This window comes from Trachemys scripta, chromosome 2 (assembly GCF_013100865.1).
Source record: "Trachemys scripta elegans isolate TJP31775 chromosome 2, CAS_Tse_1.0, whole genome shotgun sequence".
Classification (NCBI taxonomy): Eukaryota; Metazoa; Chordata; order Testudines; family Emydidae; genus Trachemys; species Trachemys scripta.
The window spans coordinates 215250550-215322638 of NC_048299.1; the positions used below are offsets into that span (position 1 = coordinate 215250550).

General features: G+C 42.1%; 1 protein-coding gene across 1 annotated transcript; it reads right to left on the reverse strand.

Moving 5' to 3' along the window:
• Positions 1-1334: 1334 nt before the first annotated feature.
• OPRK1 (opioid receptor kappa 1) lies at positions 1335-46355 on the reverse strand. Its single transcript, XM_034762922.1, has 4 exons — positions 46177-46355; positions 45334-45658; positions 15638-15990; positions 1335-2843 (listed from the first exon to the last, which is right to left on the reverse strand). Exons 2-4 carry the CDS (start codon positions 45597-45599, stop codon positions 2311-2313), a joined length of 1152 nt encoding a protein of 383 aa, XP_034618813.1. The 5' UTR covers positions 45600-45658; positions 46177-46355; the 3' UTR covers positions 1335-2310.
• Positions 46356-72089: the final 25734 nt, after the last annotated feature.

A 72089-nucleotide genomic window follows, 5' to 3' on the forward strand; every position in this document is an offset into this window, starting at 1 on the left:
GCAAAGCACTCCACTTAGGAAGGCACAATCAAATTGCACACATACAAAATGGGAAATGACTGCCTAGGAAAGAGTACTGCGGAAACGAATCTGGAGGTCAGAGTGGATCACAAGCTAAATATGAGTCAACAGTGTAATATTGTTGCAAAAAAAGCAAATATCATTCTGGGATGTATTAGCAGGAGTTTTGTAAGCAAGACATGAGAAGTAATTCTTCCACTCTACTCCATGCTGATAAGGCCTCAGCTGGAGCATTGGGTCCAGTTCTGGATGCCACATTTCAGGGGACAAATTGGAGAAAGTCCAGAGGAGAGCAACAAAAATGATTAAATTTTGGCCATATAGGCACAATCAGAAAGTGCTAGATTTAACCAGATACTGTGGCCAATATTTTCAAGAATAGGTCCCTAAAGTTAGGATTCTAAATGCTTAAGTGCCTAAGTAAGTGGCATGAATTTAAAAAGTGCTTGGCACCTAGCAGTCTGTGGACTCTGCACTCACTTAGGTACCTAAATATGAACGTAGGAGCCTACATTTAGGCACCCGTTATTGAAAATATTGGCATGTGTATCTTTATTTACAATCATACATGTCTGCTTGGAGTTAAGAGGCAGCTTTAGGCACCAACAAAACAGTCTCCAGTTGAATTGCACTGTAAACTATGATGGTGACCTCAGGTCTTTACCATGAGTGATGAAAATGATGAAACAGTTGGTGTTCGCTTGGTGTCTAATTCTGCTCCCAATGAACACAACAGCAACACTCCTATTAACTTCAATGGGAGTAAGATTAAGATCCTAGATGGTATAGTTGTTCTAGTAGTTAAAAGCACATGGGTGGGAGACGATGTTCCGTAGTTTAGTCTCAGTTCTACCATAAACTTACCTTATAACCTTGGGCAAGTCACTTAAGTTCTCTTTGCCTTGGCTTCTATGCGTTTATTGAAAAATGGAGGTAGTATTACTTACTCAATGTATAAGACTCTTTTGAGGCTAAATGTATCAATGTGACTAAATGTGTAATGAGAGCTTTCTCTAGCCAGTGCCATAGTGTGTACTTATAAATACAATTAACTCTCATTGATTTTTGTGTCAATTTATTACATTTTCAGTAACCAGTCATCGTATACAGTCTTTGCTTTTTAAAATTTGCTTAAATGGTGTATAGATCAAAGCCAGCTAACATATGGGAGAGGGATAGCTCAGTGGTTTGAGCATTGGCCTGCTAAACCCAGGGTTGTGAGCTCAGACCTTGAGGGGGCCACTTAGGGATCTGGGGCAAAATCAGTACTTGGTCCTGCTAGTGAAGGCAGGAGGCTGGACTCGATGACCTTTCAAAGTCCCTTCCAGTTCTAGGAGATAAGATATCGCCATTAATTTTTTTTTTTATATAATAATTTTAGCCATGCCTATTTGCTCTTTTACTGTTGGGTCTTGTGTTATATTGTTTTTTTAACGATTTAATGACCAGTCAAGAATTCTTTGCATTTTTCTAGCATTTTGCTGAAAAACAAGTTGTTGAAAGGCATACTGGAATATCCACAATCAATAAATATACATCTTTTGGAGAATCACATATAAAAACAGTACGCATCGTATGTGACTTAACATGTGCTAAAATATATTAAGGATTATCTTTAAATCTTGATTTTTTTTTAAACATTGAAAATTTTCACAATACACAGACACAATAAAATCATTTTGGTCAGAAGGCAGATCATGCTTAAACTGGATCTCCACAATACAGACGAACGTATGTTATTTCACACAAAGTAGTTAATGAGAATTTTGATTACATAGCTCTGCCGTGTTTTGTAGTCTCAGAACTGATACTATTCATTGTAAGGCAGCAAAATAAGTTAAGATGCCTTCTTTTTGTTTCTGAAGCAAAGATTTTTAGGTCAAAACAGAGTTTCTGCCATAACCTGATTTAGTGTTATCACCAAATGTTGCTTGGTATAGACTAGATGGTGGCAGATATACGCTATAAGAAGAACAGTTCAATTTTTTCTTGTCCAGAGTCACCTGATACAATATGAAGCACTTCCTACCTTGCTGAAAGTGGGTATTTTACCACTTGCTCAGCTCCACTGTAAATATGGTTCCAAAATCTGGCAGTCAGTCTTCTTTTTCCTTTGAGCTTATTTTGGGGAATTCCCTGTCCTAAGCAAATAACGTATTTTAGTTCAAACTATGAGAATTCCTAAATATTATCAAAAATGTCTCAAACCACAGTGGTTATTTGAGTTAGTCCAAGATCATTTGATTCTCCTCTTCCTTGAGGACAGTAAGATGACATCTCCACGACTAGTCATACTGGTTTGTTTGTCCCATCCACTTCCCTCAGGTAAGCAGGGTCTTGGACTGTGTTTCTGACTCTGCTGGTGCTCTGCCTGTCCATCCTCATCTTAAAGGGAAAGCAGAAGTCCTTGAAACAGCGCTTGAAGTTTTCATCCAAAAAAGCATACAAGATAGGATTTAGACTGCTGTTGGTGTAACCCAAAGCAATACAGAAATAATAGCTGGAGATTGCTGCAGTGCTATGGGGCACATCCCCTAGTGCCTCAACCAGCACAAAAATGTGAATGGGAGTCCAACAGATAATGAAAACTGCCACAACGACAAGCACCAATCTGGTGATCCGACGAAGGTTTCGGTCTTTTTCTCGAGACCCTGAGAGAAGTCGTACGCTCTTCAAGCGCAGGATCATCAGGGTATAGCAAACAATGATAATGAGAACTGGAATAACAAATGCAAAGACAAAGACGCAGATTTTCATGAAGATGTCCCACCACAGATAATCAGTGTCTGGAAACTGCAAAGAACATTCAGTACTAGCAGTATCTATAAATGGAAGAGGCAAGAAGAAGAAGAAAATTGCTTTATTATTAGACATTCCAACCTATATCTGTATTACAGTATAAGCTTGCAAAAGTGATTACCATGTAATGTGATACAAATAAATGGAGTTATCATTAAATCACTCCAATAATTGCTTTCAGTTGTCATTGAAACTAGTTTTCCACTGCTGTCTTTCAGGACTACTTGGAGAATATTTTAAAATGTATTACATTACATACAAACTTTTGTGCACAAGAGTGGCACAAAACCTACAAAGGCACAAAAATACAATCTATAGAGATGCACTGAACAGTTGTTAGGCTCTGGATCTCAATTTGATTTGAGGCCAGGTTCCATGCAGTGGCAGAGCCAGGTTTTGCAACTGAGGGAGGGGCAATGGGTTGTTGGTGAACTGGAGGCCTCACACTCGCTGGGAAGCAATGGTCCTGTCCCACAGGACTAGGTCTGGCTCTTCACTCCGGCCATTGGAGCCTGGTGCCTGGGGCCGCAGCACCATTCAGGTTTGGCCCGGCCACCTGTCATCATGAAAGAAGGGCAGCCAGGCCAAATTTTAATAAATGGCGTTGTGACTTGGAGCACGGGGTCACAGCCCCATTCAGGTTTGGCCCGGCCACCTCTTCATCATGATGGAGATTTGCGTGGGCCAAATTTAAGTGAGTGGCATTGCGACATTGCACATGGGTGTCACAGTACCTGGAGTGAGGAGCTGGGCCCAGCTCTACAGGACAGGAACCGCCTCTGCCAGGTGAGAGTGGGATGGACTCAAAGCTGACACACATACATCCAAAGGCTAGCAGGGGCGGTGGAGTCACACACACAGACACACACACACCCCTCCTTATTAGCTCCACCACCGGTTCAACTGAGTTGAAATCTTGTAGCTGCTTTTATGCTATTTCCACCAAAAAAGGCTAGATTTCTGCCTTCCTGAATGGTGGAAATCTCATGAGGTTAGCTGATCTCGTGAGATTTCTGCCATCATGAGACAATCTTGCAATGAGACAATTAGTTTGCAGAAATGTTTTCCCACATGCTTTCTTCAGTGCAAACGCTATGCAGTCTAAGTGCTGCATTCCCTTGGAAATAATATCTTTTTTTAAATGAATCATAGGTAAAGCAAACTGGTATACACAGAGTCTAACTGAGTTGCTCCTTTTGCAGAACACTTCATTGAGAATTCTGTCTGAATAGGGACTGCAGGATTTGACCCCATTGACATCAGTTCACTTCTGTTCTTGCTATAATTTTATGAATGGGGGTCATATGCTGACATTTTATTTTATGTTCTAGTCTTACTTCATCATACAGGAGACTTGTAGTCAGTGTGATATTCTTAAGTTCACTTGCTTATGTCAGTGTAGTATTCCATCATATAAACCAAGACACAAGATAAATGGGAAAACAAGACAAAGGGTCAGATTCTCCACTGTTGTTTACTGGGCATTTTTCACTATGACTGGTAGTTTGGTTTTCATTCCTGTCTGTGGAACCCATGTGCCTACTAGGGAGATATCTCTTTACGAGATCTATTGAGGGGTGGATAGGAGTGAGCTGGGTCTGGGTCACTGTTGCTAGGCAGATGCACAATTAGCACTCCACATCCAGAAGTTTCTGGAGTTGGGTGTGGTAGTTTGGGGTATGCTCAATAGAATCCCTAGCTGCTGGAGTCAGACTCCATGAGGGAAAGCAATCAGGGCAGCTGCTATACAAAAGGCCATGTGTCCTGTGTGGGCTGGGAGAAGCTGAGCCCAGGAGAAGGAAGCGGGGTATTTTCCTAGGTCTGAATGATTTTGCAGCAGGTTAGTGATATTGTTAACCCTCCAGAAGAGAAGCATGGGCAATGTTAATTATAGAAAGGGAAAATCGGGAGGGAAAACTCATTTCTTTTATTTTAATTGAATATTTTGAATGTTGTTCAAATTTTGAATGTAGTTAAATTGTCTCAACTAATATGATTCACCAACTTTTCTTTTATTTAAATGTGATGATGGAGAAAAAGTCATTTTACTTTCTCATTTTTTGCATTTTTCTTGTGACAGTTTTTTTTTTTTTTAATCTATATACTTAACTGAGTGGTTGGTTAATCAGTTAGCTGACTGGCTAACTGTGATTTCAGCAGAGGAAGGGGAAGAGTCTGCATGGATTCCAGTTGAAGATTCTTACAAGCAAGTGGAAGGAAGATGTTGCTTTTGACTCAGCAGATTTATAGATTTGAGTTTCAAAGACTCTGATACTCAGGTGAACTCAACCTAAGCTTTTTGGGAACTCTGAGGCCTGGTCTACACTAACTCCCCAATTCGAACTAAGGTTCGCAACTTCAGCTATGTGAATAACGTAGCTGAAGTCGACGTACCTTAGTTCGAACTTACCACGGTCCAGACGCGGTAGGCAGGCTCCCCCGTCGACGCCGCGTACTCCTCGCACCAAGCAGGATTACCGGAGTCGACGGGGAGCACTTCTGGGTTCGATTTATCGCGTCCAGACAAGACGCGATAAATTGAACCCAGAAGTTCGATTGCCTGCCGCCGAACCAGCGTGTAAGTATAGACAAGCGCTTAGTTTCTTCTCACTGTGTTTCTGCGGGGACTGACCTGTTTAGATTTAATTTGTTTTCTTTATTTACATTTATGTATAATAGTGAAGATAATGTATATGGACTATAAAATAGCCATCTTATAAACATAAAATAGCCATCTTATAAACTCTGTATGTGTGTATATATATCTCCTCAATATATGTTCCACTCTATATGCATCCGAAGAAGTGGGCAGTAGCCCACGAAAGCTTATGCTCTAATAAATTTGTTAGTCTCTAAGGTGCCACAAGTACTCCTGTTCTTATAAACATTGTTATTATTATTTATTATGTTTCTTTAATCATAAGACTTTATACAGTTGGTACTTAATTAAGTTCATTCCTTTTGGTCTTTTGGGGACTTGAATGTGGGGAGGCTGACCCTGTGCAATCCTTACTGAAAATCCTTAGAGACTAATTCTAAGTCTCCAACTGCTTTTCTGGGGTAGTTGGGTTTTTTTAGGCATTGGAAAAGGGCAATGAAGTGAACTTTAGCCCACCCAAAGGTTACATATGTTCATATTCATTTTCCTCCACTAGAATCATTCTTCTTCTGCAAAGTGTTATGCATTGGCATTTACTGGATCAGGATTCAAAAGGAGCCAAGATTCAATGTATTATTTGTACAGCATTGTTTCTTAACAATCTACAACAGACTATTCACTAGGATTGGTCAGAGAAACTTTGATGGAACCATATTCTGTCAAAATATGCAGTTCTGTCAAAATCAAAACACTTAATGAAATTAGGTCAATTTTGTTGCAAATTCATTTACCAAAAAATTGAAGGGAAAAAACTTCTGAAAGTGTTGATACATCCTATTTTAACATTTTTGGATGAAACTTTTTGATTTTTCATTTTGAAATGACTTTTTTCAAAATTATGTAACTTGTATTGTGTTATATATGCTATAATATTTACAAGAATAGATGTATAAATATAAAATACTCAATTTAATGTTGTCAAATTTTGATTGATCTGAAACTAATTTTTTTCAGAATTTTTCTTCATGGAGAATTTTGAAATTTTCAGGATTTGTTCCAATTCTGAATAAAGCCAAATTTCAAAATCTTTTGTGAAACAGCTCTTCCTCCGTCCTCTCAGTTCTAGTATTCACCACATCTTTGATATTGTATTGCATGTTTTTGCAAGATAAATTACAGCAAATATTTGATTTAGATGTCAACTCAATTCTTTTTACACTCTCTTAATTAATAAATGTGACAGCTTTATGGAGTCTGGGAACAAGTGTCTATATTTTTTAGCTATCTCATTTTTGTGCAATGCAGTTAATGCATTTCTTAAGTAGCAGAAAGCACAATATAGACCTCCCTCACACTGTCTGTATTTGAAGAAAGAGGTGGTTCTCCAAAGAAACAAAAAAATGCAAAGGAGAATTTGATATTAGATTTAGCTTTCATTTTTGGGAAAAGTTTCTAGACCTTCTCCTTGTAGCAAAAGAGCAAAATGATGTTAAAATGATCATTACCCTTGAAAACATGTCCCTGCATTTCCTAATGATCTCAGATTATTCATAAAGTCCTCATGGTCATCCAGAGCTGTCATTGTGTAGGTCTTGAAAACCATAGCAAGTCCCTGGATTTGTTATTTTGAAGCAGTATCACAGTTAATACATTATTGTGGGGGGGAGGGAGCTGAGAAAGAAGGTGGAAGCAAAATATTTTTTTAAACTTGGAAACATGCTAAGACTGGCCCTGTTTAAAGGCTATAGCACAAAAGTTACATTCTCATGCAAAAGATTTAAAACTCATTCATGAGCTTTGTGTAGCATGTGATTTACATTTTGAGAGAAGTAAGAAATGTTGCTTCTATTTTACTTTCATACTTAAAATTCCCTGTTAACCCCAATGGCATTCAAAAACATTTCTTTTTTTCCTGGAACAAAACAAAATTTCAAAGTCATGAAACTCCCTCAAAAAAAAAAAAAAATCCAAAAAAGTTCCTGCACATTTGTAATTATTAACTTAACAAACCTATTAGAGCAACATTTGGAAGATATTCAATTTACACATTTCCTTTTTCATGTTTCTATGAGTTTTGTGCATGTGAATTTCAAAGCTGCTATTTTCAGATCTTTGAACTTCTAATAGGTTAAAGTCTTCTAGGTTGAAATTTAAAGAACTGGTAAAACCAATTACTTACCAAATTAGCTTTGAATATATAGACAGTAAGTAGTTCAGTAAGAACATGGACACTTATCAGTAATCCACATTCCTTTAATTTTAAATTAAAAATTACTTCAATTACTCAAAAAAGTGCAGAATATTGTACATTGTTGTGGATTTAGATCCAGTATCGTCTTTTAAATTTTTCAATTACATAATAAGAAACTGTTGGAATTGACTCAGATTCCACCCTAGCTAAATATATTTTAGTAAAATATTTACTATAACTTACCCAAGGTCCCCACAATGGCAGGGGAATGGTAAAGTAAAATAAACCCAGAAAATCCTGGCAAATGACCCACAGCCACACAGGTGAAAATCCCCCATGGTCACTGCCAGACTGACCTGGGGGAAAATTCCTTCCTGACCCCACATATGGCTAGCAGTTAGATGCTGAGCATGTGAGCAAGGACCAGCCAGCCAAGCAACTAAGGTTGCCAACTTGGTAATATTTAAAAGCCGGACACTCCAGCAGTAGCCCATGAAAGCTTATACTCAAATAAATTTGTTAATCTAAGGTGCCACAAGTACTCCTGTTCTTTTTGTGGATACAGACTAACACAGCTGCTACTCTGAAACCTTAGGAACATAAGACATAATCCAGAAGTAAGACCCAGGGCTATTGAGACCTACCCCCCACCATCACAAGAAACCCTGTTGCACAAACACACTCATAAATTTGTCCATCTCCCTCTCAAAACGAAGTTGTTTGCCCTCACAATTCCTAGTGGGAAGCTGTTCCAGAACCTCACCTCTGTGATGGTTAGAAACCTTTTTCTAATTTCCAGCCTGAATTTGTTCATGGCCAGTTTGCAGGACCAGGGCCTTGGAAGAAACTAGAATTCCACATTTTTTAAAAAGAGATTGGTCTGTCAGTAAAGGAGAAACTCTACTAAGGTCAGACATACCAAACTTATGCTGCAGGAAGAAAGTGTTAGCAAATACACTGTTGGGAATAATCCTGCATTAGGAGAACTAGATGGGCTAGACAATCTAAGAGAATAATTTTTAGAGATGGGCCAGGTTATTTGATGCTCAGACGTTAAATTGACCACACAGAGTCCTACCCAGAAATACTTTTCCCCACTGGAGAATTAGAGGTTAAACCTGAGCTTTGGTTGGAAGTGAAAAAAGTAGCATGGTCACTTCATCCTCAGGGCCATCCCTAGGGGGTTGCGGAGTCAGGACAGAAGTGACGAATCCGTCACTTCCGGGACCGACCCGTCACTTCTGGGACCGAACATGCCGACCAATCGCACCGGACCGTGGGGCCCCAAAGCACAGGGCCTGCAGCAGTCGCCCCGATTCACCATACCCAAGGGATGTCTCTGTTCATCCTACTCCCGATTTATTTGTTGAATTCAAATAAGCACCAGACAATATAGTTGGCTGTAATTACTCAAATGAGGCTGACGATTAGAAATGCAGGGGTTTTGCAGTCAGCACCGAAGTGTATTTGCAAATAGTGCTCAATCTCACTATGCACAATTATCAGTCTCCAGTTTCAGGAGGAAGAAGCTCACTCACATGATTCAGCAAGATACTTAGGTACATGACTAACCCTTAAGTACCTCTACCCCATTGTAGTGAATAGGATTACTGCTGTGCTTAAAAAGCTACGCACATTCCTAGGTACCTTGCTGACTTAAGTGTTTCACATCTTTAAAAATATTATATAAGCAAGCCAGACAACTATTCTTCCCAGCTGAGGATACCTGAAAGGGACTCTTTCCAGAGCCCGTTATTGCTTTATTGAGACTGTCGATGCTTTATTAGTCAAAAAAGTTCCTGCAAAGCAGTGGTTCTCAAACTAGTTACCATTGTGGGCCACATCCAATACTAGTTTGTTTGTGTTTGAGGGTTACTTGCTGTGTGCTGAGCTTGTGTTTGTCAGTCTGTTTGTTTGTTTTGGTTGTTTGAAGGACCGTGTGCTGTGGCTGGCAGTTGGAAGGTTTGAAAGCTAGAAGCCTCTGGTAAGTGGCTGAGCCTTCATCAGTGGGCGGGGCATTCATACAGGCCAGGGCTTTATAAAGCAGCGCACAAGCGACCAGGGAGCTTTGCGACCAGGGGCTGCTAACAGGGAGTTTCGCAAAGGAGTTTGGAAGGGGAGCAGGAAGGGGGCGAGGGTCTCTTGGTTCCCCTTAATACCTATAAAGCAACTACATTCATAACTTTTTGCTTAAACAACCCTTTCAGCTGACAGGGGGCTGCAGACAGGAGTTTGACAGAGGGAGGATTACGATGGTTAGGAAGACCCGCAACACCTGTGCCAGCACTGCTACTGTCTCCTCCACCTGTGCCTGTAGCCAGACAGAGTGCCTAAGCATGGATGCCTCTAACCAGATCCTGGTGTGGTTTTGCAAAGACTGTAACTTGCAATTTCCACTTACTGATATCCAGGCTGGGGGGACAATCCAATGTGAGAGGTGCCTGCTGGTGGAATCTCTCAGGCAGCAGGTGGGAGAGCTACAGGAGGAGGTGGCTAGGTTGAGGAGCATCCGTATCCACGAGCAATTCCTTGACAGTGTCCATGTGGAGACAGCTGAGGTAGCTGTCCCAGTACACAGGACTGCTGATACACCACTGGTGGAGGAGGAGATGGCTCAGGGTGGACACTGGCAGCTGGTTACTTCTGGCAGCAGGCAGTGCTCCACCCTTGCTCCGAACCCTCCTGCCGTGGTTATAGGTAACCGTTATGCTCTTCTTGATACAGGAAAGAAGGAATCACTCCCTACAGTAAAGGAGGAGAAGCCTCATACCCCTAAGGCTGGAAAGTCTGCTGCCACCACTGCGAATAGGAAATGTAGGGTAGTGGTGGTCGGAGACTCTCTGCTGAGGGGGACGGAGGCGCCCATCTGTTGCCCTGACATTTCATCTCGGGAGGTATGCTGCCTGCCGGGGGCCCGTATCCGAGACGTTACGGAGGCATTGTCGAGGATTATCCAGCCCTCTGACTACTACCCCATGCTACTCATCCATGTGGGCACAAATGATACTGCGCGGTGTGACACTGAGTGGATCAAGAGTGACTACAGGGCTCTGGGAGTACGGGTGAAGGAGTTTGGAGCGCAGGTGGTATTCTCTTCAATTCTTCCTGTCAAAGGTAGGGGCCCGGGCAGAGACAGATGCATCATGGAGGTGAATGCCTGGCTGCGAAGATGGTGTCGCCAGGAGGGCTTTGGCTTCCTAGACCACGGGATGCTATTCGAGGAAGGACTGCTAGGCAGAGATGGCGTTCACCTTTCGAGGAGAGGAAAGACCCTATTCGGACACAGACTGGCTAACTTAGTGAGGAGGGCTTTAAACTAGGTTCGACGGGGACAGGTGAGCAAAGCCACAGGTAAGTGGGGAACATGGAGACCGGGGAGATGAGTCGGAAACGAGAGGGAGTGTGGGCTATATTGGCAGAGAGAAAGGAGAGTCAGGACAAAACTGGAAGGAAAGATCAAACCAGTATCTTAGATGCCTATATACAAATGCGAGAAGTATGGGGAATAAGCAGGAAGAACTGGAAGTGCTAATAAATAAATACAACTATGACATTGTTGGCATCACTGAAACTTGGTGGGATAATACACATGATTGGAATGTTGGTGTGGATGGGTACAGCTTGCTCAGGAAAGATAGACAGGGGAAAAAGGGAGGAGGTGTTGCCTTATATATTAAAAATGTACACACTTGAACTGAGGTAGAGATGGACATAGGAGACGGAAGTGTTGAGAGTCTCTGGGTTAGGCTTAAAGGGGCAAAAAACAAGGGAGATGTCATGTTAGGAGTCTACTACAGGCCACCTAACCAGGTGGAAGAGGTGGATGAGGCTTTTTTCAAGCAACTAACAAAATCATCCAAAGCCCAAGATTTGGTGGTGATGGGGGACTTCAACTATCCGGATATATGTTGGGAAAATAACACAGCGGGGCACAGACTATCCAACAAATTCTTGGACTGCATTGGAGACAACTTTTTATTTCAGAAGGTTGAAAAAGCTACTTGGGGGGAAGCTGTTCTAGACTTGATTTTAACAAATAGGGAGGAACTCGTTGAGAATGTGAAAGTAGAAGGCAGCCTGGGTGAAAGTGATCATGAAATCATAGAGTTTGCAATTCTAAGGAAGGGTAGAAGGGAGAACAGCAAAATAGAGACAATGGATTTCAGGAAGGCAGATTTTGGGAAGCTCAGAGAGCTGATAGGTAAGGTCCCATGGGAATCAAGACTGAGGGGAAAAACAACTGAGCAGAGTTGGCAGTTTTTCAAAGGGACACTATTAAGGGCCCAAAAGCAAGCTATTCCGCTGGTTAGGAAAGATAGAAAATGTGGCAAAAGACCACCTTGGCTTAACCATGAGATCTTGCACGATCTAAAAAATAAAAAGGAGTCATATAAAAAATGGAAACTAGGACAGATTACAAAGGATGAATATAGGCAAACAACACAGGAATGCAGGGGCAAGATTAGAAAGGCAAAGGCACAAAATGAGCTCAAACTAGCTACGGGAATAAAAGGAAACAAGAAGACTTTTTATCAATACATTAGAAGCAAGAGGAAGACCAAAGACAGGGTAGGCCCACTGCTTAGTGAAGAGGGAGAAACAGTACCAGGAAACTTGGAAATGGCAGAGATGCTTAATGACTTCTTTGTTTCGGTCTTCACCGAAAAGTCTGAAGGAATGCCTAACATAGTGAATACTAATGGGAAGGGGGTAGGTTTAGCGGATAAAATAAAAAAAGAACAAGTTAAAAATCACTTAGAAAAGTTAGATGCCTGCAAGTCACCCGGGCCTGATGAAATGCATCCTAGAATACTCAAGGAGCTAATAGAGGAGGTATCTGAGCCTCTAGCTATTATCTTTGGAAAGTCATGGGAGACGGGAGAGATTCCAGAAGACTGGAAAAGGGCAAATATAGTGCCCATCTATAAAAAGGGAAATAAAAACAACCCAGGTAACTACAGACCAGTTAGTTTAACTTCTGTGCCAGGGAAGATAATGGAGCAAGTAATTAAGGAAATCATCTGCAAACACTTGGAAGGTGGTAAGGTGATAGGGAACAGCCAGCATGGATTTGTGAAGAACAAATCATGTCAAACCAATCTGATAGCTTTCTTTGATAGGATAACGAGCCTTGTGGATAAGGGTGAAGCGGTGGATGTGGTATACCTAGACTTTAGTAAGGCATTTGATACAGTCTCGCATGATATTCTTATCGATAAACTAGGCAAATACAAATTAGATGGGGCTACTATAAGGTGGGTGCATAACTGGCTGGATAACTGTACTCAGAGAGTTGTTATTAATGGATCCCAATCCTGCTGGAAAGGTGTAACGAGTGGGGTTCCGCAGGGGTCTGTTTTGGGACCGGCTCTGTTCAATATCTTCATCAACGACTTAGATATTGGCATAGAAAGTACGCTTATTAAGTTTGCGGATGATACCAAACTGGGAGGGATTGCAACTACTTTGGAGGACAGGGTCATAATTCAAAATGATCTGGACAAATTGGAGAAATGGTCTGAGTTAAACAGGATGAAGTTTAACAAAGACAAATGCAAAGTGCTCCACTTAGGAAGGAAAAATCAATTTCACACATACAGAATGGGAAAAGACTGTCTAGGAAGGAGTACAGCAGAAAGGGATCTAGGGGTTATAGTGGACCACAAGCTGAATATGAGTCAACAGTGTGATGCTGTTGCAAAAAAAGCAAACATGATTCTGGGATGCATTAACAGGTGTGTTGTGAGCAAGACACGAGAAGTCATTCTTCCGCTCTACTCTGCTCTGGTTAGGCCTCAGCTGGAGTATTGTGTCCAGTTCTGGGCGCCGCATTTTAAAAAAGATGTGGAGAAATTGGAAAGGGTCCAAAGAAGAGCAACAAGAATGATTAAAGGTCTTGAGAACATGACCTATGAAGGAAGGCTGAAAGAACTGGGTTTGTTTAGTTTGGAAAAGAGAAGACTGAGAGGGGACATGATAGCAGTTTTCAGGTATCTAAAAGGGTGTCATAAGGAGGAGGGAGAGAACTTGTTCACCTTAGCCTCTAAGGATAGAACCAGAAACAATGGGTTTAAACTGCAGCAAGGGAGGTCTAGGTTGGACATTAGGAAAAAGTTCCTAACTGTCAGGGTGGTTAAACACTGGAACAAATTGCCTAGGGAGGTTGTGGAATCTCTGTCTCTGGAGATATTTAAGAGTAGGTTAGATAAATGTCTATCAGGGATGGTCTAGACAGTATTTGGTCCTGCCATGCGGGCAGGGGACTGGACTCGATGACCTCTCGAGGTCCCTTCCAGTCCTATAATCTATGAATCTATAGCTGTATGGCCCTGAGGATATCACATGGGCCATAGCTCTGTGCTGATTGGGCCACAGGTTGAGAACCACTGCTGCAGAGCAAGAGAAGACACTTTCTTTCCAAAGGTCTGAATGCATCCCAAGATCAGGAACAAAATCCATACGTTTTGCACACCAGTGCAGACCAATAGCCAACAAGTTTTCTCTCTGAACTTGCTAATGCTTTGTTTGCATGGATCTATGCCAAACGATTTAACAGAAATTGAAATCAGTAGCAGCTGCTTTCATAAATGGGTAGAGCAGTCTTCCATAAAATTCATAAATTCCTGTCTGCTGGAGTTCCACAGTGTTTAGAGATATGCAGCTACTATTACGCCCCATAAGAGGGACAATATGAGCTCCACTCCACAGTTGACCAGGTCTGCTGTTTGATGCTATAGTGGTGGGGTCTTGGCCACAGCACATCGCTACTCCATCCTCACCTACTTTTTGGGTGGCTCAAAGTGCTAACCCAATGAAGTTCTTGAGTAAGAGAGAGCACAAGAGCTACAATTGTCCTCATCTTCTCAGGGGCGGTTCATAATATGGCTTACATTTACTTAAGATGGAATCTGAAGTCACTGAATATGCACTGGAATTCATAATCTTCCAAGTGACACAAATATTTAGAGGAACGCGGATATAGATTACAATACATGGCTTCTTGGTCTTCTAAGTAGTACTTATTCTGACTCTACCTAAAAAAGTCAAGAGCTACTAATCTTATGCATTTAAATCTTTCATTGGAGAAGCATGGCATCAAAATGTTTCCACTTTTTCCTCAGATGTTCCTCCATTTGGAATATAGAGCATTCTGCTTTATAGGGCCCGATTCTCTGCTGCCCTCTACTTTGTAGCTTGTGCAAATTAAGTGTTCAACTCTACCTCATCAGGATGGTTGCGCTTTACACCCACTTGGTATGTGTTTAAAGCACTGATCTATTAGGCCAACAGAATACTCAGATTCACTGAAACTCATTTGTGCATGCATGTCCATTTACAGTGAAACTCTGCTTCTAAGGGGTAATTCTGCAGTCCTTACTCAGAATGCTAGTTCCCATTATAGGCAATGGGAGCGTGGGATACCTGTCCCATAGACCCTATGCCTCTCTGTTGCCCTATCTTGCTCCTACTCCCAACTCCTCCCTTGACATACTTTTCTCTCCAGCTACCATGACCTATCTTCTTTCCCCTCTTTTTCTCTAAGCTCCTTGAATTGGTTATTTACAATCAGCCTCTGACTTCTAATTCTGCTTGACGCTCTTCAAACACCAATCTGGCTTCCATTTTTGATCTCCACTGAAACTTCTCTCATGAAGTTCTCCAGCCAAATCTCAGACCTTTATGCTGACTTCTTCCTCCTGGATGTATCAGGATAATGCATCATAAAATGTCATTTGTTCATTTAGTTGACCAGTGTATCTTATCTTTAACTTTAATATTTCATACTATAATATTCTGTAGCATATTTAAGTATTGAAGTCTTAGAAATATGAGTTCTTAGAGAAGTATTCCACTATTACAATTTTGCTGAGAAAATGTGACCAGGTTTTTTATGTACAATTTAAATGATGTACATATTAGTGAAGTGGGATTCAATAAGGTTCCACTCTACTCAGTATTCCAAGTTACATTTATATTATTTTAGAAGCAAAAGAATTTGAGTTTAAAATTATCAAAATTATGCTCACCTTCTCTGACTTTGGTGCCTCCAAGGACTATGGCAGATATACCAACAGATGAGGACAATAGCCAGATACAGATATTGATTATCTTTGCCTTGAGAGGAGTGCGGAAGTCCAGGGCTTTCACGGGGTGACACACAGCAATGTATCGATCAACACTCATCATGGTCAATGTGAATATGCTGGTAAACATGTTATAATAGTCAATTGAAATAACTATTTTACACAGCACATCCCCAAATGGCCAAGAGTTCATCAGGTATTCAGTGCTTTGAAAAGGCATAGTCGTAGTAACTAAAGCATCTGCCATAGCCAGATTGAAAATATAAATGTTCGTTGCTGTCTTCATCTTTGTATACCTGAAGTAGAAGAAAAATAAATCTTAATTATAGCAACACATTCACATATGAAGCTAGTGTATTAAGGAAACTGTGTTGTAACAATCTTTTGGACAAAAATGCAAGCACGTTCAAGACTGAGGGATTATAATAAATATGTTGCATTTAGTCTCTCAGCTATGTTGCTGCTGCTGTATCACCACTTAGATTTACTTGCCAGAGGCAAAAATGGATTTTTGAGTAATTTTAATGGGATCATGTAAATTAGTCAAGCCATTATAAAGATGCTAGATTTAGTTTCATCCTCTAAAATCCAACTGCAAATAAATGAGAAAATAATTTGCTTCATTTGCAAGTGATAGAAAATTCTAACAGTTCCTTTCCTTACAAGCATCTGAAAATACATCTACACTGCAATCAAAGATCCATAGCATGGCTGTGGTTGGCCCAGGTCAGCTGACTTGGACTTGCAGGGTTCAAAGTGTGAGACTAAAAATTGCAGTGTAGATGTTCAGGCTCGGGCTGGAGCCCAAGCTCTGAAGCCCCAAGAGGGAGTTGGGTCTCAGAATCCAGGCTCCAACTTGAACCCAAACATCTACTGCAATTTTTAGCCCCACAGCCTGAGCCCCATGAGTCTGAGTCAACTGAGCTGGGCTCTGAGATTTGGTGTCATGGCTTTTTTATTGCAGTTTAGATGTACCCTTACTGCCTATTGTTGGGGTTTTTTTTACAGAAGTAATGGGTATCCTTGTCTCACCATGCTACGGCATGAATAAATCATTACTCTTGCAGGGCCAAATCCTCAGCTGGTGTAAATTAGCATCTCTCAATTTATTTCACTGGAGCTATGCCAATTTACACAAGCTGAGTGGCCTGTAGAGTGTAGAATAAGATACCTGGTTAAATAGGCTACTAGAGTCTATAAAAATTACATTAATCATAATACTATTTTCTCGATATACATTCAAGCAAAACTGATATTTCATTGCTTTGTGTAACACCGATTAAGAAACATGGCCTGCAATATCATACAAAACTATGGGGGCCACATTTTCAACGGTGGGCCCTTAAAGTTTCTGAGGTGGCACACAACAGAATATTCATCGTTTCTCATCATTGTCGATGTGAATATGCTGATAAACACTAGTCAGGCACTATTATTCTAGGAAGTTGTGGTCTTGCTGATTGTACAAGAGACTGGGTCTCAGGAAATCTGGATCTGCTTTTGACTCTACTACTTTTCTTTTAGAGATCTGAAAGTATTATAAGATTCACAACAACTTTTCCTTGTTCAAACTTGTTCTATCCACAGATCTCAAATGTGTGTGCAAATAGGCATTAATGTGCCTAACTACCTGTTTGGGTGTATAATTAACGATTTGTACCTGAAAACCTAGGATTTGTGAGCACCACACTTTGTAACACAGCCACTTTCTCCTAAAATCTTAATTTTTAATATAAAAGTAAATGTACAAAATCTAGTAATGAGAAGACTTTTGTGAGCCCTCCCACACAATTACCTCTCCACAAGTGCGCCCCCAAGCTAAGGCTTATGGGCATTATGGCCCTGGGATCAGTGTCCAATCAGGTTGCAGTAGCAGATGTCTTTCACAGATCTCCTGCCCAATGGGGGATCAGACTGTTTACTGCTGTCCAAAGACTCTCATAGATTAGAAGGAAAAATTGTCTTTTCTGCTAGTCTCCTGAACCTGCAAGTTGAGGGAACTTGAATCTCTCAACAAGAAGCTCTAGTGAGCTTGGGTGAGAGGGCACCTGGCTTCATTGTAGCCTAGCAATAACCTATACTTTACCAATATATTACAGAAGGAGCTGGTAGCAGTTGCCTAACACTTTACATTACAGAGGATTCTGTGACTTTTACTTTGTCATCATTGTCGACAAGAGGCCTTTGATACTTAGCAGGGGGATCCCCTTGAGCTACAAAAGTGCCTTTTCTTTATCCCATGAAATCCCATTCAGACTTGGCTGAGATAGAAAGTGTTCAAATTGCCATTTTCATTCTCTCACTTGCAACCACAAAAAAAGTTTGGCAGCCTGCCAAAGTCACTGACTGTTCAAAAGTCAGGCTCATGTCTCCACCAAAGCAGCCCACACTGCAGTGAGAATACCTGAGAGCTGTTGGAGCAGAGAACCGGGGGTGGGGAGAACAGACAGCCAACCCAAATGCCCCCACATAAGCCCCTTAACCCACCACATGGTCCCAGTGGCCCATTCTCCTCCACCTGTTGGAGTTCTCCCAACACCAGGAGCAGGAGAAAGATGCGGGGGAAGAGAGAGAAAGCACCAGTCAGGGCTGGACTCCCTCTACACACACACAGACATATCCTGGCCCAGCACCTTATCCCCTTTAGCTTTATCATTGTTGGTGTCATAAGATCAGTTACCAGCAAAAAACATGGAATGGAGTTAGGTTCATTTTCATTGCTGTGACTGCCTGCTGCTAGATTCAGAAATGCTTCTATTATCAGCTATGGGGTCTGATTTGGAGTCAGACAGCTTCTTGGGAAGACATTTTGACAGACAATTAGTAAATGCACAGTAGAAGCTACCAGAAAGATGCCATAATCTGCTGATTGAGTTTTCAAAAATCACATATTACTTGTACTCTCCAACACACGACAAAAACGTGAACAGATATCTGGTTGACTAGCTGTCCTCTCTCTTCCCTGTTTTTTTTTAATGACCTCAGACAATGGAAGTCAATGGTTTATGGGAAGTCTGGTTTTCCAAGTACCTTGCTTTGCACAGGCCTGCACTTGTACAGGGTGAAAGTATTGACTTAAAACGTCATGTTTTCCTAAAAAAAAAGTTTAGGGATGCCGCAGAAAATTAAAATTATTGATCCAATAGTTTAACTTCAGCTCTGAGGAAAATATCAGTATCTGTTTTAAAATGTCAAGTATGGGACTAAGAGCAGAGTTGGATTTAATGCAGCACCTATAAGATGACTCACATTTACTGTCTTTCATCTAAAGTTCTCAAAGAGCCTTTAGAAAATATTTATAAACTGTAGATCATATTTTACCCTCAGTCTTTGTACAACCCCAGCCCCTTTCCCCCATTAACTTCAGTGGAAGTTCTATGCACAGAAAGAGGGTCAAATATAGTCCATGATATAATGAGAAATGTAACAGAGTGGCAGTTTTGACGATCCTACATAAAAGTGAAAGGCTCCTCTCCTCAGTCAACATAAGATCAGATGCTAGAAGCTTGTATGAAGATGCAGAATAATTTCTGCTGTCTTATGTTCCTAGGTGGATCTTGTTATCTCCAGCTAGCATATAATAGGGGTGGCTGGAGCCTCTCTGGTACTAACATACCTGGGAGGAATAGAGATATCCCAGAGGAAAAACTTTGGCTTAAATTTATGTTTGGATATTATTGTTTAAGTTACCAAACCCCAGGAAGAAAAATGATCGTAAAGTGTGTCCACTTTGTAAGGAGCAAAGTGGAAATGCCATTTGTCTGCTTACAAATTATGAGTAAAATTCTCAAAAGCATCTAAGCAATTTCAGCACTTGGAAGCCCAAGGCCTACTGACTTCCAATGACGTTAAATGAACTTTGGCTCCTAAGTCACTTAGGCACTTTTGAAAAATTTACCCCACTTCTTATTTCATCCATCACTGCAATGCACTCACTTCTGGAGTAGGATGTAGCAGCTATTTAACAGGACACATCAACACGTATACATTTGTTCAAGACAGCGAGTAACGGGGGGGGGGGGATAACAGCTAACAAACCTACAGGGAGATTTGAGGTTTGGTAGGCACAGTGTTATTAACAAATTGGTACACATTCCAGAAAAGTATCAATATACATTACTAATATGTAAGGATTCTTTGACAATACTATTGCAAGCAGTGACAAAGAGAATGAGGATATAGAAATTATAGTACTGCATTAATGATTTTAGTTAAAGTTAAAAAGGTGGCTCAAAATCATTTTTCATCCAGACATAACTTTGACAAAATAACATTTTCAGGCTTAAATGTTTCACTTCAGTATGAGATCAATTTGTTTTGCAAGAATGACAAATATACTACGACAACATTCTACAATAGTGGTTAATATGTGAAGTAAAAATGTATTAAATAGAATGAGGCATAGCAAAGAAGTGGTATAGGAGGACAGCTGTCGCAATGAATTAAAACATACAAAAAACAAATGTCAAACATTTCTTTAAGCTACAGATGGATGCTATCGTGCTAGGCTCCCTTGTGTGAAATTCCCATGGATAGCAGCAGCAAGGGGCAAAGACAAGGGGCATAACTGGAAAAGGCCCCAGATCTCAATATTTATATATTTAGGGTAAACTCAATACCAATTTAATCTACCAATGTGAATTATGCCATCATGTGCCAGCAATGCCCCTTTGCCATGTACATTGGCCAAACTGGACAGTCTCTATGCAAAAGAATAAATGGACACAAATCTGACATCAGGAATCATAACATTCAAAAACCAGGAGGAAAACACTTCAATCTCTCTGGTCACTCAATAACAGACCTCAAAGTGGCAACTCTTCAACAAAAAAAACTTCAAAAACAGACTCCAACGTGAAGCTGCAGAACTGGAATTAATTTGCAAACTAGATACCATCAGATTAGGCCTGAATAAAGACTGGGAGTAGTTGGGTCATTACAAAACCTAAACTTAATTTCCCCAACACTAATTTCTCCCTACTGTTACTCACACCTTCTTGTCAACTGTCTGTAATGGGCCTCTCTCTTACCACTTCAAAAGTTATTTTTCCTCCCTTGGTATCCTGCTATTAATTGATTTCTCTCGTTAGACTGACCTAACACTTGGTAAAGCAACCCCCATCTTTCATGTATTTATACCTGCTGCTGTATTTTTTACTTCATACACCTGTTGAAGGGGTTCTAGCCCACGAAAGTTTAAGCCCAAATAAATTTGTTAGTCTCTAAGGTGCCACAAGGACTCCTCTTTTTTTTGTCACTACCAGTTGAATCAGAACATAGTGAAAGACTGGGGACATATGAAGTAGAGTGAATCTAATGTTTTTATACTCTTAAAAGTCATTAAAAAAGCTTACATCAATATGAAACTTAACACAGAGCCAGCATAGAGTGTAAAAATCAGTATTTTTTAGTAGTAGGGAGCCCAGAAAACAAATTCACACGTTCATAGTAATCATTATTATTGTCACACAAATTCAACAGTTGCCTCTCACTGAATTAGCTTTAACATAATAATTATAGGCTAAGACTTAAAAAAAGTTGCCTAAAGCTAGATTCCTAGGTCTGTATCTAGGCACCTAAATAAGTGGCTTGATTTTCAAGAGTGGTGAGTGCCCAACAGCTCCTACTGATACAGCACTTCTGAAAAATCAGGCCACTTATTTAGCTGCCTAAATATGGACTTAGGAGCAAAACCTGAGATGCTCATTTTTAAAATCCTTGCCATAATGTTTACTTTTTATTATAAATCTTATTGTAACTAGTTAACATTTTATACAAAAATTGTTATTAAAATATTAAATATAAATTGCAAAGGATTTTTTTAAATAGGTCAGTTCCCTTGCAAAATCAGTGCTGGCTGGGTCATCTGCCGGGAGTCAACCTGGGAACTCTGGATCAAAAAGCATGAACCTCACATGCTACAGCTGAAGGACTAGGTCTAATAGCTCAAATGAAATAATAGACTTAACCCTGTATATATGGTTTAGCCCTAGAGGAGGATAAAGAGCCACACAATGCTGATATGAATTACACATATCCCTGACTGTAGAAATTCATCCCAACTTTCAAAGGTTAAAATCTTCACATGAGCCTCCATTTATAACTACACCCCTGAATGAGACATCTATGGGGCTTGAACTGAGGTCAAAAAGTTTGAGCTTTTATGCTTGAGCTAAAGTATGGGATTTGTACATTCAAAGGCAGGAGAAGCCTCATAAAACTTGAAACATGGTCTAAGTCACTCACTGAGGACAAAGCCACACTGCATTATGAATCCATTTCTCCCCCCTCTCTCCCCACACCTTTGGATAAAGAAGATTCAAAGACGTTGTTCATTTTTAATTAAGAAGAAAGTTTCTGTTTTACCTTTACTAATAGCAGTAATGTCAAGCTTGGTGTCCCATGGTTTTGCTGAGAAAGCAATCAGACTCAAGGACGTCTCATACTTGAAAGGAGAAAGATACTAGATTTTAAGAAATACTTCCTTTATCCAGAAATGTAGTGATTTAAGTTAAATAGGTTTTAATAAAAACAGACAAAAATTACAACTTTTAAACCATCTGGTTGCAAATCTCTTTCTCTTGCAATAGCTGAATTTTCTCTTGCTTAAATCTTGAGATGTTGCCATTTCACTAGCCTTGCAGTCATCACGGTCTTCCAGTTTTGACAGGAGGAGATCTTCTAATATAAGGCAAAATGGGGGCTCTTGGAAACAGCCACACTAGTCAGGAACTCTGTATATAGGGAGCTGGATAACCCACTCGGATCCTCTGCACTCACATGGGTCCAGTTCACCACTTCCCTAGTGAATGCTGCTCCTCTGTCCACGTAGCATTCTTCAGCCTCAACGTTCCTCTTTCCTGCAGTGAGGTTTTGTTGCAAGACACCATAACCTCCCTTGGTATGTGTCAGTGGCTCTGGGACAAAAGGTTCCAGGTTCTGCCTGGCAGTTCCTGAAGAACCAGGTGCGTCGTACATGTCAATTGTTGGTCCAACAAGGAGGAACTCTATCCTTCACTTGAATGGATGCTGTGGGCCAGGTGTCACCTGGAGGAGGGCACAGGTCTCGTTGCTCATGGGGAGAAGCAATAATGGCTCCAGTAGAAGGTTGTCAGAGTGCCATTTCCCCCTTTCTTCCTTTGCAAGGACTGTGGCATCTGAAGGGCTAGGGAATGGTTACCTCTGAAGATCCTGACTAGTGGCAGCCCAATCTTATGAAGGGAACTGCATTGGTCAGGCTGTTTCTGGGGGAGAGTAAAAGGGGGGGAAATTCAATACACACAAACAGAGGCTCGGTGTGTATGCGGCATGAATACTACTCATGGGGAAACATCTTCAGCCTGTTCTCAGAGCAAGGCACATGGCCTCTGCCTTGCCCTGGAGATAGAAGAGAGCACTGGTAGCTGACATTAGGTATGTTCCATCTGATTACTGTATAGCTGAAAATTAGGACACATGGCTGTGACACTCTGTATCTCAGGGGAACACCCTGCACCCCCAAGTTCATCCTTATAATATGATCATGTGGTATCCAGTGCAAAGTTTATCATGTTGGGTGTCTTCAGAAGGCTCATGATGACTGAGCATTGTTGTTATAGTAATATTATAGGTTGTAATTTCATGTATATAGTTATGAGGCTGAAAATGTGTCTTCATGGCTTAAAACAAGCCCAGGCAAAACTCTCCAGAAACAGAGGGGCAGTTCACACCTCATCAGGGCATGTATAGGACAAACCCAGCCCAGCCTCATAGGAACAAAGGACACTGGCCTAGGCAGCAACAAAGGAGCTGTTGGACTTTTGAGTGAGTCACCCCCCTTCCCTTGGTCAGTTTGGGACTACAATGAGGTAATGCTCACCTGACTCCCCCCAAAGCCAAGAGGGAAGAAAGAACATGATAAAAGGGAGAGACGTTTGCCATGCTCTTCCTCTCTCGTCCACCTCCATCTACAGACACCACCACCAAGCGACTGAAGCACTGATCAAGGGGAAAGCCAGCCAGCCTGTGGTGAGAAACATCTAAGTTTGTAAGGGCACTGAAAGTGTTAAGATCAGCTTAGAAAGCATTTTGCTTTTATTTCATTTGACCAACTCTGACTTGTTGTGCTTTGACTTATAATCACTTAAAATCTATCTTTTGTAGTAAATAAATTTGTTTGTTTATTCTACCTGAAGCAGTGCATTTGGTTTGAAGCATGTCAGAGACTCCCCTTGGGTTAACAAGCCTGGTACATATCAATTTCTTTGTTAAATTGTCGAACTCATATAAGCTTGCAGCATCCAGCGGGCACAACTGGATACTGCAAGACGGAGGTTCCTAGTGTTGAGTCTGGGACCGGAGATATTGGCTAGTGTCATTCGGTTGCACAATCCAAGCAGCGGCTGGCCAAAAGTGCTCACTCACATAGCTGGGAGCAGCTTACATGCCAGAGGCTGTGCGTGAACAGCCCAGGAGTGGGAGTTCTCACAGCAGAGCAGGGTAAGGCTGTCTCCCAGATTCGAGGATTAGAGTGACCTAGCAGATCACTGGTACAGATAACACCAGGGAAATGTCACAATGGGAGTTGCATCTTAAATAGGCATTCCGTTAATGCTCACTGGGGTATCAGGGAACATTCAGAGTAGTAAGCGTAAGATGCTATACATCTCAGAAGTTGTGAGAAATAAAAATCACATTATATGACTTACATTTCCATGTGTATTTATCTGGGAAGAGCTGGTTCATTAGGGTGGTCTCAAGTCCCCATAGCCTGTTGATGGTCTGGATGGGGTACAGCTCTAGTGTCTCCACTTGGGAGAGATTACATAGGATCTACTTCTGGCCTCTATGCATTCCTCTAGCTTCCTCACCTCATTGTTGCATACCACCCACTTCTTAATAGCCTCCATACCTCTCCAGTTATCTCCCATACCATTCACTCCATCAAGCACAATCTTTCCTTATGGGACACTTCAGGGCAGACATAGCACTCTTGGATCATTTGGGCCAAACTCAGATCTTCTCTGGAGACTAATTAGCCTTCCCCTTCTGGACAGTGTTTGACAAACCAGTTATTCTGGGACTACCTCTAGAAGGAGGTCCTGACATCTCAACAGCAGCTGATTCTCATATTCACTGATCATCAACTGAGAGATTTAAAAAATCCTGCCTTGGGTGAGGAAATTCACCTGCACACACACACACTCTCTGTCACATACCATGAACCAGCACTGGTGGATGCCCTTCCTGCCTGAAATGCCCTTAGCCGTCATTATGGTGAAGACTTTCTGACAAATCAAGTAGGGTTTGAAAGCATAGTTCGGTGAGCGCATTTTAAACTGTCTGGGGCTTGGCTAAGCTCTACTTGGCATAGATGTGAGGAGGGCAATGGTGGATGTACAGGACCTTCACATCCTCCCCATCCTTGAGGATGCTGGGGGACAATTTGGCCCCACACAAGCTTGAGCAGCCCCAGGACTGCTCTAATTTGTGCAGACTTATAATGCCTTCCTATGGCCTTACATGTTTGCCAGAACTCATGATGTTCTGGCCATCTCCCCTTTCCTCCCCAGCACTCTTTCATGCCAAACAGCACAAAGAAGACTTAGCTGGGCCAGGAACTGATGTCTGTGTTTAGAATATAATGTTGCCATTTCCCATTTTTATTCCTGATTAGTGCAGACCTTCTAGGACCCCCTTCCTCTATTTGAGACTGCAACTCTACACTGCAACTCCCTCCCCATTCTCATCGGAGCATATAGTAAAATCTTTTCAGAGAAAACACTTTCATAATCTGCCACTCTCTCACATGATTCTGTGTGGAATGCAGTTATCAGCCAAGAAATGCAGCCTCACTGGGTTTGGCCTGAACCAGAAATTACTTGACACAGTCAAGATGGGACTATGTAATGGTTCCTCACTCTCCCGCTCGGAGGGAGGCCACTCAGGCTGGCCCTGTCTGGCCAGGACCAGAGTCTGCAAGACAGCCAAGAGCCCACAACAGGGCTGGGCGATTAACAATCCCTGTCAGGCTTTAACCTGGGCTTGGATAGCTCAAGTAGTCAGCCCTTAAACACCATCTCTCAGGGCTGGCTTTGGCCCAGGCAGAGCTCAGGCAGCCAACAAACCAAAACAGTCTACAGGTGAGCTGGGGCCTGGATTTGAGTAGGCTCAGGTTGCCAACAAGCAGAACAGTCTCTCAGGGCTGGCTTTAGCCGGGCGGAGCTCAGGCAGCCAGCAAACAAACAGTCTCTCAGGGCTACTGGTAAGGGAGGCTCCTCTTCAGAGCTAGAGCCTCCTTGCACAGTGTAGGGGGGTCAGCCACCCTGGGGTGGGGTTGGCAGGGGGACGCAGTCCCACCCTACTCCACCATGTCCCAGCCCAAGGCCCTGGCAGGGGCAGGATTGGCTGTCTCTGTGTCGGTGGGGATCCAGCCACAACACGCCGACTGAGCCACCCCTGGTTCTGCAGCCGGCTGCCCCAGGGCCACTTCCTGCCTCCCCAGGGTTTAGTACCTGTGGCCTCCAGGCCTCTTCCGGCTCCTCGGGATATACGGCAGTAGGTACTCCAGGCAGGTCCTCGTCAGAGTCTGGGAAATCGGGAACAACCAGGTGCAGGTTTCTCTCGGGGTCACGGGAGAACAGGCAGAGTGTCCTTCACAGGCTCTCCCCCAACTGTGCTGCAGGACTGGCCTCTTATACTTCCGGCCATGCCCCAGTACTTCCTGTGAGGGGGGCAGGGCGATCTAGGCTCCGCCCTCCGAGGGGCATCTAATGGTTTCCCCCTCTCCCGCTCGGAGGGAGGCAAGTGAGCCTCACTATAACAGAAAAGGAGCCAAAAGACTAAGTAGATGAAGTGGTAAATATTTGGCCTTACCTTGTTTAGCCAGTATGTTTCTGGGACTATACATAATCTTGCATATACTTCACGAGACAGGTTTCCTCCAATATTCAACAAGATTTGGAGGAAAACTTTCTCCAACAGAGCTTGGTGACTCTTCCCTTTATGATTCTATTATTACCACATCATTCCAGTGCATATAGAAAGGGGATTCCATCCAGGAATGGTTCCTCAAAAACAATTCATTTAAGAAAGAAAAGTTGGACTTTATGAGGTATCTGTCCATGGGCAAGACCCATGGAAGCAGCTATGTAGAACAGTCCCAATCAGCTGCTTACATGGAATCTGGAGTTTTCCCTGACAGCTGAAGACAAGGTGGGATAGATGAAAGAGGAAGGAAGAGGGGGGAAAGTGAATCAGCTAATGAGTGGCAGATCATTGATCCTGATTTTGAAATGTCTCCAAACTTCTGGTATTAAAGGAGCAAATCCTCCAGATGAGTGCTGACATTACTTGCCAGTTCCTGGTATTGTCTGCCCCCACCACATGACACTATCCCTCTCCAAGTGGTGATAATCCCAGGACATATTCTTTTGAATAGTTCCAGTGAATATTTTGAAGATCTTCCATAAAAGTTATTGAAGAACATCACTGTTATGATGAGGAATGCACTGATGACTTCAGGGGAAATGAAGATTTTTTTTGTCTCTCTCAACCTGCAAGGCAACATAATGTGGATCACTGTATGACCTGCCTAGCAAACAGCAAGCAATGCCCCCTCTTTCCCACTGTCAATACAAATCATTTAGCAAAGGTCAGGAATGTAATAATACATAGGGTGCTCACCATTGTCCAAGAGTGCTTGATCCAAGAGCAGATTCGGGGTGTCTTCTGCAGCTCTTCCACAAGATTTGGGAGAAAATACTTTGAAGACATTAAGCATTTCTGATTAAACATATAAGAATTAAGAAAAGTAAACTGTGGACATTTTCCTACACATGCAACAAACCATGTGACACATAAAGGAAGGCATAGTTAATTTTGTAGCACATCCATGCAGCAGGAAACTCAGCTGTAAATTATGCAGTGAAACAGAGTGCCACCAAACTACCCCACCATTAACTTGTCAGGCACTTGTTCTTGTACCCTCAGCTTCTGACCAAACTAGCCTTCAATGTCTGTGCACTTAACTATGTGATTGATAACTTAAGCCACAGTTTTCAATGCCAGCTCTTGTGTCCAACTTGAGATAACTAGGGCCTGCTTTTCAGAGGTGCTGAGCACCTGAAGCTCCCATTGTCTGTGCACTTACCTATGTAGTCAGATTTTTAAGAATAGACACTTAAAAGGACCTTTGAAAATTCCCACTCAAAACTACATATAGATATTTATGCTCCTATCTACCAGCCTAGTTGTATGGTTAGGTTTTGAGACTCCCGCAGCATGTGCTGTGACAAATTGGGGATTCTGTCTGCACAACTTCTGAATTGGAAATGGTTATATGAATTGTGTCATGAAATTACTGTGTAAAGAAAAGCCTGTCATGTATGTGGATCCACCCTGCTAGCAGGTTTGTGTCACGTCTCTGCCAGGCCAGAGACAATAGTGAGCAATCAGCACTGAGCAAAGTAGAGCACCTTTGGACCATAGGTTTGCAGTACATAGCACAAGACACCTCCTCCTCTGCTCTGAAGGAGGGGAACAGGTTGGGAATAATGAAAAAAGTACCAAATGGCAGAACTGAAGAAGCAGGTGACCTCAGGAGGCGTCTATAAAGGGACTCACAGAGGGAACTGGGGGAGAGCCATTTTGCACCAAATTAAGATAAGGGAGGCTGCTGCAGGGAGTAGGCAAGGGGCAGAGGACCCTGCCTGCCTGCCTAAGTGACAGAACACAGGCGATTCCCCCAAGGACTCCCAAGGGAAGGGTGAGCTAGTGAGGGACATTGCATTTAGGATGGTTTACTGTTTTGTGTGTTCTGTACTCTCTCTGTACTATTCATGATTAAATATAAAATGCATATATAAATATTTATAAATAGATATAAAAGGATGTTAGGCTGTCAAAGTGTGTGTGTATGTGTGTGTGTGTGTGTTGATTGCTTCACACTGGTGCATGCCCCTGAGAGAGTTAAACTGTAAACCAGAAGCTTACCTTTGGGGTGGAGTGCTGGGAAAGGGGTATGTTTAAGTATTGGGCATCGTTGGTGGGGAAAGGAGGCATATTGACCTGGTCTGAATGGTCCAAATAGTAAACTGTATGGAACTCATTTTACCTTCCCCCGAGAATGAAAGGCTGAACCTGACTAGATTTGAACCTGTGGCTCCAGGAAGAATATTCCAAACTTGATGGTTTGAGCAGTAAACAAGGCTTCCCAGCAGGGCCATAAAGATCCATTGTGCCTCTTTTTGCTCTCTCCCTCCTTTCCTTTTTAAATCATTTTCTTTATGTGCAGAAATCACTTTTGTCAAAGACCTCCCTTTCCCATCCTCACTCAATGTATATATCCTAAGAATTAAAGTCTTTTTCCTTGCCCAAGTTTCTTCTCTCAAAGCTATCTCAGTACACTCATGTCTGATGCACGTGTTTGTTGGGAAGGCACCTTTCCAACTCAACAAATGAGAGTGCTAGTAAATGTGGTGTTAGCTTTGTTTGAAACAATAAGGCAATGGGCTGTACACCACAGTTAGGTAAATAAATAAGAATTATCTCCATTTTATAGATGGGAAAACTTAGACACAGAGGGGCTAAGTAACTTGCCAAGGAGTAGAGCTGGTCAAAAATTGTCCAGCAGAAAACATTTCTATCAGAAAGTGTCATTTCATCTAATATCTAAACTTTCCATGGCAATGTGTCAATTTCAACAAAATTTGATGTATACAAAGTTGAAACTAAACATTTCAATAGGTCGACCTTGTTGGAATGGAACATCTTGATTTTTCATTTCAAAATGATTTTTGTTTCAAATTTTATATTCTGTCATAAATTATAATAGAATAAAACAATTTTAAAAGACAAAATTGGAAGAAAACATTTAAATTTCATCAAAATGGAATGTTTCAGTTGACCTAGAATTGATAATTTTTTATTTTTTTTAATGGAAAAATTCCAAAATGCTTGTTTTCTTTCCAATGCGGAATTAATTTCAAAATATTGGCTTTCAAAACTGGAAGTCCAAGTGTCACCCAGCTCCACCAAGGATCCAGTGGTTAGATCGTTAAACTAGGATGTGGGAGACTTGGCTCAAGTCCCTGCTCCATCATAGACATTCTGTGTGCCCTTAAGCAAGTAATTTAGCTTCTCTGGGCCCGAATTCCCCATCTGTAAAATGGGATTAATAGCACCACCTCCGAGGACAGTGGTCCCCAAACTGTGAGGCATGCCCGTACCCCCCCAGGAAGCATGGAGAAACATTTGAGGATGGGGGGCACGCAAGTTAATGAAAGTACAAAAAAGTAGTAAGAGACTGACAAGGGACAAAGAATATCTTTATAGCAGTAGCACATAAAAGTAATCTGAGAAAGAGTTGACTACATTATGACATTTCTTAATAGAGTATTCCTGTAACACAGGATGCCATTAAATTCAATGATGCTTTTTTTTCCCCTAAGACATTAGACAAACCAGAGCCGTACAAGCTCCTCTTTTCCCTTAGGAATGAACGCACATAGCTGTGACACTGCCTGTTGTTAAAACTGTTTTTAATCCTAGAGAATTATTCAGACCACTGGAGGCTTGCAAAATAATTTTCAAAGAAATACAGGATTGGCTGTCTTGGAGTTTGATGACAGCAGTTCTTCCAAGTAGGTGACCTCCTGGGGCAATCAAGACAGAGCACATTGAAGAGGTGAATCCAGAATGAGTGAAACAACAGACACATAGCTCCCATGGTGGCTGTGTACAACACTGTGATAGCAATTCCATAATTAAAGTTGTAACTCAGTTTCCATTAAAAATACGCCTTTTCATCCCCTCCAGCTGTCTCAAGAAAGCACCATTTTGCCTGAATTTTTTCCTGTGAAGTCCCTAGTCAGAGTCGAATTTGCAGGAGGCAGGAAAAGTTTTGGTGGAAGGGGACAAGGCCTGTTTGCATATGAAATTTTAAAAATGTGTTTTTCCCTTTTAGAAGCATATTCTAAGGTCTTTGATGTTGTCATAGCTCAAAAATGGTTTGCTGTAGAAATGTAATATAGACACTTGGGGTACGTCTACACCCAGCCGCTAGTTCGGCGGCTGGCAATCGAAGTTCTGGGTTCGACTTATTGCGTCTTGTCTGGACGCGATAAGTCGAACCCGGAAGTGCTCGCCGTCGACTGCGGTACTCCAGCTAGATGAGAGGAGTACCGTGGAGTCGACAGGGGAGCCTGCCTGCCGCATGTGGACCGAGGTAAGATCGAACTAAGGTACTTCGAACTTCAGCTACGTTATTCACGTAGCTAAAGTTGCGTACCTTAGTTCGATTTGAGGGGTGAGTGTAGACCAAGTCTTGTAATGTAATATAAACATTGCTCAGTGATTTATGTAGGCCTGGCCTGACATGAGTAATTGGACATGGGTGAAGCCTCATTTCTTGGGAGACCGTATCAGGAAGGTAAATGGATTAGTAGATTGGAAACAATGTCTGTACTACCTAAGATAAGGGGAAACACCCATGGAATCATTCATAATGGGCAAGATAACAATAGACAAAAAAGGCCTGGAATGTAAGATGAGGTGAAAAGTAAATCGTGTATGGACAGTGTGTGGGCAGAGCATGCTGTAAAGGGATTGGTTTCTGCAAAGTAACCAAGCCAATCCCAAAATATGTAATGCAATGTATAGTAAATGCAACGTAATGTGTGTAAACGTATATAAAGGAAGAGATTTTCTATTTAACTGTGAATGTGTGGTATGCCCTACGCTCCTCCCCCCATGCTTGAGTCTAAGCCAGTCAGTGTAGCTTTGCTGTATGCTAAATAAAGGAATCTAAGTGAAGAGACTGGAGTAAAATGGAGTTCTTGGACAACTGAGTGCAAGAGGACTCGGGGGAACTCCAACACCATGGTACACTGACTCAGATCCCCTCATCTGGAGCAGATAATGTATACATCCCTTAGTGTGAGGGTTGCAACCTAGCATTAAGGTAGATTGCATTGGAAGGGTTTAAAGGTTTAAATATGAGGCCCCACACTGAAGAAGTGAGTTAAATCTAGGGGTAAACCCTAGAGAAGTATTCGGGTGAAAAAGGAAATCCAGAGAGTGGTATTAGATTAAACAAAAAAAGAATGCTTAGCAGAGCACAGCAGAGCTCCGTTGAATGCCATAAATAAACAAATAATTTGCAGAGCACAGCAAAGGTCTGTTGGGTGCCACTGAAATTTTCAAAAGATAGAACCCATTGGCAGCCATGGAAAAATAGGATCTAGTTTTTTTGTTTGTTTTGTTTTGTTTTGAATCCTGAGTCCAGATCAATGCAGCAGCAATTTTACAAAGATTATTTCTGGTGGCTAAAACTTACAAATGAAATGTGCTACCCAGAAGGATGAACACAAAAAAGCACAAAGAAGAAATCAGAGTTGTAGAGGAGGAAATAGACTAAATGGAAGAAAGAAAACAGTGTCTATTACCTTTTTGCATAAATCCAAAGTAAAAAGCAGCCATCCTTCAAGGACTGTATTTAGTGAGTACAGCTTTTCAGGCAAAGAGTATTAAGTTAAGGGATAAGTGCAAAAAAAACATAAAAGATAAGTTCAGAGACACTGACAATAATCAGCTGAGAAATGTGTCACTTTGAAAAATAAGTGATCTGAGGGAAAAGAGTAAAGAGTTAAAAGGAGCTTTTGCACAAATTGACACTGCAGAGCTCGGAGGGGACTAGATAGTTGGGGGTAGTACAAGTAATAAAGTGTTAAAAAGGATGTTGACTGTATTGGGTTTTTTTAAGAAAGAGTTGGTTTGATAATGAAACCCAGTTACAGCAATATAACTTGGTGCTGTCACGCCTGGTAAAATCCTTAGTAACCAAACAAATGATGCAAAAAGGAATTTAAGTGATGACAGCAACCACCACTATGTTTTTCCCCCCACAGAGTTTACCGCCCTTCTAAAGGAAATGGGCCCTTCCTAATGAACATGTTTGTAAATGATCAGTTATGCCGGCTGCTGCAGGCACAGGGACAATCTGATTTAAATTGTTTAACTCTGGATGATTTAATTAAAATCACGTAAAAGGAAATAGGGCTTAACAGCTTCTCAATGTACTAGTAGGGATGTAACCTGGGCACAGAAAAGGGAGATAATAAATTGTAGTGCTAAGTTAAAGGAAAAAATAAATGAAACACCAGCTGCAACTGCCAGTCAGAAAAGTTTCTGATGAGGTTAATTACTAAGTTGTACGTGGACAGAGCATGTGGTACAGGGATTCTTTTCTATAAAGTAACCAAGTCAATCCCAAAACGTGTGATGCAATGTATAGTATATGTCAGGTAATGTGTAAATACATATATAGGAAGATGTTTTCTGTGTAACTTTGGATGTGTGGTACACCTGATACCCACCCCCTGTGCTTGAGTCTAATCAATTCAACATAGCTTTGCTGTATGCCAAAAGCTGTGTTGCTGTATTAGCTGTATGCCTGATAAATGATTCTGAGTGACAAGAGTGGAGTTGAACTAAGTTCTCGGGCAGCTGGGTGAAAGAGTTCTCGAAGGAACCCCAACAATTTATAATACCACCAAGATTCTATGTAGCACTTTTCATCCATTGATATCAAAACACTTTACACGGGAGATAAATATTAGAACCCTTTTATGGGTGGGGAAACTAAGGCAAAAGGAGGTGAAATGACTTGCTGAGGATCCAGGTCAGTGGCAGAGCCAGAAATAGGAACCAGGTCTCCAGAGTAGAGATGGGCAGATAATGGATTTTCCAGTTTACTGGCAATTTAAAAAAAAAATCAACAAAAGTTTAATTTTGGGTCATACCAAAAATGACATTTTTCAACAAATTGAAAAGTTTTGAGTCAAAACAAAATCTTTTGGTACTGTTAAAAGGAAACATTTCATGTTGTTTCACCCTCAGGCATTCTGACAAAAGCCAAGGAAATGATTCATAAAACGACTGGAGGAAGGAGAGGCAGTGATGGTGCCACCCACTCCCTCAAACTTTAGCCCAGTGGTTAGGGCACTCACTTGGGATTTGGAAGATCCCAGTTTAAATCCCTGCTCCAGTGACTAATCATTTATAAAAAGCAGAACAGCTTCAAGAGGAGAGATTGAGAAATCCCCAAGTCAGAATATCCTATAGGCCAGTGGTTAGGGCATTCTTCTGCAATGTAGGAGACCCCCATTCAAATCCTTCTGTCTCATCAGGCAGAAGAGGGAATTGAACCTGGATCTCCCACAACCCAGCTACATACCCCTAAATTTATAAGGGACAAGGCTAAAGTGTATAAGGGGAGAGCAGTTGCTTCCTCTGCCTCAGTCATTTTATGAATCCTTTCCTTTGTTTTTGTCAAAATGAAAGTAAAAAGGAAACGTTTGGGTTGAAAGGAAATGTTTTGGTTCAACATTACTGAAATATTTTGACCATTTCAACTTCAATTGAAATGAATCAGCAAACTCAACATGAATTCACTAATAGATTTAGTTGACCCAAAAGTGCATTTTTCAACTACAAACTACAGTATTTGTCAAAAAATTTCACCCAGCTCGACTCTGGAGTCCCAATCCACCAGGCCACACTTTTCCACTAATACCACTGACTTTTTGCTCCCTCTTCTATCTTCTACCTCACTTCTACCCTTCACCCCACCAGGGATGGAATGGCTGAGTTGGCATTCTCCCACTTCTAACCTCCCACCAGTAGGATATAGAGTCCTACAATGGTGGTGAAGGGTCTCTCTTTACTCTGCTATCTAGGCTCTGATACGTCCTCTGTGGCAGGGTCAGCCTCCCCAGAACACCTTGCCCATCATCTCTCTCAGATCATGGTGCTGATAAATTTAAACAGTAGTCCCAAAGGAAATGTAAAAGAAATGAGTCTTCCACCCTTCCTGAGCTACTCTTCTACCCTGCTTTCTCATAGGGTATGTCTACACTACGGGATTACTCCAAATTTACAGAATTCGATTTTTGGCAACTGATTGTATAAAGTCGAGTGCATGCGGCCACACTAAGCACATTAATTCGGCGGTGTGCGTCCATGTACCGAGGCTAGTGTCGACTTCCGGAGTGTTGCACTGTGGGTAGCTATCCCATAGTTCCCGCAGTCTCCCCCGCCCATTGGAATTCTGGGTTGAGATCCCAATGCCTGATGGGGCCAAAAATTTGTCACGGTGGTTATAGGTAAATGTCGTCAGTCAATCCTCCCTCCATGAAAGCAACAACAGACAATCATTTCGCGCCCTTTTCCCTGGATTGCCCAGGCAGACGCCATAGCATGGCAACCATGGAGCCTGTTCAGCCTTTTTTCACTGTCACCGTATGTCTACTGGATGCTGCTGACAGATGCGGTACTGCAGCGCTACACAGCAGCATCTCCTTGCCTTTGCAAGTTGGCAAAGACTGTTACCAGTCATACTGTACCATCTGCTGCTGTCATGGGTGCTCCTGGCCGGCCTCAGTGAGGTCTGTTGGGGGCACCTGGACAAAAATGGGAATGACTCCCCAGGTCATCTCTTATTTAAGTTTTGTCTAATGGAGAGTCAGTCCTGCCTAGAATATCAGGCAAGCCTACTAATGAACCAGAGAGGCAAACGGCCACTCCGGGTCAGAGCCCCAGACATCCTACAGAAATGATGATCTGCATGCCATTCTAGGGGGGTGCCCCTACAACAAGCCCACCCATTGCTTCCCTCCTCCCCTACCCCTCCCGGGTTACCTTGGCAGTTATCCCCTCTTTTGTGTGATGAAGTAATAAAGAATGCATGAATTTGAAACAACACCGACTTTATTGCCTCTGCAAGCAGAGATCAAAGGGAGGAGGGGAGGGCGGTTGGCTTACAGCGAAGTCGAGTGAACCACCATTCTGCACTTGCTCAGCCTATAGCTGAAAATGGGAATCTGTGATAAGCACTAGGATAGAAGCACAGGCAGGACTGAATCTCCATTTGTGTGGGGGCCTTTGGTTGACACTGGTAAAATACAAAATGTCCCAGGAGATGTATGTTGGGGGACAGATCTAAATGGCAGCTTTATTTTTTTATTTGCAGCAAAAAGTATCTGATTGTGAGCCCTGGGAGCAAGGGGTAGGCTGGGGTAGGTGCGACCATGCGGTGCTGCCAACTGGGAGAGCAGCCTGAGGCAGAAGCCTCCAGCTGGCATGATATTCCAGGCAGGACTGAATCTCCATTACACAAAACTTAAAGAAGAGAATGACCTGGAGTCATTCCCTTTTTTGTCCATGCGCCCCCAACCGACCTCACCAAGGCCAGCCAGGAGCACCCACGGGACGACAATGATGGTTACCAGTCATACTGTACTGTCTGCCGTCCGCAAGGCAAGGCAAGGGGATGCTGCTGTGTAGCGCTGCAGCACCGCATCTGCCAGCAACATCCAGTAGACTTAGGCCTGGTCTACACTACGAGTTTAGGTCAACTTTAGTGTTAAATCGAATTAAGCCTGGACACGTTCACATGACGAAGCCCTTTCTTTCGACTTAAGGGACCCTTTAAACCGGTTTCTTTACTCCACCTCCGACGAGGGGATTAGCGATAAAATTGGCCTTAGCGGGTCGGAATTGGGGTAGTGTGGACGGAATTCAACGTTATTGGCCTCTGGGAGCTATCCCACAGTGCTTCATTGTGACCGCTCTGGACAGCACTCTCAACTCAGATGCACTGATCAGGTAGACAGGAAAAGCCCCGCGAACGTTTGAATTTCATTTCCTGTTTGCCCAGCATGGAGAGCACAGGTGACCACACAGAGATCATCAGAATCGCAAAAGAGCTCCAGCATGGACCAAACGGGAGGTACGGGATCAGCTCGTCATATGGGGAGATGAATCAGTGCTAGCTGAACTCCGTAGCCGTAAAAGAAATGGCAAAATATTAGAAAAGGTCTCCAAGGCCATGAAGGACAGAGGCCATAACAGGGACGCATAGCAGTACCGCGTGAAAATTAAGGAGCTAAGGCAAGCCTACCACAAAGCCAGAGAGGCAAACGGAAGGTCCGGGGCAGAGCCGCAAACATGCCGCTTCTACGCGGAGCTGCATGCCATGCTAGGGGGTGCAGCCACCACTACCCCAACCGTGTGCTATGACTCCTTCACTGGAGAAACACACAGGGAAGAGGGTTCAGGGTACGAGGAAGAGGAGGATGAAGATAATGTGGATAGCTCACAGCAGCAAGGAAGCAGAGAAACCGGTTTCCCCAACAGCCAGGATATGTTTATCACCCTGGACCTGGAGCCAGTAACCCCCGAACTCACCCAAGACATGCTCCCAGACCCTGAGGGCACACTGGGGACCTCAGGTGAGTGTACCTTTGTAAATATTACACATGGTTTAAAAGCAAGCGTGTTTAATGATTAATGATTAATTTGCCCTGGCAATCGCTGCCAGTACAGCTACTGGAAAAGTCTGTTAACGTGTATGGGGATGGAGCGGAAATCCTCCAGGGACATCTCCAGAAAGCTCTCCTTCATGTACTCCCAAAGCCTTTGCAAAAGGTTCTGGGGAGGGCTGCCTTATCCCGTCCGCCATGGTACTTTACCATGCCAGGCCAGTAGTACGTAGTCTGGAATCATTGCATAACAAAGCATGGCAGCGTATGGTCCCGGTGTTTGCTGGCATGCAGACAACATCCATTCCTTATCGCTCTTTGTTATCCTCAGGAGAGTGATATCATTCACGGTCACCTGGTTGAAATGGGGTGATTTTATTAAGGAGACATACAGAGGTGCCCGTTCCTGCTCGGCTGAACAGAAATGTTCCCCGCTGTTAGGCACGCGGTGCGGGGGGAGGGATGAAGTGATCATCCCAGAGAATTGAGTGTGGGGGGGAGGGGGTCAGTTGGGTTTGTGCTGCATGTTAACCCGGGAACCGCAGCCCCTCCTTTTACATTGCAAACCCATTTTAAATGGCCAACCCAATGGGTGCTTGGTATGGGAAATGAGGGCACTACTGTTTGAAACCATTCCCACATATTAAGAAGGTGAAAAAGGCCAAAAGACTGTGGCTTACCATGGCTGCCTGCAAGCCGAATTCTGTTGCCTGGCACTGCGTGAATGATCTCTCACACCGAACCAGCAGGCCCTCAATATAAGAGGAAAAATGCGACCTTGTAATGAAAGCACATGTGCTGTGTAATGTGAACAGGAAAATTTAACGTGAAAGAGTGTACCCATTGTTCTCTAAAATGTGTCTTTTTTAACCACCTCTCCCTTCTCCTCCACCAGCTGCAAATGTTTCTCCTTCACAGAGGCTAGTGAAGATTAGAAGGAGAAAACAGCGGACTCGGGATGACATGCTCACGGAGCTCCAGATGTCCTTCCACGCTGAAAGAGCACAGCAGAATGCGTGCAGGCAGTCAATGTCAGACTACAGAAAAGCACAGTATGAACGAGAGGAGAGGTGGTGGGCTGAATCGCGGGATGAACAGAGCAAGTGGCGGGCTGAAGATGATAGGTGGTGTCAGCTTGCAGACGGAAGGCAAGAGTTGATGTTCCAGGTGCTGGAGCATCAAACTGATATGCTCCAGCGTATGGTTGAGCTGCAGGAAAGGCAGCAGGAGCAGAGACCACCGCTACAGCCCCTGTGTAACCAACAGCCCTCCTCCCCAAGTTCCATAGCCTCCTCACCCAGACGCCCAAGAACACGGTGGGGGGGCCTCCGGCCACCCAGTCACTCCACCCCAGATGATTGCCCGAGCATCAGAAGGCTGGCCTTCAATAAGAGTTAAAGTTTTAAACTGCAATGTGTCCTTTTCCTTCCCTCCTCCCGCACCCATGATTCCCCTAGTTGTGTGATGAATTAATAAAGAATGCATGAATGTGAAGTAACAATGACTTTATTGCCTCTGCAAGTGGTGCTCGAAGGGGGAGGGGAGGGTGGGTTGGTTGGTTTACAGAGAAGTAGAGTGAACCGGGTTGGGGTGGGCGGGCGCGGCGGAGGGTTCATCAAGGAGAAACAAACAGAAGTTTCACACCGTAGCCTGGCCAGTCACAAAACTCGTTTTCAAAGCTTCGCTGATGCGTACCGCGCCCCGCTGTGCTCTTCTAACCGCCATGGTGTCTGGCTGCGCGTAATCAGCGGCCAGGCGATGTGCCTCAACCTCCCACCCCGCCATAAATGTCTCCCCCTTACTCTCACAGATATTGTGGAGCGCAAAGCAAGCAGCAATAATAATGGGGATATTTTTTTCGCTGAGGTTTGAGCGAGTCAGTAAGCTGCGCTAGCGCGCTTTTAAATGTCCAAATGCACATTCCACCACCATTCGGCACTTGCTCAGCCTGTAGTTGAACAGGTCTTGACTACTGTCCAGGCTGCCTGTGTACGGCTTCATGAGCCATGGCATTAAGGGGTAGGCTGGGTCCCCAAGGATAACTATAGACATTTCAAAATCCCCAACGGTTATTTTCTGGTCCGGGAAGAAAGTCCCTTCCTCCAGCTTTCGAAACAGACCAGAGTGCCTGAAGACGCAAGCATCATGTACCTTTCCCGGCGATTCCACGTTGATGTTGGTGAAATGTCCCTTGTGATCCACCAGGGCTTGCAGCAGCATTGAAAAGTACCCCTTGCGGTTTATGTACTCGGTGGCTTGGTGCTCCGGTGCCAAGATAGGAATATGGGTTCCATCTATCTCCCCACCACAGTTTGGGATTCCCATTGCAGCAAAGCCATCCACTATGGCCTGCACGTTTCCCAGTGTCACTACCCTTGATATCACCAGGTCTTTCATTGCCCTGGCAACTTGGATCACAGCAGCCCCCACAGTAGATTTGCCCACTCCAAATTGATTCCTGACTGACCGGTAGCTGTCTTGCGTTGCAAGCTTCCACAGGGCTATCGCCACTCGCTTCTCAACTGTGAGGGCTGCTCTCATCCTGGCGCTTCAGGGCAGGGGAAAGCAAGTCACAAAGTTCCATGAAAGTGCCCTTACGCATGCGAAAGTTTCGCAGCCACTGGGAATCGTCCCACACCTGCAGCACGATGCGGTCCCACCAGTCTGTGCTTGTTTCCCGGGCCCAGAATCGGCGTTCCACAGCATGAACCTGCCCTAGTAACACCATGATTTGCACATTGCTGGGGCCTGTACTTTGTGAGAGGTCTATGTCCATATCAATGTCCTCATCACTCTCGTCGCCGCACTGCAATCGCCTCCTCGGCTGGTTCTGGTTTTGTTTTGGCATGTCCTGGCTCTGCATATACTCCAGGACAATGCGCGTGGTGTTCACAGTGCTCATAATTGCCGCAGTGATCTGAGCGGGCTCCATGATCCCAGTGCTATGGCGTCTGGTCTGAAAAAAGGCACGAAACTAGTATCTGACGGACGGAGGGAGGGAGGGGTGAGTGACGACATGGTGTACAGGTACAGGGAATTAAAATCAACAAAGGTGGCTGTGCATCAGGGAGAAACACAAACAACTGTCACACAGAATGCCCACCCCCCCAAAGATTGAACTCAAAACCCTGGGTTTAGCAGGCCGTTGATTTCATGGAGGGAGGAGGAAGCAAATGAATACAGAACAAATCTATTTTTTACATCTTAAGCTGGCAGACAACGTTGCAGCATGACTGAGCCCTCAGCATCTTCTGGGTGCTTGGCAGAAAATAGCATACTACGACTGATAGCCATCATCGTCAAGACTGCCCAGGTGCCCATGATTGACAGCCACTGCAGTACGATGACGACGGATACCAGTCGTAATATACCATCTTCTACCAAAAGGCAAGGGGCTGCTGTTGTGTGCAATGCAGCCCCACGTCTGCGAGCCCCACGTCTGCCAGCACCCAGATCGCCGATGAAGGCTACCAGTCATACTTCACCGTCTACTGCCAAAAGGCAATTAGCTGCTGCTGTGTAGCAATGCAGCACCATGTCTGCCTGCACCCAGAGGACATATGGTGATGGTGAGCTGAGCTGAGCGGGCTCCATGCTTGGCGTGGTATGTTGTCTGCACAGGAAACCCAGGTAAAAAGGCGCAAATCAATTGTCTGCCGTTGCTCTGACGGAGGGGGAGGTGCCTGACAACATGTACCCAGAACCCCCCGCGACACTGTTTTGCATCATTCAGGCATTGGGATCTCAACCCAGAATTCCAATGGGCGGTGGAGACTGCGGGAACTGTGGGATAGCTACCCACAGTGCAACGCTCTGGAAGTCGATGCTAGCCTCGGTACTGTGGACGCGGTCCGCCGACTTCATGCACTTAGAGCATTTTACGTGGGGACACACACAAGTGGCTGTATACAACTGATTTCTATAAAACCGGCTTCTATAAATTCGACCTAATTTCGTAGTGTAGACATACCCATACAGTGACAGTGAAAAAAAAGGCGAGAAACAATTTTTTCCCTTTGCTTTCACGGGAGGGGTGGGGGCCTGATGACATATACCCTGAACCACCCGCGACTATGTTTTTCACCCTTCTGGCACTGGGAGCTCAACCGAGAATTCAAATGGTTTTCGGAGAGTGCGGGAACTGTGGGATAGCTACAGTCGTCAGCCGCCCCTCCCTCCCTCCGTGAGCATCCATTTGATTCTTTGGCTTTCTGGTACGCTTGTCTCAGCTCCTTAAGTTTCACGCAGCATTGTGTTGAAACTCGTAGTGTAGACCAAGTACTGATTCTCTGTACTTTCTTCCTGTTGGCCCAGCTTCTACCCAAGTCATTGACTCTTGGGGCTTCCTCCCTAGAGCTCCTCCCTCAATTTGGTTCTCCACAGGCTGGATCCTTATTCCCAGTCTCTCCAGGCAGTCTAACTGGGGTTTAGCTGTTTGTAGAGCCTGCCACAGACATCTCCTTTTCTCCAGTTGCCCTCTCCCTTCAGGGCCAGTCACAGAAGACAACCTCCTTTCTTTCTCTCTTCCCTTAAGGCACCAGTGACTAGACTTCACTTATTTTGTGCATTCTGTGCCCACACCTCCCCTTTGAATGTGGTGTTATTGAGGAAGCCTAGGTATCTTTATCCTGTTTCCAGTTCTACTCCCTATAGTGCCTTTTCTTCCACCTTTTTCTCCACTGTCCCTTCCTTATCTATTGAAGTGGAGATTCACTCCTCTTTCCCTCCCCATTGATTCTCACCACCTACCTCTTCTCCCCTTTTTTCTACAGGCTCCCCCGTTGATGAGGGCCTCATTGGATGTCTGCTTTCTCTCGCTCCTCTTTTCATTCTTTCCCCCACCCTTTCTTTTCCCCAATCCCCTTCACCACAAAAACAGAAGCTCTCTCTTTTATCCTCCCTGGTGATGGGCCTGCAGGTGTGGATTCTCATTTCTCCCCTTTCCTCCCACCACCATCAGGGGTTCTTTTATCTTTCTCCCACTCTCTTCTCACAGAGTAAGAATCTCCCACGTGGTAGGTGTTTTCTCCTCACTCTGTCTTTGCCCCTTAGTTCTTTTTTCCTTTCTCATTGTTGTCTCTTGAGGTAGGGCTCTTCTCTACTTCTCTCTCTACATCTTTGGTCCTATCTCCAAGGGGATGCAGTTAAAAAGTTCTCTTCTCATTCCTCCCTTTTCTCTCATGGGGGGATGTAGTCCCCAGGTGAGGACTTGCTCTCTCTCCCCCTCCCTGCTCTGGGGAGGTAAACTTCATTTCCCTCCAGTGTTACTATAGCCCTCTGAACAGCTGGTGCTCAGGCAGAAGTCTTTGAAAGTCTGAATTTACTGACCAGAGGCCTAATCCAGACCACCAGTCAGTTCAGACACTACAGGTCTAAGTCAGGGACAACAGCTACATATTAGAGCTGCCTGGAATTTTTTTTGACAAAACTGTGTCTTTTTATTGTTGTTACTGATGAAAAATGCCAAAATTAAAAAATAAATATTTCACAGATGCATTTTGATGAAATTTTAAATGAGAAAGTTTCTCAGGTCTGGGGCGGATGCACATGAGAGAGAGAAAGTCAAATAAAAAACCCAAACTTTTTGATCCAACAATGGACTTTTAAACAAAATTCCACTTCACTAAAACTTTTGAAAGGTTTTGGTTTTGTTCCACATTGGCACAAAGACAAATTTCAAAACCTCAGAAGTTTGCATGAAACAGAACGAACATTCTCTGGAGAGCTTGACTAGATATTCTTCCCCATTTGGCCATCTAGAAGGGAAGGGGAGAAGACAGCTAGTGAATCAAAGTCTCAGTTTCATCCCAGTCTGCTCATAAGCCAATTAAGTCAGTCTTTTTGGGTCAGGAAAATCAGCTTAAGAGACACCTCCTTTTCTATGTGGTTTAGCAAAAAGCTGTTTTGACAGCTCCAAGAGGTGTGAGGAATAGGGCAGACCTGTCTACTCTGCAGCTTTTGGCTGGATGTTAGCTGGTTTATGGAGCCCTCCAGACTTCTCCTCACTTCTTCTGCCCTTCCATAGGTCCCCCGATGCTTCTGTTCGTCTCCTGCATGTGATACAATATTGCCAACTTTCATAATCTTATCATGAGTCTCATGACATTAGGTGTCTTATTTAAAGCCCCGCCTCCTTTAGGCAACTGATTACCTGAAGAGCTAAAAAAGTAGTAAGCCGGAGTCTCCCCATCTCAGCATCAATGCCTAGCAACAGTACTGATGTTAGGAAGGGAACAGCAGCATTAGCCTGAAGGGATTGTACGGAGTAGAAACAGCAGTGAGGGACATCACATGAATTCCCCCACATGTCTGGGGAGTAAAAAAAAAAAGAGGAGCAACAATGTCATCATCCTCTCCCTCGAGACTACTAGGGGCAGTAGGGAAAGGAGAAGAATAAAGAAATGAAATGGCAGAGGGAAATGACTCTCCCACGCCGCTTTCTCCAAAGCTTCCCACAGAGCTGGTGTTTGTGGAGAAAAGGAGTTTGTTGCAACATATAAAATATATTTTTCACTGGATTATGAAAAATCAGATAGAGACACTCAATGCAACAGCAATTGGAATATTTCAAATTAGGGTTTATTATATATTTTATATATTCTAAATGTCAGAACATTTAAACCATTTGCCACAGAAAAATAAGGGGAGGGAAAGGGGAAAGATATTGTGAACAATCTCAGGGTTTTCCATGTAGAAATATAGGTAGGGGAGACACAAAGAGGAAAGAGCAACAAAAGAGCTGGGGTGGAGAACAGAAAGAAATGCATAACTAGCAGGGGATGCCAGGAAAAAAAAAATCTCAGGAGGGAAGAAGTAAGAGGGAAAGAGGAAATACACACAAGCCAGTATAATACATATTAGCTTGCTTTCAGGGTTGAGGCTCTGAGTTTATTTTGCCTGCCCATCTAGTTAATTGTCACTATTAGACTGACAGCTTAAAGAAGTTCTCCCCTTATGACTGAGGGTGTGTCAGGGAAACACTCAGTTCTCCCTATACATTAGGGATTTTATTTTCTATTGTATGTAAAGGACAAAGTAGATAGCAGGTAGCAGTATAAAATTTGCAGCCTGGAGGAAACTAATTATTTCACATTGATAAACAGGCATCTTATTTACTATGTTGATTTTTTAAAGGGATTTTATTTTTATTTTCAAGGGGCTTCACCTGATAGTAAGTGTTTCTCCTAAAGTACATTGGAAATAACAACTACATTGTCTTCCACTTAACTTCAATCTGAGTCAATCTTGACATTTTTTCCTCATTTTGGAACTGCTTGACCCAAACGAGGCCAGTTTTCTTCACCAGAACCTTTTGAATTCATGTCAGCTTAATTTTCATATATGGACTTATTTTACTCAAGCACTAAAATGCTCCAGAAAGTGAACTGCACAGTGTTTATTGCAGGATTCAAATACATTATGAAGCAGGAGACCAAATGGTTGAGTGATTTCACTCTCAGAGAATTGAGCTATAAACCGTCTGAGCTGCACTATATGGCATACTTTGATACAGTAATTGCACAGGGAAATTATAAAAATAGAGAGAAAAAAAATCACACCGCATCATTTCCAGGGGATTAAAGATATACATCAATATACAAGTGTAAATATGAGTGCATTTAAATGAGCTGTTTAGCATGAACACCAATTAGTGCAAATAAATCTCTTTTCTCCTGTCATTTGGAATATGAAAAGCAACCCCTAACAATGCTTACTTTGATTTTATCAGGCCTAAAAACAATAATGGCATTTAATCCTGGAAACTATCATAATAGCCTAATTTAAAGAAAAAGCACTCCCATCTTTATATTCAGAATTTCCAATTTTTTATGAAGTCTTTATCTTAAAAAAAAAGTCAGTAAAAGATAATATGATAATACGATAATGCATACTGGAACCATAAACAATTCCCTTCTTTTAGGGTGCCTTGCCCAGGAAAAGGATGCCTTGCAGAAGAAGTTTCCTTATACTAGTTCATCGTTTTCTATAACATTAACTGCTTCTGATCCTTGCGGGGGCTCTATCCACACATTTCCAGTACACAGCCAGGCAGCACCTTCTCTCCTCCAACTCACAGGCTACAGAATTTATAACTTTCTAATCCATTTCTCCTTTGGGTTTCTAGTTGTACTCCCAGGCAAAAGTCAAAAATGTAAATAGCTAACAACTAGCACTTGGACTCAGCTCAGTCACTTCCCTATGGTTCCTAGGATATGCACTTATATCTCCCAAAGAGCTTTCTCCCCACCCCTTCCCTTACATCCCTTCCAATGGGGTATCATTTGAAGCCTCCTTAGTGTGGTACTCAAAAGCCAAACAGTTCTCCCCAAGATCCCTTACCTTATGATGACAAACATGACCAGAGAGTTGCCCACCAAGCCAACCACAAAGACCACAGAGTAGACAGCAGTGATGATAATGGGGATAGCTGGGGAAATGTTGGTATGGTTCTGCTGCAGGTCTTCAAAGCCACCACTGGCATTGTTGCCATATTCGGCCCAGTCCAGGAGCCAGCTGCTGCTGCTGGGGAGGAGGCAGGGACCTGGAGAGCAGGTGGAGGGTGGCTCCTCACGGAAAATGTGCACGGGGGGCTCCATAGGGTCCATTGTTACCACAAGCAGAGAGGAGGATGGGACAAGGATGGAGACAGCAGAAGGCAAATAGGCTTGAAAGAGAAGACAGAGAATGAAACACACGGTGCAAACTTTCCATTCAAACAGACCTGCATTTCAAAATCATGTGTGGGGGGGATGGGAGGGTCAATGGTGGGGAGGGGGATATTTTAATAAGCAGAGGCTTAAATAAATCCCATTTAATTAAATGCAATATTTTAAAATCTCATCATTGTTTAATATAAGAGGTAAGTGCTGGTAAATGCTCTATGAGATGCATGGCTAAAGTTTCCTCCACTTAGAGATTACACATTAGGAACAAAACAGAAGAGAGACCATAACAATTTAGAAACAGCTCAGTTCCACTCCTCTGGTTTCCCCCTCCCTCCACATTTTTTTAAGTCAAACAGTGTCTTAATCTCTAGATGTTCTTACTGCCTTGACTACAATGAAAGGGGGGGGGGGGGAAATCCACCCCCCTTCACCACGATTGTGTGCTTTTCTGCCCCGAGTTTTTTCCACATTCAGATGTGACACCTTTAAATGAGATCAACGACATTTCAATAATTACCTCTTTCAGTCCTGAAAAAGGAGCAGAGTCCCCAAATGCTGTTAGGAGTAGTAAAGAAGCATCCTTTCAGCTCTTGGAGGTGTCACTGATCTTCTAGGACTTTTGAACCTGGAGCATCTATGCCTCTGGAGAGCTGAAAACGTGCTGGAGATGGAGCTGAATCCGAATCTTTAGCTCCGAGGTGGCAGCAGCTGCTGCTGCTACAACTCCCAGCACTTCCCCCTTTTACACTCACACACACTCTCTGTCTCACTCTCACTCTGCCAGGTCTCCAGTAGCACTCTGCATTAACGCACACATTCTCCTCTATCTCAGTCCCTGCAGCTCAAAAGCTCACATGACTTCTGTCTAAACACTGACAGGCAGACAAGTTGAAAGGACAGACAGACAGTAAGTTCTACACTAAATGAATGTACCATTTCTATACACTTTTCCAAGTTGTCTTTCCCTTTTTTTCCCCTCGTAGGCAGTTTTAAGGCCTTCATGCAATGGTACTTGCTCCCTTACTGAATATTCCAAATTTTGCTAACTAGAACACACTGGACAAAAGAGGAATCTCAAATGAAACCCTTTTGACTTTTTCCTATTAATGGAAAGTTTGCACATTGTGTTTCATAATATATTTTGGGGAGGACAGAATGTAGATTCATGAAACTGGATCCAAACGGTTCCTCATTGGGAGGTTGTGTAATATTTCATTATATCTATAGCAAGAAGTCAGTTAGGAGGGGTCTAGGGACAGTTATAGGCAGAAGCTCAGCAGGGAAGCAGAGAGTGAGACAGTAGATTTAGATAAAATATCCTTGTTCTTTTTCTCATTAGCTTCCTTGTACAGTGTTAAAAGAAAGCAGCTCTTTTGTGAGTCTTTGCCATTGTCACATAACATCATAATATTACATTCCACCAGAAACTAACCCCCCAGGGACCTGATATGTGTTTAGAGGGATTCCACCATAAACTATATCCCAAAGCAGCAGCATATGGGGGGAGGGGGTACACAACCCAAATCCCTAGAACTTGAATATCAGATGAAAATATTCAGTCATGCAGGTATTTGGATCCTGAACATGATTCTGGATGCTATTTAATTAATCTGACCCCAGTTGGGGGTGGAGAGCTCCACTATGTTTCTCTCTAAATGCCAAATTGGTGAGCGAAACAGAAGATCCTCTAGGCCCACACTCTGCAGCAGAGAGAGGAAACAGACTAGCTGTCTTTGTAAGGACGGACAATGGGGTAAGCAGGGCTTCCCTGAAGAAGACAACGGCAGGTGACTGAATGTAAAGTGCTTCTGTGCATTTTGGTGGAGTTCAACAGGGTGGTATGTGTTCCTCTTGCGCCTTTTGTAATGCAGAGACTTTACTCCATGCTCTGATTTCAGTTGAAGAGTTACTAACAACATCTTAGAAAGGGGCTCCAAACCCACAGGCCGATGTGGTTTGAAAACCCAATCACAATGCTTGACATTTTGCCAAAACCAAACCATGTTTCGTAGCATACTTCTCTGCTCTCCAATATGTAGATGTAGCTGTAGTGTTTTAAATAAATTTGAAACTACCAAAAACAACAGATGCAACAAAAACGTGACAGAAACGTCCCTGAGTGAGTCATACGCATTTCAAAGATGTAGCAATGACCTATGGACTGCCATGAAAAAAGCTGCTCCCCACAGCTTCTCTTCTTCCTCCAGCTGCAGCCTATAGGCCAATCTTAACATACAGAAGTTAGACCTGGATTAACCAATATGCACTTGTGCACTTGCACAGCCACCACATCTGAGGGAGGCCCCTGACGACCAGGAGAAAAAAAAAATTGAGTGGCACTGCTCAAATTTGGCCTGGCTGTCCCTCCATCATGACAGAGGGGCAGGTGTGCTAAACCTGAGTGGTGTGGGGTTGTGTAAGTGCAGAGCAGGTGATGGGAATGAGCAGAACTGGGCCTCCAGAATCAGGAGGAGCCACCCTGGCCTGGGATGAGAGCAAAGCACTGAGCCAGAGGTGTGCAGGAGAGTGACCAGATGGGTCCTGGGGGCAGCAGATGAGGAGCTGCAGGTGAGTTGCTGGTGGGCTATGGCGTGAGTGGGGGTGGGGATGGGGCAGCAGTGGAGTTGAGGACTGGAATGTTGGGGGCTCTGGCTGGTGGAGCTGAGGTGTTGGGGGCTGCAATGAGTGTGGTGTATGTCAGGGTTTCTGGGTTGGGGGCTGGTGGAGAGTTGGTGGGATATAAATGGGGTGGGAGAGGCATTCAGGTGTCTGTGTGTGTGGTGAGGAGAGGGAAATTCTGGGGTCTGTGTTGGGTGGAGTATATATGGAGCAGGGATACTTTTTCTGTCTAGTTTACAGAAGGTGGGGGCTACCCAACTTCCATAGTGCACAGGGATCTGCCCTTCTTTAACCTGGGCCTGACTGAAGTAGGGTGACCAAAAAGCAAGTGTGAAAAATCAGGACGGGGTGGGGGGTAATAGGTGCCTATATGATTGAAGTGTTGGCTAGGGGGCAATTTACTGGCTGTCACTTTTAATCTATACTTTAATTCAGTAATTTTCAATTACTTTTAACATTTTATTTGAACTTTTCCATATTACATAGGTAACATGTAACTAATTATATATATATATATATATATATTATAGTGACAAAGTTCCTCCTCTATCTTGGTGGGTCCTACGCTTATTGGCGGATTTTCTTGCCTCAGAGATTCACCATGTGGGTTGGGGAACAGCCCAGAGACCTTCCCCTCTGGGAGAACCCACGATCCAGGGTTTGGGGGGAACCCGGGCCCGCCCTCTACTCCAGGTTCCAGCCCAGGGCCCTGTGGACTGCAGCTGTCTATAGTGCCTCCTGTAACAGCTGCATGACAGCTACAACTCCCTAGGCTACTTCCCCATGGCCTCCTCCAAACACCTTCCTTATTCTCACCACAGGACCTTCCTCCTGGTGTCTGATAACGCTTGTGCTCCTCAGTCCTCCAGCAGTACACCCTCTCAGCTCCTTGCGCCTCTTGCTCCCAGCTCCTCACACTCCCACTACAAACTGGGGTGAGCTCCTTTTTAAAACCCAGGGGCCCTGATTAGCCTGCCTTAATTGATTCTAGAAGCTTCTTCTTAATTGGCTCCAGGTGTCCTAATTAGGCTGCCTGCCTTAGCTGGTTCTAGCAGGTTCCTGATTGCTCTAGTCCAGCCCCTGCTCTGGTCACTCAGGGAACAGAAAACTACTCATCCAGTGACCAGTATATTTGCCCTCTACCAGACTCCTGCACTCCACTGGTCTGGTGTGTCACTATATATATATATATATATATATATATATATATATATAGGCTGCATTCTGGTCAATTAATCAGTAAAGTGAGACTTCTGATTGTTACACTGAAGATAGGGTGGATGAGGAGGAAGTGGTTTGTTGTTCTCCAGTTACTCTAGGTGGATCAGAAATATTCTTATGGAGAAAACCCCCCTGCTATTTTGAATGTTCCGGACAAATCTAAAATGAAAAGGGTGAATAAATACAGTTAGATTAATTAATAACTGACCCCAAACTTTTTAAAGGTTTAGATAAGGGACCACCCTTCTTCTTCCCAACTTCCATTCTCCAGCTAAGTACTGAGTATGGTTGTGGCTTATAAATCTCAAAGGATCTCCAAGTACTAAAAGTTATGCAAACAGGTATGCTTATCCTCAACTATAGTTGCCAACCCTCGAGGATTGTCTTGGAGTCTCCAGGAATTAAAGATTTTAAATTATGTCATGTGATGAAACCTCCAGGAATATGTCCAACCAACATTGGCAACCCTATCCTCGACTGAATGGCGTAACTGTCATCACAAGGGAAAGGAGATCCTTCAACTCACATGGGTTAGGGGAGAAAGAAAAAAGATCTTAGCAATCCACTCAGCAGCCCATGTCCTTCTCTGGGACACCAGATGGGACTGAAGATCCCCCTGCCTCCTGGAGTGGTAGAGGGATGGGGAGAGAGAAATCCAAGCCAGGCCACACCCGTGGACCCAGCAGATAGTGCCAACAGTTAGTCTTGCAGCTTGAGTAATAGTTTGTGCTACAGTAATGAAAATAAAGGGTTCCAGATCTGATGATGGGGGTGGGGATACACGGTTGATATACGTAGTGGAATTTGTTTTTACTTTTTCCCCTTAAAAATAGGAGAATACATACAAAATAGTATATTAAAAGATTATTATTTAAGTTGCAAATTCAAACAACCAAAAAGTTTAAAAATGCCAGATTTGGTTCCCCCTTGTGCATATGTGCTATGGTATTCTATAATCACATGATCACATATTTTTTCCATACGAGCCCTGCCTCCTGCACTGCACAGATTGGATGCACAAGGTAGCAAGATGCATGGTTGCCTATGCAACATAAATGTGCTTGCACATGTTACCATATATCTGACATTTCCTGTCAAACGCGTGACTTTGTAACCTAATTAACATATAGTTGTCCTGTATGTACTAGAATCTTTAATGAAAACAAGTAGGCAGGGCCTCAGCTCATCATCTCATTAGAAAACAAAATAAAAAGGCATATCCATCAGCACAGTGCCCTCTAACAATATACGAGGACATTAATTCAGTACTGATTCAGATGTAAGAGTAAAACCTACTGAATCACCAGCATTACTTTCTCTAGCACCTATGTGGCAGGCTGCTGCATGGGACTGACGTCACCATCTCAGAAGATTAGGTATCTTTGAAGGTCTCCCATCTAAGTGCTAACCCTATTCATCTTCTGAAAGCTGACTGGATCATGGCAAACAGTGGTGTTTCTGCAGGCTACTTGCTGTCTCTGTCATTTTGCCAGATGCCAGATGATTAGGCTGTGAAGCCCCCTGTTGAATGAAAAAAAGTGTAATTTTCTGCTTCAGTTTCAATTATTGTTCCCCGAAGATGGAATAGTCTTTTGGGGTTTGTAAGTTAAACTCTGAAGAAAGCTGAAAACTTGAATTTCAGCCATAAGCTTTGGTGTGGGGACTATGATCATTTGCAAGACCTATTTTTAGTCTTCTGGGAAACAATAAGTAGTCACACTCCCCCCACCCCAAATATCTGCTAACTTGCTCCATTTTAATCCACCTGATAACTATTTTTCTCTTTGCTACCTGGTTGACCAACAGCTACAATAAAAGAGAACCTGAATAATGAGAGAGAGTTTAAAGAGCTTTCAAGTGGCTTTGGTTGCTAAGGGAACCAAGTTCTCCTGTCTACACACATTCAGAAATGATAGCTGTCTGTACGAAAACTAGCTGTCAGGAATTTATATTTTATCCTGTTCCTGTGGGGGGGAAAGAACATAAAATAATTATTCCTACATGGTTCATGTGCATGTAGATAGATATACCGTATTGTAAACTTCATTCTCAGGAGGCTTCATTTTTACCTGCCAATGAAAGATGTTCAAATTCTATTTTAAAGTAAGTCATTGGTATTGCCATCCATTGATTCTTCAGGAAAAAAGCTCAACCAAGCATTGGGTCACCTTCCTCTTCTCTTTTCAGAACTCAGACTTCCTCTAGCAGAAAGATGTATAGAAGAGGGAGCCCTACAGTGAAACATAACCAACTAGGGAGTTTACAAGTACAATGACACAGTACCTGCCAAATATTTTCTGAATGAAGTGTGTAAAGATGCTGAGTCAATAAAGGAGGGGGAGGATAAGGATTTGAGCACCAAATCTGACTAACTGCAACACAAGGATTTAATTCCTAAATCAAATGGACAGAGGTCCTTCTCCTCTGTGATAATCTCTATGAAGTCACAACCAGTAAAACTATTGGAGATGGTGGTGGTCCATACAATCAATCCAGATTGCCTTTAGGCAATTTCCCAGTGGGCACTTTCCCATTGTGAGGAGTTTTAATCTACTTTTCTCATAACATTAACCAGATTCAGGGCAATCTCACAGTATCTATGGTAACAATATGAAAGCAGGAGAGAGCAAATGCACCTCCTTCCCTGATTGACTTTTATTCAATTTCTGCAACTAGAGGTTCTAATGCTCCAGAAGAGCTGCAGTCAGCCACCTGTGGTTTGCATCCAAAATCTCCATGGCTGCTGGAAGCCTACTGAGAATACCTGAACCCTTTACTGGCAGAGATTTTTAGTACCTTCCTTAAAGAGAGCAACTTCTCAACCTGTGGTTGAGGATACTCAGGAAACCATTTCTTGTCCTTAATGTTCTCCTAATTATTGTCTGGTATCTAATAACTCCTTTTGAGGAAGGCCATTGGGAAGGTAATGTTTGACCAACTCCAACAGCATCTGATATCCTCCAATTCCTTGATTTCCAATCAAGTAGGATATAGGCCTGGACAAGATATGGCAATAATGTTAGTGTCAGTGGTTCATAATCTGCTCAGGAGAATAGAGAGAGGTCAGCTGCTAGTGCTGATACTATTTGATCTCTCAGTAGACTTCTGTATTGTAGAACTTGAGATGCTGTAGAAGTCACTGCTGGGCTTCACAGTCAAAAATCACCTTAAAATAGTTCTGTTAATTTCTTTTGGAAAGATCCCTGAGTTGTGCAGGCTGTCTACTAAAATGACTACTATTCTTCCCAGATGGATTTCAGCTATTGAACTCCAGAAGACTCAATCTTGTTTCTTTTCCTGTTGAATTACGTTTAAACAGAAACCACCAAGAGAGATTTTGGGTGTTTTAGACTACTGTGTCATCAGTGTGCTTCTTAGACATCGGAAAAGCAAGTAAACAATCTAAGCCTGATGGAAAAAGAGACTGACAGAAATAAGGAACAGATAAGATGGAGTGAGTATACCAGATGCTGGAGAAAAAAAAAAAAAAAGACTACCAAGAAATAGCAATTTTATTCAATCACCATCTGTCTGTTGGTTACACGAAAAATACATTGACTCTGCATAGGCAACTCACAACTCAGAGCCTGAGCTTCTCCCACTTCTTTGTTCTCTTGTGCCATTGCCTTGCTCTTTACATCTTAATTGTTAACTAATTAATGATATACACACATAACAACAAAGCTGTTCACTTGACACCACAAAGAGCATGCTTGATTCTAAGAGGGAATGGAATCAAGCAGGATCACCAATGCAGGTCAAAGATATTGAGACTTTCATGAAGTGTTGGGATGGGGAGAAATTTTGAGCGAATTACTTTTTTAAAAAAAAATCAGTGATACCAAAACAATAAACCCTGCAAGTAGTGCCATCAGTAAAGAACTAAGATTCAGTGTGACTTTGCAATCACTGGTACTTCAGACACACAACTCAAATTGAATTCCAAGGTTTTATAAAACTGCATTGACACTAACCCAGCAGCACACAATATGCAAAACAAGTATCATTTAAGGGAAGGAAAAATACATAACTGAAACTTTAGCATGCAGGGGAAAACGGCAGTATTTGAGGAATACCACCAAATGAGAAAAAGATGTTAGGGTCTGATAACCACACAGGGGCTTGGTCCTGAAATCTTAATTCTCATTGTCCTCATGCACACAAATACTGTAACAAAGCTGGCACAGGATGTACTCCAATTCACTCTCTGAAGTGAAGAATAAAGAAAGCAAAGTAAATTTAATCATTTTAATAGCTATATTCAATACAAACAGCAGAGGGTGTAGGTGCTACAATATGTATCTATCATAGGGATGCTAACCATAAATATGACTGCAATCTGCAAATGAATAATGGTCATTAATTGTGTGCCTAATTATATTTTAAGTACTCCAACACTAAGTGACAGAAAGATATTAAGGTTTGAGCATAAGCCTATCTACAAACACTGCGGCCTTGTAATAATGGAGCTGTTTGATTATACATGTGAATTGGCAACATCAGAAGATGAAAAAACATAGGAGATATTTCAACTCTGTATATGAGCCACAGACAAACCGCTGGTGTGCAGTGTTACACTGTGAAGTTTGCCTATTAAAGATATATTTGATCCTATTATGGATACTGAAATTAACTGTAATTATGGAAACGAGTCTGAAAAGCATATTACTGTTTTGCAGCATATGTAAATCTGCCAATGTGACAGACATTTGTTTAGACAAACGATGCAAGAAGAAAATGGGACTATGATCAATTTGTCAATCACTTAAAGAAAAGCTAAAAACGACATTTGTGTATGCTGGAGATGATCACATTAGCAAGCAACTAAATGGATCATGTAAATTACTAAGGCCAAATTATGCCACCATTATTCACTCTGAGTAGTATCTTACTTGATGAATAATCTCACTAAATCATGAGACTAATGATGTAAGGTACTACTGTATATGGCTGAATTTGGCTGTAAGTTTGCAGTGAGATTCTGAAAAAGATAATGGGAAACTTCATATTAACAAAACTATAGAAAATTATATGGGCAACTCAAGCAGAAGGAAATCATGCTACAAAAGTGGAAAGAGTTGCCAAGGCAAAGCAAACTTCATGCAAAAAACAAATTATATAATGAAGAAGAAAAAGAAAACAAATGGTTTTCATTGTATAAAAATATATACATTATAGCCAAGAAGGTCAAGCCACATCTAATTTAAAAGCTAACCACTGCATTCCCCACCTCCATCTCTACCACATGCTCTGTAAATTTTGCCTCTCACCCCCAGTTCAGCAGAACATCAGTTCAGCTGCCTGTCAGGTAGTCAGTGCCCAAAGGAGACAATAGAAAATCATGTATCCCTTAGTATTAAAACTTTCAAAATAAAAAAAATTAAAAAAATCACACAAGAAATAGTATTGGAGAGATGTTCACTGGCTGTAAAGTTACTTTTGTAAAATGAGCTAAAATGGCAGAGTTACAGTTTACATCTTCTCTCCGGGTGCACCTACTCAGGTCTCAGACCTTGAGCCTTTACCTATCCTGGTAGGAGTCCCATGATTCTCCCACTCCTACACCGGGACCTGGGCTACTTACTATTACCTTGTGTCTCAATCATACTGCCCAAGCAGGTCTGTCAAGGCTGTATCCCCACTTTGAACTTTAGGGTACAAATGTAGGGGCCTGCATGAAAACTTCTAAGCTTAACTACCAGCTTAGTTTTGGTTCGCTGCCACCATTTCTTAAAAACTAATTCCCTTCCCTGGGTAGCCTTGAAAAACCTTTACCAATTCCCTGGTGAATACAGATCCAAACCCCTTGGATCTTAAAACAAGGAGAAATTAACCATTCCTCTCCTTCCTCCCACCAACTCCTGGTGAATACAGATCCAAACCCCTTGGATCTTAAAACAAGGAAAAATTAACCATTCCTCTCCTTCCTCCCACCAACTCCTGGTGAATACAGATCCAACCCCCTTGGATCTAAAAACAAGGAAAAATCAATCAGGTTCTTAAAAAGAAGGCTTTTAATTAAAGAAAAAGGTAAAAATCATCTCTGTAAAATCAGTATGGAAAATAACTTTACAGGGTAATCAAACTTAAAGAGCTCAGAGGACTCCCCTCTAGTCTTAGGTTCAAAGTACAGCAAACAAAGAAACACTTTAGTAAAAGGTACATTTACAAGTTGAGAAAACAAAGTAAAACTAAGACGCCTTGCCTGGCTATTTACTTACAAGTTTGAAATAGGAGAGACTTGTTTAGAAAGATGTGGAGAACCTGGATTGACATCTGGTCCCTCTCAGTCCCAAGAGCGAACAAACTCCCAAACAAAGAGCACAAACAAAAGCCTTCCCCCCCTCCCCCCAAGATTTGAAAGTATCTTGTCCCCTTATTGGTCCTTTGGGTCAGATGCCAGTCAGGTTACCTGAGCTTCTTAACCCTTTACAGGGAAAAGGATTTTGGAGTCTCTGGCCAGGAGGGATTTTATAGTACTGTACACAGGACAGCTGTTACCCCCTTCCCTTTATAGTTATGATAAGGTCTGGCTGGGTTTAGCACCTGTGGTTCTTTTCTTCTGGAGCTTGTGATCAGTGGTGAATTCTGCGATCAGACAGCCTTCTTAAACCAAAGTATTGTTGAATCTTAACAGTAGGAATAAAGCAAAACTTAAGAGAAAATTAATTGTTAAAATAACAAAAAGTCTACATTCATACCTATCTTACCTAGAGGTTTACCATCCCTTGGGAGAGCCCCTAGGCAGGCCTCTCATTCTTAGATATTCTAAACCTCTCAGGTCTGGGTGTCAGTCTGTTTCCCTCAACTATGTCTCTTCCCTGCTGAGAGAGGGACCTTTTAAAAACTATTTGGGGTCTTTTTTCCTCCTGTGTCTTCCTTCACTTGCAGGACAGGAAGGATCTCGGAGAAGATCACTTAGACATAGAGTGACCGATGTCCGGATATTAGGGGTTTTGTCTTATATATGCAACTATATTGCCGCCTGTCCCCCCCATCACACACACAAAGAAAAAAAAGTGTCCCAGTTTTTCACACTCGCTATTTGGTCACCCTACTTAGACATTTTTCTCCTACTGCACCCTTCCAAGTTCCCTGAAGTCATCTAGAGACACAGATTAACTTATTTAGACAATGAAATTGAAAACATTAATACAACTGAAAAACATCAAAGACCCATGCCATGTATGAGCTCAGTTATGGTTATCCAGTCTGTCTGGACAAAACCTAGACAAATTGGAGGATAGGGACAAACAAAATTTGATGAGGTTCAAAAAGGACAAGTGCAGAGTCCTGCACTTAGGACGGAAAAATCTCATGCACTGCTACAGGCTCGGTCGACTGGCTAACTGACAGTTCTGCAGAAAAGGACCTGGGGATTACAGTGGATGAGAAGCTGGATATGAGTCAACAGTGTGCCCTTCCTGCCAAGAAGGCTAGCGGCATATTGGGCTACATTAGTAGGAGCATTGCCAGCAGATTGAGGGAAGTGATTATTCCCCTCTATGCGGCACTGGTGAGGCCAGTATTGAGTCCAGTTTTGCCCCCCCCCCCCACTACAGAAAGGATGTGGACAAACTGGAGAGAGTCCAGTGGAGGGCAACGAAAATGATTAGGGGGCTGGGGCACATGACTTATAAGGAGAGTCTGAGGGAATTGGGCTTATTAAGTCTTCAGAAGAGAAGAGTGTGGGGGGGAATTTGATAGACACCCTCAACTACCTGAAGGGGGGTTCCAAAGAGGATGGAGCTCAGCTGTTCTCAGTGGTGGCAGATGACAGAACAAGGAGCAATGGTCTCAAGTTGCAGAGGGGGGAGGTCTAGGTTGGATATTAGGAAAAATGATTTCACTAGGAGCGTGGTGAAGTACTGGATTGGGTTACCTAGGGAGCTGGTGGAATCTCCATCGTTAGAGATTTTTAAGGCCCGGCTTGACAAAGCCCTGGCTGGGATGATTTAGTTGGTGTTGGTCCTGCTTTGAGCAGGGGGTTGGACTAGATGACCTCTTGAGATCTCTTCCTACCCTAATCTTCTATGATTCTCTGAAAACTATTTATTTGTAGCTGTGATATACCAAACAGACAATTATTTGAGAAGGCAATAAAATTCTAACAGTAGTTTATTCCCTGAAGATTAGTGTTATTTATTAAAAATATAGTGAAACTTCCTGATGCTTTACAGGCAGATATAAAGATCAGTTTCCTTCTCCAAAGGGTTTAGTGTCTCAGGCTAGATTGTTGATGGACTCAGTAAACCATGAGAAAACTTAACAGTTTCAATTTAAGAGATGATACTAACAAACTATTTATTTAGGTGCTTAAACATGGATTTGGGTGTCTTCTGTTAGGCATCCAAATGTGAAAATTTGGGCTGTGGTTTTTAAATGGCATTTACTGTCATTTTGCTAAATGTTAAAGTTCTGTTCAATGACATAAATTCATATGGCAGTTTTAGAGTAATTAACGTCTCTGTTTTATGCTTATCAAGATGTGTCCAGCTTCAAAACCTATTTGGATTAAATTTGCTCTGCTGAGCTATCAGCCAACAACAAATCCAGACACAATTATGGTACTTTTAAGTACTATGTTTATAATTTATGATGTTAAATAAAAATGTCATAATAGGGCTGAGAATGTCTCTGAGATAACTGGAGCCACACTGGTGAATCTGGCCATGCTGATGAATCTAAGACCTTCTATTGGGTTAAAACAACAGCAAAATATTTCTTGAGCAACATAAAATCTTTGCTCTATATAAATGGAAAGGAGCATCCTTCTGCCAACTTATCTACTTCTCATTACACTTCTGGTACCCAATATTACCAACCCCAAACATTCAAAAAATCAGGAGTCAGGCACACCACAAATCATGAGATTAGCTTTAAAATCATGAGATTATGTAAGAAGAATAGATTTGGTGTTCTTTTTATTTGTCTTCTTCTTTTTCAGGCTTTAGGGTCCAGTGGGATCACATTTTGAAACTTTCTCCACAGCCAAAAGGGCTAGAAACTCTCTTTTTCTTTAAGAACGAAGACTAAAATAGTTACATATCCACTTGATTCCAGGACCTGGGACTGTGAGGAAAACAATAATTATCATGAGACTCCTGACAAAATCATGAGAGTTGGCAACACTGGGTACCAGTTCTAATCTTCAAAGCCCTCAGTGACCTACAAACTAGTCATTTCAAAAGCTGCTGCTAATTCCACACCCTAGCATATCAACAGAAATTTAGTGGGAGATTGTGACTGATGATCCTCAAGGTAAATTCTGGGTGCCAGAGAGCATAAATATCTCTGTTTTAGAACCTTATCTGTGAAATTCCCTGTACAGATATCACAGTGGTCCCCAAATAATGGGGCACATCCCCTGGGGGGACTTGGAGGAAGGTTGGGGGGGGGCCGGGAGGGAGCACCACCCAGCCCCGCTGTCATAACTATAAAGGGAAGGGTAACAGCCCTCCTGTGTACAATACTATAAAATCCCTCCTGGCCAGAGACACCAAAATCCTTTTACCTGTAAAGGGTTAAGAAGCTCAGGTAACCTGGCTGACACCTGACCCAAAGGACCAATAAGGCGACAAGATACTTTCAAATCTTGGTGGGGGAAGGCTTTTGTTTGTGCTCTTTGTTTTGGGGGATGTTCATTCTTGGGACTAAAAGGGACCAGACATCAATCCATGCTCTCCAAATCTTTCTGAACAAGCCTCTCATATTTCAGACTTGTAAGTAACAGCCAGGCAAGGCATGTTAGGTTTATCTTTGTTTTCTCAACTTGTAAATGTACCTTTTGCTAGAGGGTTTACCTCTGTTTGCTGTAACTTTGAACTTAAGGCTAGAGGATGTTCCTCTGGGCTCTTTGAATCTGATTACCCTGTAAAGTTAATTTCCATCCTGATTTTACAGAGATGATTTTTTACCTCTCTTTCTTTAATTAAAAGCCTTCTTTTTAAGAACCTGATTGATTTTTCCTTGTTTTAAGATCCAAGGGGATTGGATCTGGACTCACTAGGAATTGGTGGAGAAGTCTCTCAAGGGTACCCAGGGAAGGGAGTTAATATTTGGGAGTGGTGGCAGCAAAACCAGATCTAAGCTGTTAATTCAGTTTAGAGGTTCACATGCAGGTCCCCATATCTGTACTCTAAAGTTCAGAGTGGGGAAAGAACTTTGACACCCTCTCTGTCCCCAGCTCTGCTTCAGCCCCGGCACTGCCCCCAGCCTCGGCTGGGACTCTGCCCCCAGATGTGGCTCCAGACCCATCCCCAGCTGCGGCCCCAGCATTGGCCCCCTTACCCCTGTCCACATTCTTCCTTTCCCCCCCCTCCCAGGAGCCATGGCCCTGCTCCAGGGGGAGGCGCAGACAGGAGTAAGGGGGGGGATTCTGAAATCTTTGGGGACCACTGAAATATCAGAATGAGTCTTTGTCTTACCAGTGTTAGGGAACAATGCAAGACATCTTTTTGCATAAGCCTTCCCTCAATAATGGTGACTACAGAATGGTCTGAAAATTGCCAAACAACACCAAGAATAATCCCCCTTAAGAATACAAAGTAAAATGAGGGAGAAGTAGAGTCTGGTTCTTTTCCAAACAAGTGATACTACTCTACATTTTGTATGTTATCTGAATAATACAGTGGTGAATGTACTGCAAATAGATCAAATCAGATAGCAGCCCCTGCTCAGACCACTTTGTCTCCAATAAGAGCTGGAATGGGACCTAAGATTGCAATATTTGTTCTCCTAAAGAGCCGTTTTGCTGAGTTACTGAAAGTGCCATGGAAAAAAAGCTTATAAGTACTTGTCATCACCATTAGATTTTTCATCTCACGTAGCAGTAACAACAAAAATAACCATGGTTTCCATCCTTGCTTCGGAGGCTACCTCAGTTCCATAAACACTGGAAATGTTTCATTCATATAAGCAAGTTCTGTTTAGGTTAAGGTTCTTTTTCACAAATGTTGCCATGGAAGCTTGTCAGTAACTGTATGCTCTGATAAGCCATTTTTCTGTATAACTGCTAACCAGCACTATGGTTCAAAAAGCAGACTTTGTTGCCTATAGCACTTTGGCTGTGTGATTAATATGAAAGCTTGCTAGCTTAATCCTTCATTGAGCATGATTTACCTGACATAAGCATTATTCCTGTTTGCTTTGTCTTAATTTTTTTACCTTTCATTTAAAGCACAAGTCTTCCTGAAACACCTATTACCCCTTTCATTCCTATTCTGTAGCTATCCTTTTATGACCCAGGATTAGTGTGTTATGCCAATCAACTGTAGGCATTTCATAGCTTAAAGAGAAAATTATTCAGGACTGCATAAATATTTAGCTATGAACTTTCCTAAGTGCAATTACTTTAGTGATCTTTTTCTAAAGCCAGCCACTACTACAAATTTAGGTACAATGTAACTGTTACTGCTAAGTGACAGTGCTGAAGATAATTCTTTTTGAAATAGGCTGAGAATTTATCTCTATCAAGCAGATGTTTTTTTGAAGAAGTGCACATCATTTAATTAGCCATATATATCAGTTAAGACCCGTCTCATTTTTCATGTTTCACCTGCAGGTATAGCCACTGGAGAATCTTTTATCAGATGTTACCATATCCAGATTAGGAACAACTCTTCTTAGACCAAGATTCATAACAAATCATTAATATTAAAAGAAGAGCCAGCCCCATCATTTTGATCAAGCCTGTAAATGCATAAGCAACTTATACACACAATAGGGGAAGCAAGAGGATTCTCTGGGATACACGCCAAACTCAACTGACTCAAACTTAACTGACTCATGTTACACACAGTGTGCACTACAGTGAAGATATCTCCCCCACTCCTCAGCTTCTGCTGCAGAAATAGAGCCCAACTGCTCATCCTAGGGTCTGTGCATCAGTGCCAACATTTAAATGAGTTTTGCAAAGGAAAATTGTCCAAACAAACTGGGAGTGGGAAGAAGCATGATTCCTGATCACTGGAGCTTTTTTTTCCCTCCTTTTTGTGCTTTCTGATTAATTTTGGCACATAGATAGTGCTTTACAAACTGCTTAAATCACCACAACACTCCTGTAAGATGGGGATACCAAGGCAGAAATGTTAAGACTTAACTAAAGCTATAGAAGAAGTCTATTGCCAAAGTCAGAATTAGAATGTAGGATCTGCTTCCTTTCAGACCCATGTCTAATATACTTTGCCTCTCTGGTCCCTAACCATATGTCTGGCCTGTCTTAAATACTCCATATCATTTCACTTCCCACACTGGTATTTGAAATGTTGAAAGGTTTCCCATTGTTAGTATCATTGCCAAATTTAGGGCTCAATCCTTACTCACACCGGTAGTCCACTTGAGGTCAATGGGACTACATACATGAGTTAGTATTTCCTGTGTTAGCAAAGGTTTGCAGGAATAGGGGCTTGAAATAATGGCCTTTTCCCTCTTCTTCCAGATGATGAATAAGAATTTGAAATAAAACTGAACCCAACACCAATCCCTGTGGATTCTTTTATCCTTGGCATTTTACATCATCTGCATATTCAGGAACTTAATAGCTTTCATATTCTGAATATGCTTTTGTTCTGTGCAGGAGCATGAAAGGGGATGAGTGTGCAATCTATAAATCCCAAGACTAATGGAAATTTAGCTCTGTCATAAAATTCATGAATTGCTTGTTGCTGATTCTGTATTTTTATGACAGGAAGAATTATTGATTAGATTACATGAGAATAGTGTCAGAAATTGAATGATAACACTGCTGGAGGCTGACTAATGTCTCATCCAGCAGTCTAAAAAATATTGTTATTTCAACAAACCAAAACTTGTTAAGTAGTAATAATAAAATATAATAATAATAATAATAGTAACAACCACTTGCATAGTGCCTTCCATCTAAGAATCTCAATGTACTTTGCTTTTGATAACTATAAAAAGCTAGACAAGATGTTAAGTTTTCTAGGTCTCCTTTCATTTCCTGGACAAAATGATCATGTGTGATCTGTTTATCAAATCTAAATCACAGGAAAACTTTTGTACTCCTGTGAGGCTGAGAAAAGATCTACTACAGTGTATGAACTCCATCCATGGAATAGCTAGTAAACCCTCAAAATGTTCCTAGTCAGGTAATCTTTTCAGTACAACCAGGTAGTTTCAGGAAATAAAGAATTTTGCATTGAAAAGACTACTGGACTATAAAGTTTCAAACAATTGGCTATGTAGTCCTCCTCCTAGAATAGGAGATATACAGACATTGATACATATACATTTTAATTTGTTGGTGGTACTTTATGGTATAGTTTCCCATAGACATAAAGTACTGCCAACAAATTAAAACACACCCTACTGAGAAGGTTCAAACTGTAGGCCTTACCATTTCATCGAACATTTCTTTCTGTTATATGCAGTAAATATAATTGGCTCCACAGCCATGTCTTCAGTTTCAAACAAATGTCTATGTAATCCTCCTCCTAGAACTGGAGATGGATGCATAAAACATCTTTTATTTCCGAAAGTGGATCTTTACTAGATGGGTCCAAAGGACCACTTGTTCCCCTTGTTCATATCGCAGAATTCTATTGCTATCAGTCCTCTACTTTTTATTATTATTAGTGTTTCTTCTCTTCTTTTGCACGCTACAGAAAGGGTACGTTTCACTCTTTATCTATGCTACCACATCTGTTTTTGAGCACATCATTTTCTGATCCCTTGAACAAGAGCAACAATTATAATTAATTATTGCTGTGCACCCATTTTCCATTTGTTCTATGGTTTTACTGGCACACAAACGGGATTTATAATTCATCTGAATACTGCAGTCATCCTAAACTTGTGAGGTAAGCAAGTTATCCCCAATAAAACCTTTATATTATCACACATATTTTATTTATGCCATCTATATTACTATACTACAATTATTTTTGATAATTTTAGAGAGCTTTAGACATTTTTATTAGTACTATCTTTCCCCTCTGCCTGTAAAGCCAAGTTGCCAATAGCTAAAAAATATCTAAATTACAAAAGAACTTTAAGGTCAGATGATGTCTGGCCCTGCAAGGTGTATAAGGCAGGGAAGAAGTCATGAGGAGACCCCCCTATGCAGGGAACAGCAACAATGAGTGGGACCTTCCAAAGCACATAGCATGCATTCGCCTAATTTCAATGGTAAACCAATGCTGAGCACTCAGGGTTTGAAACAACAGGCACTGCAGGTAAGGATAAGGTTTCCTTCAAAATACCTGTCTTAACTATGTAGCACCTGCAGGGAAATGTGGACTTTTAATGGCAATCCCAGTTATACACATAGGTCCCGATCCAGAAAAGCACCTGTTTAACATAAACTTGTGAGTAGTCACATTAAAGATTATAATTAGGTTATAGTTATCCTAAGTGCTTTGTTGGTTTGGGGCTTATGTCTTAGCTATGCAATTCTCAGAAGCTCAGGGTAGTGTAATATTAATAATTACTGTACTGTTATTTTCAATAGCCATCCAAAAGCAAATCCATAGACTCTAGCTAAGAATAATCCTCAACCAATCACAGAGAGTGTAGGGATTTGCATAATCACTGTCCAGTTATTTCCCAAACTAAGGCATGGGGCTATCGAGTACTGAGGGAAGCAGCCAAACAGTTCACAGGGATATATGGTAGCCAGCAAAGTGCAAGAGTAAAAGAGGAGTATTTCTATATCTCCCTAGTTCTTCCTGTATAACATCTCTAGGAGTTAGCCTTTTTTCTCCATCCATACAACTAAATCTCTCATTCAGGTCCTGATCATCATATGACTTGACTACTGTATACTCGTCTTCTCTGTTTTTGATAAATCCCATTTTGTTCCACTTATAGCCATTCAAAATGCTGTTGCAAAGATCATGTTTCTGGCTCATTGCTTTAACCTTATAAGCCCCCTCTCTTTGCATCCCTCCACTAGCTTCCCTTCCTCACCTTGTTAACCACAAACAATTTGTCATCACTTTTGATGCCTTCACAGCCTATCCTCACCATACATCTCAGACCTTCATTCTGCAAATGAAGACAATCTTAATTGCCCAATGGTAACATTTGTCAAAAAGCACCTTCATGCTTTCTCCCATGCTGCCCCTTATGCTAAGGAGGAGCTACCAGTAAATATCCACAAAACTACCTCATCATCCTCTTTCAAAGTCTGCCTTAAAATTTCTTTCTGCCAGGATGGCTACAAAAACTCAGCAGTGGTTAGGCAGCTGGTATGCTGGGACCACTGCTTATCATGATGACTGGTGTCATCTCATTGCTTCCATGTGTTACCCCAATCTGTCTGTTGCATCCATCTCTTAGTTTATTCTCAGGTTGTAAGCTTTGTGAGGCAGAGACCATCTCTGTTCTATGTTTGCATAGTGCCTAACACAATGGAATCCTGGCTTTTAGGGACTACCATGCTAAAATTAATGATATTTCTTTGTTGTTACACTGAAATTAACAGATGACCCTTTTAACTCTATCATAAATCTTTCTGGGTCTAAGAAACACCCCGGCTTTCGCTTTGGAGTTTATTTCCTATAAAAAACTTGGACTTTGGCCTTGGAATTTATTTAGTCCAGAATACAATTATTATTTCATAAGTAAGTTAATATTCAAGTAGCTTGAAATACCAATGCTAATAAAATGTAAGATGAAATCCCGGCCTCACCAAAGTCAATGACAAAACTCCCATTAACTTAATAGACCCAGGAGTTCACCTTTAATTGTCAATCCTTACAACTTTTAAGGAAACTTACGTTAAACTATGTTTCTGTTTTTAAAAGAAGAAAATAAAATCTGCAGATAAAACTTCTAAGAGAAGATGATCTCATCCTTTGAATTATTTAAGCTACTCAAGAAAAATACCATGAGCAAGTGCAAGAAGTGATGGAAATTGTCTGTACTTCACTCTTAATATCCAATTCTATCGTTTGCTACCTTTTTCTCCTCCTTATGACAAATCATTTTATAGCTAACACACTGGCATCTATATTGAGAGCACTTTTCATTAGAAGTGTTTGGTAAACTGCCTCTGTGCTATTACAATTATTAATAGAACAGTTTTTCAGCACCCTGAATTTGAAAAGAAAATTATGCGGGCATGCCAGTCCTCATAACGAGCCCTACAATCATGAACAAATGTCAGAGGAAAATAAATTTGGTAAGGAAACATTTTAATTTCCAAGGCTGCTTCGCTTATAAACAACACTGAATAAAGTTTTTAAACTCGCTCTGGAGGGGGGACGCCTCTGCTGACATTGCCCTTATACTACCAAAGATGGAAAAAAATCACTTAGTTTGCAATAGCCAGTGAAATTTTTATAGCTAATCTGAAATGTAATGTATTAAGCTAACGTTCTACTGCATCCAATTTATATATATATATATATATATGCTAGAGAGGAGACATTTTCCTTATCTATAAGAAAAAATGTTGAGCCCCATATTGTGGTTAATCAACACATAACGACCAGAGAATGCCTTTATTACAAAATTTTGTGACAGTTAAGGATTGACAAAAATGCACTGCGTCAAGTAGATAATGCTGTTTTAACAATGCACTCCTATTTGGAAAATAAATTTTTTTTGCACAATTTATCATACCATAGATTTGCAAAACTTTGGAAGAAAATAGTCATACATCACATCTATCCCATTTCTGTCTGCCATTTGAAGATAGTAAAATACAGTATTATGCTTCTGATAATTAGTCTGAACCAAGCAGGGGCAGTGATGAAGATGGAGACCTGTAAGGGAATGGAATAACTTGTATCTAAAGAAGCTAGAACTAGAAACTGCATCAAATAAAAGAATGCACACAGAAACTTGATATATAGTGCTCAAATTCTAAGCATCTATGGAGTTAATAAGCTATCACTACCAACGATAACATGATCTGCATCATGAAAATTACATAAAACTTTCCATCAGAGATCAAAAGGAAAATTAAAACTACAAACCTGTTATCGTTCAAGTAGAGCTGGTCTGGAGACTGAATTTCTGATCTCTGGGAAATTGACATTTTGAAATTCCCTTTCATCCTAAATTGGAACGAGGTCGAAATATCAAAATTTCCCATGAAACAAGATTTGCCAGATATTTTATTTGGAAACATCAAAACAACCATATTAAAATGTTTAGTTGATTTTTTAAACTTTTTGTTACAATATAGTCCTAATTGTAAATTTATTTATATATTTCAGTATATATTAAAAATAAATTATTATAAAAGTAAAAACATTTCAACTTTATTATCATTTCATGTCCAATTTTTTACAATACAGTAGATACATTCCCACAAAGTGTTTTGATTTAGTCAAATCAGCATTTTCCAACAGAAAATTGTTCTGTCCAAAATTTTTGACCAACTCTATTAGCAGGTAAATTCTGATCTCAAAATGTCCATTTCATTGAGGCTAATGAGAAAGAGAGATGCATGGAAATCTCCTGTGCTTCAAGATGACAGTAATGTAGAAAGAGATGGGGAAATAATTTTAAAAGTTGGGGTGACAGAGATTGGAGCAGCAGTAGTGGGAAATGTTATTAGCTGAAGCATTTTGGAGAGAATGGACACAAGAGGGCTGCCAGAAAAGGAAGAGGAGGAGGCAGTATCGAGACAAAAGATAATCAAAGCAGGAACAAGGCTTAGCTTCATCCTCCACCGCTTCCCTGGGAGCCTGGATAAGAAGCCGGGACAGCTTCCCCCTCCCCTGCTCCCAACTTGGAGCCCCCAGGACAAGAAGCCAGGGTGGCTTCCCTCTGACCCAGCTCCCAGTCAGGAGCTGGAGCAAGAAGCCTGGACAGCCCACCCCACTTGCTGCCCACCATGGAAAAAAATGGTGAGTGCTGAGTACCCACCGGCAGCCCCCCTATAAGCTCCACCCTCCAGCACCTCCCACACACCAGCAGCCCCACTGATCAGCACCTCCCCTCCTAGCGCCTCCCACCCGATAAATCTTTAAATACATTCTTCTCATTTCCAAGGGATTTGGAAGACAAGAGCCCAGAGTGTCTATAGTCTGCCAATTTTTCATTTGGAAATAAGCTCAGTGGCAAAACTAAATCAGCAGCAAAAGTTAATTGTATGTGACATCAAAGCCATGACAGGAGTTTTATTCCTTCCCAGGCAAGTTTAATAACCAAAAACTATCTGCTTGTTCAGTACAAACTGAATATGTTGCCCCAAACCGAAAAAAAAGTTAATTTATACATAAATCATCCTATCCACGACCAACAAAAATCAATACAGGCATCAGACTGTTTATAAATTCCATTTCTAGGGGGGGAAAGAAAACAAAATCCACAAGCTTTATCCATACAAATGCAACTATTTAGCAGAGAAGAAAAATATATTGCATCCAAATAATCTTTGTGGTTACTGAAGATAGTACTTATCTCCCTAAGCCTTGCAGTAAAGTAAGCATCAGACAGCAGTCACAAGAACACTGTGTGACAGACAGCACCCATGCAGTGAACAAACAGAAAGGCTGGCTCACAGTGGAGTGGCCAAATACAGATCAAACAGAATGCCAGAAAAAAATTATATGAAAGATGAAGGGTTATGACATAAATTGCATCTTCTCCAGAAGAACAATATTTAAAGGTATCAGGAAGTGATTGCAGAAGCCATTTGTCATTTCTCTCTCGGAGAGGTAAGGAACTGGAATATGTATCGTTTTAAAGATATGCCAACTTTTTTCACTATCAAGCTCTGTCTGGGCACTGTTCAAGATACCCAAAGAAGTTGCATTTACAATGCACATGGTACTTTAAAGTACAAATGAATCTGTTAGTCATCTAATGACTTGATTTCCATGTGCAAAGATGGGGTTTGGTACAGACAAAAAAGTTGCACATGTAAACTCCAAGTTTGGGTTGAGACAACTTTAAAACTTTCACTTTCAATGTGGGGTACAATATACCATTTAGGGAAAGTCCACCGAAATGGACATTGGCGAGCCCCACCACCCTAAGAGGAGCACAGAGACGTGGGCTATGTCTACACTACCGCCTATGTCGGCATAACTTATGTCACTCAGGGGTGTGTGTGAATAAACCACCCTCCCCCTGAGTGACATAAATTACACAAACATAAGCACTCATATGCACAGTGCCATGTTGGTGGGAGAGCTTCTCCCGCCAGCATAGCTACCTCCACTCATGGAGGTGGGTTTATTATGCTGACAGGGGAGATCACCAGACCCTTGTTCTGCTTCAGTGAGAAGAGTGGAGAAAGGATCTTTGTGCTTTCCCCCTTCCTCCCCATAAATGTCTGACAGAATCTGGCATACAAGATGAAAAAGCCACAATTGAGAGAGGTTTGGATGCATTATGTCATAGGCTTTTTCATTACCAGAGACAGGGTTTGTACCTATATATGGAAAACCCCATGGAGGAGAAAGCTATTGATTCATCCTGGATGTCACTTTGCTGCTAACCCTCACATTGGGGGGAGTTAGGAGTGATGAGGCCGGTCATCCCTACCCTTCTTCAGGGGTTTAAGCTCCTCTCCCTGCTGCTCCATATAAGCTGGGGGAGGAGGGGAGGAGGCAGGGGCAGAATGAAGGCAACACAAATTTAAACACCTGAAATCCAGAAAAAAATGAATTAAGACATACATCACCCCTGTGTGGAGTGGAGGGCCTGGCCAGTGTGTGAGGGAGAGGGAGAGGCCACTTTTAGAGGAGGGACAGACTGGGTGGACCTGGAGCATGGCTGGGGAAGCCTAGATGAAGCAGGGACAGGAGTCTCTGCTGGAGGTGGGTAGAGGGAATGAGGGGCCCAGCTCAGGGTTCAGCTCCAGTCACACAGTTAAGGTAGTATGCAGCCCTCCAATAAGCTGCTGCCTGTGATATATGTATGCAGCAGCACAGGGCAGGACACAGCAAGGAGCAGCTTCGTACATATTGATGGCTTCTATAGTGCCAACTAATGGCTTAGTGGGATGGGAAAGGGAGGGGAGCTGAAAATGTTGGCGGGGGGTACATATTGCAGGGAATAGGGGTCAGGGTTTGAAGAAGGAGAAAGACACAGCAGTCTCACATGCTTAAAGTTACTGTAACAACCATGTAATAAACCCGAGATTAGGTGGGTGAGGTAATGGTAATCCATTGCTATGATGAACACATCTTTCAAGGTTCCTGGGTCCTCCACATGCCTATCACAACATTTGGTGTACCTCATCCAATGCACTAAATGCCCCAATAACAGCTATGTGGATGAATCCAGATAATCACTAGACTCTTGAATGAACTCACACAAAAATGACGTCACCCAGGGATGAACAATTTTCATAAAACGATCACTCTGTGATCTGACTTCTCTGTCCTTGTGCTCAAAGGAAACCTTCACAACACCTTCAAAATATGAGTCTAGGAGCTTAAATTTATGACTTTGCTAGGCACTAAAAGTCATGGTCTTAATAAAGACACTGGATTTATGGTTTATTACAACAATCTGTAACATACTCACCCTCTTTTTTTGTCCTATGACTGCAGAGGTGTTAACTGGCCACTTTGCCTTGCATGGTCCCTTAGAATATGTGTTAATTATTTATACTTAAACAATCTGTTCCACCTTATATTTAGCTATGATATACTGAGTAACTTTCCCAGACGTGAAGAAGAGCTCTGTGTAGGTCACTGATTCAGAGCAATGTAGATTCAATGGGTGCAACTGGGTAATATAATATACAAATTTAATATGACTAAATGTAAATGTATTTATCAAGAAACAAAGATTGTAGGCATACTTACAGGATGGGGGACTCTATTCTGGGACTCCATGACTGACAATGGTTTGGGTGTTGTAGTGGAGCTAATGCGAACCTAGAATTAAGTAAAGAACTAATGCAAACCTAGAATGCATAAACAGGAGAATCTTGAGTAAGAACAGAGAGGTTATTTTATCACTGCTGGAATACTGTGTCCAGTTCTAATGCCCACAATTAAAGAAGAATGGTGATAAATTTGAGAGGGTTCAGAAAAGAGCCATGAGAATGATTAAAGGATTAGAAAACATGCCTTATAATGGGAGGGATAGCTCAGTGGTTTGAGCATTGGCCTATTAAACCCAAGGTTGTGAGTTCAATCCTTCAGGGGGCCACTTAGGGATCTGAGGCAAAATCAGTACTTGGTCCTGCTAGTGAAGGCAGGGGGCTGGACTTGATGACCTTTCAAGGTCCCTTCCAGTTCTAGGAGATAGGATATCTCCATTAATTTATGATTGAGCCTATCTATTTAGTTTATCAAAGAAGGTTCAAGAGTGACTTGATTACAGTCCGTAAGTATCTACGTAGGGTACAAATATTTAATAACGGACTCTTCAATCCATAAGAGAATGGTATAGCATGATCCAGTGGCTGGAAACTGAAACTAGATAAATTCAGACTGGAAATAAGGCATAATTTTTTTAACATCAAGGATAACTGACCACTGGAACAATTTACCAAGGCTCATGGTGGATTCTCTATCACTGACCATTTTTAAATCAAGATTGGATATTTTTTTCTAATACATTGGCTCTAGGAATTATTTGGGGTAAGGCCTCTGGCCTGTGCTACATAGGAGGTCAGACTAGATGATCACAATAGTCCCTTCTGGCCTTGGAATCTATGAAATCCACAGACTGCCCTCATATCCCACCTCACTATTGACATTGCTCTGCTACTGACACAACTTACACAATTCTGTACTGCAATAATGCAGACTGGAACCTCAAAGTACATATTCTCCTCTTTCCTTTGATAACACACATCGGGGGGACTCAGACCCCGATCTCCTCATGACACCAATCCCAGCTCTTCAAAGCTGCTCCAACTTATTCCTTCACCACTCAATACAGTTACACCTAATACAGTGAATGCAGCTGGAGTGCATGCAGATAATTTCCAGTGGCTATTGCCAGGTCCCAGGGGGCAGAGTTAAGTTTGCATGGGCATTTATCTGATATTTCATGGTTTTCAGAAGTTTGAGTTTTACTGACCTCGGTGTTATGGAAAGGCACAAGCTATCCCCAGGCAATCTTAACTCTGCATTAATGACTTTTTTTGCGATTTAATGATATCGGGTTTTGTTTGGAATTTCTAGCTCCAAGCCTAATGAGAAACATAAAGATACAAACTATTGGAAATCTGGGGAGTAACCCTTCTGATTAATATGAACTGTCTTGCTAGTTTGTTTTATTTAGGATTTGTTTTTTTAATAAAATTGAAGGAAAATGATTTGCCAGTTTAGATTGGTGTTTTATTAGTCTTATGTCATTAAAACTGTACCCAGTGATACAAAGCCAGAATCTCTTAATGTTTGATGCTTTCTAACAAGTGAAACAAAATGCCAAACTATTGTATAACTTGATCATTTCTTTGCAAAGACAGCCCCAAAAGGAGAAAGTCCTGTTACTGTTTCAAATCATCTGCAGTGGAAAGGCAATGGCACATAATGTAGAATTTTGGGCAGATCGCACTGAAATTAGTCTCCCCAAAGGGTGATGTATGCAGAAGATAATGGAGAAAATAAATCTTTAATATTTTGGAAGTTTAATTATAAACAGAGGCCTCAGTCCCTGGCTCTAGCAGAGGAGCGCCCAATGTAACTCAAGAGGGATGTT

Excerpts from the sequence above, each read along its gene's own strand:
- OPRK1 (XM_034762922.1), bottom strand. The coding sequence starts at position 45,599 with ATGGACCCTATGGAGCCCCCCGTGCACATTTTCCGTGAGGAGCCACCC. Across the intron at positions 15,991-45,333 it reads GTCATGTTTGTCATCATAAG|GTATACAAAGATGAAGACAG; the intron begins GTAAGGGATCTT and ends CTTCTACTTCAG. Across the intron at positions 2,844-15,637 it reads AGGCACCAAAGTCAGAGAAG|ATACTGCTAGTACTGAATGT; the intron begins GTGAGCATAATT and ends TTCCATTTATAG.